We start from the raw sequence: 72089 nt of genomic DNA on the forward strand, positions 1-72089 counted from the left end.
TGGCATCCGAAGATATATGCATGGACGCATTTCAATTGGACCTCTTACGAGTGTATCAAGTAAAACATCAAAGCAAGGGAGCAAATGGCAAACTTTCTTATTACAGTATGCATATCTATCCTTCATGTTGGGAATCCTAAATGCAAGCAGAGGCACACACGCAGCCATACATAGCCAACCCACTCTTAGTGGTATTTAGACAGAGTATTGAACAACTTCGAACTCAATCACACACTTTATTGATCGAGATAGGTGCATGAAGTGGACAGACAAGAGAGACGAGATTATGCAAGACGTGTGGACTACAGAGTGTAGAATCAGAGGATCACATGATTATGACATGCCAAGCATATGCACACATGCGGGCTAACTTTGATATCCCTTTACAGGGGTCACTTCACCAGTTTTTGACCACTACTATATCAAAGTTAGGGGCTCTCATCACCCGCATGTACGCTTTCAAGAGAACCACACTGCATAGATCATTCTTTCACTGTAGCTACCCTTTCCTACCATGGGGGAGGAGAATCATTGTATATCTGGAAAGGTCCCATGGGTTATAATTTGGCCTTCCATGGATGATAATAAACTACTCTCTCTCTCTCTCTCTCTCTCTCTCTCTCTCTCTCTCTCTCTCTCTCTCTCTCTCTCTCTCTCTCTCTCTCTCCAAATAGGTTTTTACAAGTATGGTTGAGGATTCTACAAATAGGACTTAAAGAGAGATGCTCGAGTGTTTATACTCGAGCATGACTACAAACCATTTAAAAGAGGTAACAAAGCATCTTAGGTATCCCTTGAGCATACATGTGTCTCTTTGGTAGATGATCAAAGTAAAGGCTAAATAGTATCTTCTACAAAGAGAATATCACAATTGACCAAAATCCACATAGTTGTGAGGAGAGTATAACTTATGGTCTTTACTTTCAATATTGTACTCAACAAAAACATGTTTAATAGTCTTGTCATCCAACTTTTTCCATTGTCACATTCTTACTAAAGCATAAGCTAGGTAGCCAAAAACTCGCAAGTGAGCAATAGATTGCATTTTTCCATGCGAAGCAAAGTGATAAACTATAATGCCTTAGTGGGATAACTCTTTATTACATAAGTTGATGCACAAAATAGTCTCAAGCAAGAAATTATAAGGAAAATCTTGATTTTTAATCATGCATCATGCCATCTCTGTGAGAGATTTTATTATTCATGTGGAGCCTCATATGGAGTGATAGACTTAAAGTGGGACACCTCTAAAGTACATAAGTTGACACAAAAAATGCTCTCAAGCTAGAAGTTATATGGCAAAGCTTAACTTATTCCATGAGAGATCTATTCTTTCTCTCAACTACACCATTTTATTGTGGTATATATGAGATTACATGTTGGTCTTTTATCCCATGTGCATTTAGATATGTACCAAATTACATAAACATATAGTTCTCCCCTCAATCAAGATGCAGAGTGCCCACTTTACATCCTAATAAATTTTGAACCATGCTTACAAATTTCTCAAAGTAGAAATACACTTTAAACTTAGAGTTTAGACCATATATCCATGCAAGCCTAGAGTAATCATCAATGGAATTCCTAAAGTACAAGTAATTACCAAAAACATTATTTATATACTACCATAAATAGCACTATGTACAAGAAGCTACAATTAGTCAATGGCTCTCATCAAACAATCTTTTGGAAAGGAACCATGTTACATTTTACCCAATATGCAGCTCTCACAAATGTGTTTATAGGCACCTCAAGAGTAGGAAATGAAGACACCATATAAGATTTGTACACGTGCAACAAACTAGTAAAATTCAGATGATCAAACATGCATGCTAAAGTTTTGCATTTAAAAACCAACCAATGAATTTGCAACTATACATGCTATGTCTTCCACACATTTACCCCAATAATTGAGCTTGTACAATCCATGTTACACTGAACTAGATATAATGATTGTATCACCACATGAAAGTTTGTGGACTATACATTTATCATTAACAAACTTCACAATCAAGTAAATCTTAGCAACTGCAAAAATTGACAACAATTTCTCATTGATATTTGGTACACACAAAGCATCCATAAGTGTGAAAGTACTACCATTAGCATTAGTCAATACAATTTTGTCAACTCCTTTAATAGGATGAGATAAGTTATTGACATAAGTGATATGCATTGAGAAGTAATGTGCTTACTGGCAATGTTGTCAAAGTATCGTAGATTTGTCTCCACAATAAACATGGAAAATTTATGTAAAGGAGGGTCATAGCTACATTGTGTACTAAGCTCCCACTCTTTACCCTGCATAACATTTGCATTATCTAATTTAAAAGGAGAAGCATATGTAATAGCCATACTATCCTCTTTTTCTTCTCATCCTTATCAATCTTCTTTTTCTAAATGGCATTTCCAGATTTTTGCTTACTAGTGCAGACAGTAATTTTTCCCTTACTTTTCTCACTAGCCACAAAATCTTGATCTAAAACACATAATGGATCTATTTTACTAAGATTGTTCTTCTTAATGTAAAATAGAAAGAAATCCTTCAAATGACAAAACATTCAAATTTCATTTCATTATCAAATGAAGAGTAGATGCAAAATTCTAATAAGAATCAATAAGATAATGAAGAACAATCTATACAAGTGAACTACCTTGTAAAGTCTCATCTACAGCAATCAATCACTCCTTAAGATCTTTTTTTTTTTTTTGTCAAAAATTTGTCCATTGAGCTGCCTTCATCTACATGTTCTCCTTTCTATCTCCATATGAACAATATCCCAAGCATTTTAGTTGAGTTACATTAGTGAACCTGTGGGATCATAGGACATTTGACAAAATAACATAATCGAGGCATGAGTTTATGCATCTCTACCATCATAAGTTTTGGGGTAATGGTAATTTTTGGCTTCCTAACATCAATAGTCTTTTTTTTTTGTCAAACCACCATTGGCTGCTTTGGCTTAGATAGGGAAAATAGTGAGGGCTTATTATCCCATGAGGTTGGATTGGATCGAAACTATAGGAAAATTCCTTTTTCATGGCTTGGTCAACCAAAGTGTCAATTTTTGTAATACTACACTTGTACATATGGTAGGGCTTTATGCACCCGCCTTGGCATCTTATAGGATCTTCATCTCTTAACTAATTTCCAACATGGGTTAGCATTTAGCCTTCATGGATAATCTCTTTGATTTTGATCTACTTTTGTTTTAGCATTCTTGAGCATCTACTTAATGCCCTTTGTAGGTTTGATGAAGGTTGATTTTAACTTCTAGCTTAAAGTTTCTTGTTTTGCACATTAGTATACATTGGCAACCAAGTATTTAACCCCCTTATTAGATAAAGAGATGCATTTATGGGTGGTCTTGTTTCCTTGCTTTTTTACTTTGCAAGGTTTCCTTAACTAAAAATGAACATAAGTTTTGCATTGGGCAAGCCCAAATGAATCATTTTCTTGTTAGGATCCATGTCATAGTTCATCAAAATTTTGAAGGACTTGCTTATCAAAATTCCTTTCCTACCATCTTGCAATTAGATATAGGTAAAACATAGAACACCTATTGTCAATATCCACATTCAGGATAGTTCTACACTTACCTACCAATGAATATCATTGACCCATATACGCTTCTAATTTTATGTTTGTAGGCATGAGTTGAAATTTTCAAATGCTCAACCAAGCATCATATGTCAAGAGACTTTGATCAAAGTCTTAATGATGAGAGTGTCAAATGTGATCTTTTTTTCCTACTATTAATCAATTTGTAAGATTTGTGGGTGGAATTTATGGTTCATCTTTAGGGTTTACTTTTGTGATTATAACAAGATCAAGTTCTAACATATTCTGCAAGTTGGGCAATCAACATATAGATTCTTGATGTCACACTTAGGGCATCATTCTTCTTCTTTGTTTTTCTTATTTTGGTATTACTTTCAAGGAAATCAAAATCCTATATGGCTAGGTTGACCACAATGATAATAGGCTATCTCCTCACTCGATTGAACCCTTTGTCTTTCACCACATCCTAAGACTATCATTGAAACATATGCATGTGGTCTATAATGACCATATTTCCCTCTTCATTACGTGTGGCATAAGGGTTCATATAAAGGTCTTTCTCTAATGGTTCCACCAAATAATGTGAAGATTCACTAAACATGTGAGCTATGATCAACAAAAGTGGACTTGGTATCCATGACGATAAATTTCATCTCAAGCAACTACATGTCTCTAGTTAAATCATGTAGATAAAGCTAATGGAGCACTTCATTCTTCATAAGTAAGTCCTTTATTGGAAAGGCATTGATTCTTGGCATAAGGCTTAAGATATAGTAATCTTCTAGGTGCTTGAAAAATGATAGCCTCATGGTGCTTGAAAAATGATAGCCTCATGGCCATACCTTTTGCTCAATTTTATAGTGAAAAGGTACTTGATATATGTAAAATGATATTTAACATGGTTGCCAAATGGGAAAAGGAGAAGGAAATTGATTGTTTCAAATTATGTTCCTAGGCTATAGGCATTCTAATGGTAAGTCAATGCCACCACAAAGGACACATTGGACATTTGTTTAGTAAGGAGGCTTAGGTTCTAAGCTCTTATTTAACTTCATTAGCTACTGTCTAAGGTCTATCGTTTCTTATGAGAGGCTTGATTCATTTTCCTTTCATTTGCTTCTCTGGAGGTTAATATAGGCAAAAGTTTCACGCTTAAATTTGTTCTCGCCCTTGATCAATTCATCTACTCTATTTGCCTTTTCAAACACTCTATTCAAGTCCATTATATCTAGGCTAGAGTTATCAACTATGACCTTATACAACTTTCCATGATTGCTACCATTGATGAAGATTGTGGAGACAACATTCATGGTGGGTCTCTCAACAATGGGTATTCTCATATGGCCTCACTCCTCTTTTATTCTATGTTCACAGCTTTTGATGAACATGTCTTTCATGAGCTTGAATGAGAGATTGTCTACATAGCTTGGGAGCAAGCATTTAGCTATTTGGGGAGTCAAGATGTCCTACTTATACACAACTTTTCATATATTAAAGCTTCAATTAGTGCTAAAAGTTGAGAAAATAATTATAACTTACCCTCTTCAATAAAGAGAGATGTTTTGCCCACTCTTTGCAATATTTTAATAAATAAATGTAACTAATGACTTGGAAAAAGGACCTGAAAGAGGCAAAATCGTCATATTCATCCACACACTTCTTTCATTAAATTGTTAGATGTCATTTTCGAACTCTATTCTACCTTTCTAACATATTGATTGAAGCATCGATTATGCCTTCAAATTTAAAGTTTCAAAATTATTCCATATCTTACCAAGCAACATCAAGAGTATAGTGAACTAATTTCCTTTTGGAAGTGTTGTAGGATCAAGCATGGTTGGAAAAGAATAAACATACATGTATGTATTTTCAAAGTCATAAGACCATGTAATTAGTTATAACAACATAAAGCCCCTTACTCATAACTCTTTTAATCATTCTATAAAGTTTCTTATTTTAAAAAATGAAAAAGTTATACTAGCTTTCTAAATTCAAAACCCTTTGGCTTCTCTTATGAATAGTACTGCAACCACTCTACTCAATTCTTTCACGATGACAATACATAGAAAGATACATTAGTGAATTAACAATTATGGCCTCAAATGCCAACTAAAGGCATAGGTGCAAAGCAACCCAAGGAAAAACTCTTCCTAAAAATTGACACCCCTCCTTCCCCCTTGGTTAACAAGTAAAGATCAAGCAATACTTTATTTTAGTGTTGTACCAAAGTAAGTGTCTCTTGATATGAATGTGACAACCACTGAGATCTCCTACTTATACACATTATGTGACACAAGCCATATAAGCCTAAAGAGAAACACAATCAAATAAACATCAAACTCACCTCCCGGTCGTAGAGCCAAACAAGCTCACTCTCGAGCCCAAGCGGTGACAAATAATGGGCCAAGCCTCTTCACATCGCTTGACGTCACATAACACCAATCCATACTAATGGGTATGCAAGTAAGGCTGCATAAGGCCTCAAGTTTGACTCTCAAGTGTAGGGAGTGTCTGATTATAAAAGGAGAATTTGGGGGCACAAGTATGGGAATCCAATACGTCTAATTAAGGAATCACAATTTAAACTCAAAGACCCCAAAATAGCAAGAAATGGTCAATCTCCAAACATTTTCTGTCCAATACCGACCACCTTTAATAAGCCTTTGAGAGTCAAAATCATGAACTACCTATATTAAGCCAATGTCATAATCCAAATTTCATTTTGCATTTTCAAGAAATTGTAGGAAAAGAGAATCCACATTGCAATCTATAGCTCATTTCAAATAACTAGTTTGATTTATTTTTTATCAAAGGTCCCAACTAAAGAAGACTATAAGGGATAGGGCTTATGTTTCACAAGCTAAGGAATGCAAAGGGCATATTACTCCATTTTGCATGTATTCTTCAAGTTGGTCCAACATTGAAATCCTTTGTATAAGTCCACACAATTCTACACATACCAATAAATATTTGCAAACTCTCCAAGTCAACATTGAATACCAAGTTAGTCAAACAAGGATGTTCTTGCAAATTCAATTGCAAGTTGTCTAGACATCAAGTTCAAATTGATTGTACTTAGATCAAAGTTCTCTTTCCACTTGAGTTAGCTTTAGCAAACATAAGGGAACTGTGTGCAAAACGTATTTGGTGAAGATTTTTAAGGTAAGCCAATACTCCTTGAGAGCCGTATTACCCCATATCATAAACCCTACATAGAGCTCATCAATACTTCAAAACACAATCAAGAAGTTGTCACACACTTCCTAGGGGTCCTTTGATGTGAACCACTCATAAGAAGTTCATCATCATCAACAGAAACTTCAACCTATTTTATTTGTGGAATTGGCATTATAGTAAATGAATTACTTTGAAACTACATGGACAAAAGTGACTAAGATAAGTGACTAATCAAAGATGCTTTAAAACCATTTAACAAACCAAAGAAATTAGTAACTTTGTTAACTAGCTTATTGCTAACAAATTAGTAGCCACTTTAGCCCCTTTGTGCATATTGTGGACATAGGTGAGCTTCTAGCACACAAGATATGAATGACAATTAACTAAGTTAGAGTTACTATGTCAAAGTTATCTTCAATCATTAAGTTAATTCATTTGATTCAAATCCAATGCACTCAAACAAATGAAAGAGATGTACATGTGCATTAATATACTAGGAGTGCCAACCGAACATCTTGCCAGATTATAAAAATAAAAACTACTTCGTATATTATGGATATATATAAGTTTCTAGCACATATATGCGAATTAGGAACAATTAATTTACAATTGCTATGTTGAAGTCCGTCTCAATTTAAGTTAAACATTCAATTAATAGTCCATTTCCCCAAACATATGGAAAAAATGTGAATGACATACTACATGAATTTGCTATTCTTTCTAGCACGTTCAACAAAGGGTCAATATTCAAATTGAGAATAAAATTACATGGCTCTAGTAAAACTTACAAGCATTCTAATCTCTCATGGATCTTTCTGTTGCTTAAGGCTACAACACAGAAGGCATGTTCAAGGAGCACCACCTAGTCTGCATTGATCAAAAATAAAAATCTACCATCATGCAAGTTCCAACATATATATACCATCCTAACATGGATATAATTTACAGATGATTAGCTTGGTTAGACATATGTGATGTTAAAAAGCTCAACTAAGCTTCATCCTTAATTAGATTTTCAAGGTTAGCACAGCACATGTCCATGTACTAAGTGAAAGGCTTAAAGGCACTAAGAGTTTGGACTTACCATAAGAAAAGCATGACAGTTAATAAGTCGAGATATGGGTCGAGCTCCTCAAATTATCGGTGCCAATTCCATGTGGACCTTGTTTTCTTGCTCCAAAACATCCAAAAAGATCGGATCGACCTTGATGATGCTCTTAACAAACACCTGAACACATCAGACAAAACCAACATTTTGAGAACATTTTGAGCACCAAAGCCATCATCCAACTAACATCCAAACGTGTGAACATCAGAGAGTACTGCCACAGTCAATGTGCTCTTCTTGGTTGGTCTGCTGCACATGCTTCCCAGTTCACTCATGGAGTTAGCAACACGTCTTGAGTAGTCATAACACCACAAACAAGTGTACTAAGCATTTCATAGCCTTGCCTTCACAGTTCATCAGTAAAACACTTCAGCCTTTGAGGAACCCCCCATTGGATAATGATTCGCCCCTCTTGACTAACTCGACAACCATAGTTGTGTCCCACCCTACTTGTGTATGCCATTGTATTCTACATACTTACTATAACTGGCTCTTGCAATACATGGTTGTGACACTAGCAATTGCAAATGATGCTTGGGTCATTTTCTTAACATGTACTTTGCTTTTATGTATGCCTTATGGATTCTCCTTGTATGCAAAGTTCAAACAGGTTCAATTGTCATGTTTCAGGAAGGGGTATGTCACCAACATGTGAAAACTTCTTCTAAGTAACTCGTAGATATCGTGGCCATGATCACAATAGAATTAGTAACAATCTAAGGGAAAAGAGAGTGGTCCTAAATGTTTATGTAAAAGCTTGGACTCATGCGGTAAAATTGGAAATCACATGTAAAAACTTGAGGGCAGCCATCTAAAAACTAAATGATTGTTTAGGGCTGCAGGGTTCGCAAAGAAAACATTCAAGTGAATGACAATGCATAGCCAACAAATGAGCTCAATGGATAGAGTAAATAGTGAAGAAGAAGAAGAAGAGAACTCAGTGAACCACTCTCAATTGTTGCATTCCATCCTCTTGCCTCCTTGAAGAGGAAGATCGGAGGCACTCTTGTTGGTCATCATTGTGCTGGTACCATACTAGTACTAGACTACATATCCCGTGCTTCATCTTATGGATTCCATTGCCCGTTCATTTTGAGTTTTTAATGTTCATTTGTTCTTTCCTTTTGTCAGTGTTCATGCTTTCCCTTTTGTGCTTCCGATCATATGCACATTTTCACATGGTATCAAATGACTAATGTTGCTTGTTTGCTGGTTTTGTGTGCCGTTACTGACAGTTTCAGGTCTGAAACCTCTGCATTTTCAGTTGCTAGAGCCTTTCTAACTTGTGTTTCTTTTTCCTGCCCATTCCTCTAGGGATGGACAGATTTGAAGTTGCAAACTGCCGTCGAGTCTTTCCCGGATGAGAAGTAGCATCAACCTGTCACCTGGCAGCAAAGACTATAAAAACAGGCCGCAGAGGTGGTAGAAAGGGTGTTACAACAGACATTAGCAGTCAAACTGAAAACACAGTTAATGACAGAGCACCAAGGGCTGGAGAAGACAAGGAAGGAGTCGTGGAGGGCTGAACAGCCATTGGATGAAAGTTTGGGTGTTTGCTTATGGGCACAGAAACTAAGGTAATTTCTGAGTTCTAGGGCTGTTTTTAATGAGCTAACGAAAGTTAAATGTGTAATGAACCTTTTTAAGCTTAATAAGAACCCCCTATGAAAGTGAGAATGTGGGAGAGGTCTTTTTGTGGACTTGATCATGCAGCCTTGCGTAACACAAAAGCTAGCATTCAAAGTTATAGAAGATGAGCAATCCAGATAATGAAATGTCTTATATAAAGTAGAAGTATTTAGGAGGAAGCCTATCTAAGAATAATGTGACATGATCATCATCTGACTTCAATGAGCAAGTGGTGGTGAACTCAACGAGTACCTATGCTTGGTGATCCTAACTTCAAGATCATCCCCTTTCTTAATGGAAAACTCCTACAGCTCATGATCAAGACTGATTCATCAAGTTCAACCTCTTGCCACATAGGCATCAATGAGATGACTCCAACCATCGGATCCTAGGGGAAAGTGTTGTAACTCTGAGTGATACTCAATAATTAACCCTTGCAATCACTCATCATTTGTTGTAGCCTTGCAAGCGTTCCATTGACAAACATGATCAAGAGAGACTAGTTGATGGTCTAGCATACCCTCTAGAACAACTACTAGGCCCCAAAAGACCCAAAGACTCAAGCATTTTTTGCATGAAGTTGGACAAAATTGTGAAATTCAGCCCATCAAAACAAGTCTTATTATACTAATTAGCTCTTTATTACAACCCCAGAACTTCATTATTACCAAACTTACCTACAAAGTGTTCGTGTCCCATAAGACAAACCCGAATTTGGGAGGATCCACTCATCTATAAATAGAAGGTAGCCTCTCCACTTAGCCTATTTCTTTCTACAGATTGGTGGCACCCTATTCTCTATTGCCCACACCCCTTTTGGCAAATATCTCATTCAAGTTGTCCATCAAACAAGTGTTTGCATCCAGCCCTCCATCTGCTGTTGGCGATCAATCTACATCAGCATTTTTGTTGGGAATAAAGGCCTCATGCCTTTAAATGTGCTCAGGTGTGAACACACCCTTAGCACTTGTACTTACACATATATATCTATCTAAAAACCTAAAGGTACACTCTCATCATTGTACCAAAAAACGTGCACACTCTCTGCTCTGCTCTCTCTTACTCTCTCTGTCTCTCGCTGCGTGTAACTACTGATTGTCTCGATCTTCGTGCCTAACTCGTCACTACAAATTGGTATCAGAGCTGGCAAGAGACAACTACAGACATAGTGGGTAGTCGTAGGCAGTGAGGACAGTCGACAGCTGCAGGCATTGTGAACAGAGGCCACGTGAGACTCCAGCGAGGAGACAAGTCACGGTGGGCGGGCAACAACAGGCAGCGGACAGCATGTGCAGCAGTTGACGCGGCAACAATCGGCGTGTGACGGCCGGTCCAAAGCATGACTATCGGGCAGCAGTCGCGCGACGAATTCGTGGCGGGTAGGCGAAGGTGACGTCCAGTCGGCAACCTGCACGGGTCTTGATGGGGGTTCGCACGCCAGGCACAAAAGGCCAGATTTGTGCAACTGTGGTCTAGAAATTTGGGGCTTTTCTCGAATTTAGGGATCTCAACTCAGAATTGGACAATCTGACTCAGAAATTGCAAAGTTAGTGCACATTTGCCCGGGAATTTTGGGGCTTTTCACATTTTAGTGAAATTCTTTCAATTTCACTCAAATTAGTACGCGCAGGACTTGGAAAATTTGGGGATTTGTCCAGATTTGGTGCGAGTAAGATGTAACAATGATATCTCTCTCAGAAATTGCAGGAATTTGTTACATTTTGTCCCTGACATTTGGGGCTTTTCATGTGCATGCACAAATTGGGCTGAAACTTACCCAATTTCTCCACATTGATGCACATTTGACCCCGTGCAATTTGGGGCTTTTGCAGTTTGGGCAAAATCTGTGCAGCATTTGGTCATTTTATGTACATGCGAGTTGAATTCCATGCAATTTGGACATTGAAGGTATCGATTTCTAATGCCTTGCTGTTTAACATTGAAGGTTTGAATTCTGCATATGCTATATGGACTCGACTGGAAGAACTGTATGCACAGAAGAGTGCTACAAGCAAAGTGTATTGGCTGAAAAAGCTTATGGATTTGCGTATGAAAGAGGGTACAGCAATGTCTACTCACTTGAGTGAGTTTAACTCCATTTTCAGCTAGCTAGTTGCCTTGAAGTTCATGATTGATTAGGAATTTAAGACTACTTTCTTGCTTTGCACTCTACCAGAGAGTTGGGATACATTCAGGGGACTGCTATGAGCAATTCTAATGTGATCTTTTGTATGCTGATGTAGAGAGTGCTCTACTTATGGAAGAAATGAATCAGCAAAACAATGCATCCAGTAAGTCTTCCAGTGCTTTGCATACTAGGGGCAGATCACAGTAAAAGGGCAAATATGATAGCAAGGGACGTAGTAAATCACATGGCAAAGATGTTGAATGCCATCATTGTGGCAAGAAGAGTCACTTTAAGCGTGACTGCTACAAATGGAAGAAAGAGAAAGGAAAAGGCAAAAAGACAGATGATAGCAAGGAAGAGAAGAAGAACAGTCAGCCTAAGAAGAGCAGTGTAAAAATTGAAGAGGTGAATGTAGTTACTCATGACAGTGATAGCGGGAGTGACGTACTCTTTGTCTCTTCACACTTTGGTGCACATGCTTTACTTGCAGATACAAATGATAACATGCATACCTGGATTCTCGATTCAGGTGCTTCCTTTCATCTCACTCCTCATCATGAGTGGTTCTCTGCCTATACAAGGGATCGACGTGGTGTTGTCCATCTTGGGGACAACTATGCATGTGACATTGCAGGTATTGGCAGTGTGCAATTGCAGTTTTAGCATAGCTCTGTCTTTACACTTCAGTATGTACAGCACGTACCTCAGCTCAAGAAGAGCTTGATTAGCACAGGGCAGCTAGATGATGATGGTTTTCAAACCACCTTTGGTGATGGAAAATGAAAGATCTGTAAGGGATCTCGGGTTATTGCCAGAGGTTGCAAGAGTGATACTTTGTATCCACTTCATGTATCTAGTGTGCGTGACCATGTTGTTGCCGTGACCGAGCAGCCAAGTGTTTCTTTGTGGTATGGCCAGTTGGGACACATGAGTCAAACAGAAATGAAAGTGCTTTCTCGCTTAGGTTACTTGCCTTGTCTTGAGTATTGTGATCATTGTATTTATGGTAAACATGCACAGACGTCTCATAAAAAGTTTCTTTCTTTGAAATCTTCTCCTCCAGAGTTAGTGCATTCAGATGTATGTCAGATGCCACGATTATCTTTAGGGGAAAAGAAATATTGTCACCTTTGTTGACGATGCTACACAAAAGGTATGGGTTTATTCTATTCGTAGCAAGAATAAAGTACTTGACAAGTTCAAAATATTCTTGGCATTGGTTGAAAATCAGATTGATAAGACACTTAAGTGTCTTCGCTCTAACAATGGTGGGGAATATGTGTCCAAGGCCTTTCAGGCATTTTGTGACAGCAAAGGGATATAGAGGGAGCTCACTGCCCCTCATAATCCACCCCAAAATGGAGTTGCAGAGCATATGAATCCGACCATACAGGATAAGGTCCGTACAATGTTGTCTCATGCTGCATTACCCCATGGCTTTTGGACAGAGGCTGTTATGACAGCCGTTCACTTAATTAATCGGTCACCAAACCCGTCACTACAATTTTGCTGTTGGCGGCAATTTCTAAACTGCTGTTATCAGTTTTCCAGCCATCCCATCAGCTTGGTGGCTTCCAGGTAACTGCATTTACTGCTGCCAGCCCCATACAGTCTGTGTTTGCAGTCCAGCTGCTGTTGCCAACCTTCCAAGAGCACTTCTACAACTGCATTTGCTGTTTACATCAGTCGCCTGCATCATCCAGTCAGTCTTCAGCCTGCTGCCCAATGTTTTGCTGTTTACAGGAATCACCTACATCTTCTAGTCAGTCTTCAGCCTGCTGTTGCCCATTGTTCGTGCTGCTCCAGTCGTGTTCAGCCTGATCCAAACTCACCAAATTTGTGTCTGCTCTATTGCTCATCACATTTGGAGGCTGTCCGCCATGTTTTAGGAACTGTACAAAGTATAACACACTCTCCGACTCATACTCTCTACCTCAATCCTTCAAAGACATGAGAGTTCGAGGTTTTGTATTCACTCAGCATAGTGTGTTTACTATATTGAGCATTATATCTATTCATCCATTATTTTTTCATCTTTTGTGTTCTTTGTCTCTAAGTTACCTTAACGGTGCTGAATTCTTTTATCACTTTGTGCTTTGTCATATGATTGTGTTTGTATTCTGTGTTTGAGAATTTATTTACATGGTATCAAAGCTAGGTACTCTCTAAAGAAACTTAGGCCCTTGATCAAGAATGCATGTTATCAAAAACAGGAACTATCAAACGAAAGATGACTTTGAATCCTTCTACACCACTTCAATCTCTAGAGCATCCTATTGTTGGGTGTAAAGTCCCTTCGTCTCCATGTAAAGTTATACGGGTGTGTGTTAAAGTTATATGGGTGTGAACACACCCTTACTTATACCCTAACCTATAAACACATTCTTTATTCTTTGTGTACCATGACAATCTAGTACATTCATTTTTTTGTTCACTCTCAACACTGTTGCTCCACTTCTGACTCATACTCCCATCACACACTCTTCCCTTCAAACTAGTATCAAAGCTACGGCTAAGGTGTGCACACTTTCCAAAGTCTATGCATATCAGCTTCAGCTAGTCCTCATGAAGAAGCGTCAGATCAAACCAACGTGAGTGCAATCGATAGGTCAAGGGCAAGTAGCAACTGGCTCAAGCCATCTTCCTTCAAACTGGTATCAAAGCTACGGCTAAGGTGTGTGCACTTCCCAAATTCTATGCAGGTCAGCTTTAGCTAGTCCTCGTGAAGAAGCATCAAATCAAACCAACGTGAGTACAATCGACAGGTCAAGGGCAAGCAGTGTCTGGGTCAGCAGGCCATTGGTTCCAGCCAGCCTAAAGCCCAAGCAATCGTTTTCCAGCAAGTGATAGATTAGGCAACTAGTGCAGCCATGAGCAACAGGTCAGACGCACACATGGACAGCTTACAGTCATCAGTCATAGGCAGAATTTGGCAGCCAACTCAGTCGACAAGTCAATGGGGGTGTGCGCCACGTTCCCAAGACAGTTCGTCTTTTTTTTTTTTTTTACAGATCGTCATTCTTTTTTCAATATCCTTTGCAACCAGTCCCCCTTGCTCACTGACAGGGGGTTCTCATGCATAGGCACAATTCACAAAATTATGGCTGAAATTTGGGGCTTTTCTTAGATTCGATGCACTTCACACATAACAGTGATATTTGACCTGGAAATTGCAAACGTAGTGCACATTGGCTTTGAAAAATTTGGGCCCTTTTAAGTATCAATGAAATTTTTCTCAACAGAACTGAATTTATTGACATCGGTGCACATTTCAACCTAAAAATTTGGGGCTTTTGCAAAATTTTGTGAAACTTTGCTAAATTCGCTGGTTTAATGCTCTCAAGACACATATTAATGCAATTTGGACAGATTGCTCGGTGAAATTCTGGGGCTTTTGCTGAAATTTGTGGATTTTGGCAAAATTGATGTGTGAAATGCACTTAAAGGATATTGTTGAAGCAATCTTGGTGCTATAAGCAGTGTAATTTGAGTCTTTTATTTCCCACTTGTGAGATTTTGGAGAAATTCCAGTGAATTTTTGGTATCTAGTGCATCAAAAGTTGATTTGGACACATGTATGCAGTATACATGCAAGGGAGCTCCTATTGAGTTGATGTATTGCTGAATATTCATGGTGCAGCAGTCTTAGAGATCATGTGCAAATCTGGGATTGTTGCAAATGTACTTTTTTGGTTACATTGCTGAAGTGGGAATCACCTGGCAGTGATGTATGCATGTAACAGACACTGAGGTTTTAGTTATATTGCTGAAAGTCATCCTTTCTACTACTGTACTTGTATTTGGACACTGTCAGTAATACAATGACACTAAATCTTGCTCTTATTTCTTGAAATTTTGAGCTGAAATTAGCTGAATATTCAGCTTGTTGTTTGTTGTCATAAATTACAGCATGGCTTTTGGTGCAGTGCTGACAAATGGCCACTAATGCTTCTAGCAGCAATGACACTAAATCCCTCCTTGAAATCAAGAGTTTTGATGGCACTAGCTTTGATCTATGGAAGGGCAAGATGCAAGGCATTTTGTTTCTCAAAAGACTGTGATGATGCTCTCTTGGAAACTAAGCCTACAGCTATGGTAGATGAGGATTGGGCTAGACTCAACGAGGCCATTGCGTACATTAAAATGGTTGTATCTAATGATGTACTTGCAGACATAGAGTGTCTTGATATAACTTATGCTATATGGAAAAAATTAATGGATACATATGAAAATACAACTCCAATAAATCAAAAGCATCTCATGCGCAAGCTTGTGAACATGGAGTTGGATGAGTCTAAGCCAACATCTGAGCATTTCAATGCTTTCATAGGGATTTTGAGTCAGTTGTAGCACTCTGGTTTACAACCCTTCAATGATAAACTGAAGGCTATTTTCTTGCTGATGTCAGATATGTACCTGGCATAAAGAAAAGTCTACTCTTAGTTGGGCAGCTTGATACAAGAGGGCATTTTACTACCTTTGGTGGTGGATCTTAGAAGGTCCACAAGGGCACTATGCTGATTGTTAAAGATAGCAAAAAGGGAACTTTGTATTATTTGCATTGTAAAGCGTTACCTAGCAAGTTCTTGGTTGTGGCTGAAGTTCATTCACAGATGGAACTTTGGCACAAAAGACTTGCCCATATGAGCCAAAAGGCCTTTAGATTCTCTCCTCTTTAGGAAGATTTGATGTAAAAGGATCTGGTCTCCAATTTTGTAATGATTGCATATAAGGAAAACATGTGAAATCTCCTTATTGATAAGAGTTAGCTCCCTGCCACGTCAGCAGTGCCACGTGGCAATTTTGTCACGTGGCAGCATTCGGACTGTCTGCTGCAACCGACTTACCTTTTTTGGGCATTTTTCGAGGCATACTTTTCAGCCTTTTTAAGGCTGAGTTTCAAGTAGACTTAATCACTTGTATCTGACAGATTTCAGCCTGCTGGTGATGGAGACAACACTCGAAGCTGACAAAGATCGAGGTCCTCAAGGCAGAGACATACGCAGATATTCTCTCTGCACCCGTATATAATTCTGCATCCTTATACAGCATTCTTCACTACAAATTTTCTGTGTTTCTCTCTCTCTCTCTCTCTCTCTCTCTCTCTCTCTCTCTCTCTCTCTTTTTCGTAAAAGGTAATTATATTAATTACGAAAAAAATACAAGATTACTGGATTACAAGATACATGATGACACAAAGCCATCATGTGAAGAGGTTTTCTCTTTCTCTCTCTCTCTGTTCTTCTGATTACAAGATACACGAGGGCCCTAGGCCAACGTGTGGGGAAGCCCCGTAGTAATGTACTGAAAAGGTTACACCAATCATGGCAACGACCCAGAGGCAATTGCCATATGCCACGGATGCAAATCCTCCCGAGGGAGCAAGTCGGAGTGTCGGATGATATCTAACTGCCAATGCAAGAGCCCTTTAAGCCTGGCAATATGTCGGGGTACATTAGAGGCCGAATCAAAGAGAAAAGCATTGCGCGTGGTCCAAATGTGCCAGCATCCCCAATATCTGAAAAAGTGAAATAAGATCTTCTCATGCAACTGTGGCGGTGCGGGATACTTCGGGCGCACAAAAACCCAGTCGAAAGGAGATAGCGAGGATCCCACGACCGCGCGCCAAATGTGCGACAAGAGCGACCAGCTATTCTTGGCGAGCGGGCAAGAGAGAAAACGATGTCGGGCTGATTCCGCCGGTGTGGTACAGAAGAAACAATTGCCATTCGAGATGCGACGCTTGGCAAGGGCCGAGGCCAGAGGAAGACCACCAATCATCACCCGCCAAAGAAAAACCTTGCATTTGAAAGGTGTCTTATTTAGCCAGCCCTCCATCAGCGTTTTCTGCCACCATGACAGCGATTTCCGCAGGTCCCAAACAGTGTTAGCTTTCTCTCCCAGCCATTGGTGATCTTGCACAAGAAGATGATACACCTGATTAGTAGAGGCCTTTTCCAGACTCAGGCGGCCTGCAAGGTCCCAATCCTGCCAAGGGCGGTCCACAGTCAAGGCAGGAAAGGGTTGCCGACCCTGAAGTTCCGACGAAAGCTGCTCCCATAAATCACGGTATCCACGCGGGATCTTGAAGAGTCGCCGAGCAGTCCGAAAAGATATGAGGACATTGCGAGTGGCAAGGGTAGCATCCGCCACCGACGTCACACCTAAACGGGCCATGCGATTAAATCTTGGTCTGAGTTGATGTTTATCTTCCCATGAAAGGAGTCTCGATACTGCCAACAATTCCAGTTGAAAGGAGTTAGTCTGCAAGCGGTCCCCTGCTGGGTGCCAACGGGCCTTTTGGAGCACCACTTTCCAAGAGCCGACCAAGTGCAGTAACAAAGAGGAAGAGGGGCTGGAAACACGAGAGTCCGCATTAAGGACATGCCACCAGGAGGCCCGAAGCCGTGTGTTACCATGGCGGAGCCCGCTGTCCTCAAGAAAATAGCGGGCTATGATGGTCCATGGGTGATGGCCCACACACATGGCACGAAAAAGGGACCAGCGGAGAGCTAACATATGAGTGTGTGCATCCAAAATAGCTCCTCCACCCATGCGCTTAGGGGTACATGCGTGTGACCATGAAATCCAGGAGATGCCGGCCTGCAGTGAATCCTTCTTCCACAACATGAAACGGATGGGATGAGTGAGGGCCTTCAAAGTAGTAGGCGTCCATGGCAACAAAGGCAGGAAATATGTAAGCATCGGAAGCATGATTGTCTGGGCCACTTTGAGGCGGACATGGAATGGCCACGCTTGCGACTTCCAATACATAAACTTCGCCGCCAGTTTTTGTGAAATCCACTCCAGCAGGTCTTTTGGCCGTACATCCACCCCCAATGGATATTCAAGATGCCTGACAATGGAGCCACGGGAAACCACCTGGCCTTGCCAGCCTAAGGACTGCAGATCAGGCTCCGTACAACTGAGAATGGCTGACTTAAGGATATTGATGCGAAGCCCAGAGGCCTGACCAAAGAGTGTCCAAACATCTAATGCCCTTCGAATGTTGTCCCTGTCCGCCTGCAAGATCATAAAGGTATCGTCAGCCAAAGATTGGCTAACGAAGTGCTGACCCAACGGAAGAGACAGCCCGGCCAGCTGAGCAGATGCTGCCATGGAGGATAACATTGAAAGGACCGGGTGAGTCGCCAGGGCAAAAAAGAGCGGGCTCAAAGGACAACCCTGTCTGACCGAGCGTGCAAGGACAAATGGCTCTGTAACTCCACCATTAAGCATAACTCTGGAGGAAGCCTCAGCACTAATGGTGTAGATCAGTCGGGACATGCGGATACCAAAGCCCATAGCCGACATGAGGTCTGCAATGAACGACCAGTCCACATAATCAAACGCCTTTTCCAAGTCCAATTGGATCAATACCACTTGCTGACCGGAGTGCCGCGCATAGTCAATCGCCATTTGCACATTTAAGATATTATGCAGAATGTTGCGGCCCTTAATGAAGCCATATTGGAGAGGATGCACAATAGCTGGAAGGTGCTTATGAAGCCGATTCGCCAGCACTTTGGAGTAGATTTTATACATGGAGCCCATCAAAGAGATTGGTCTCCAGTGTTGCAACTTTGACGGCGAAGGGACCTTTGGAATTAGTTTGATAAGGCCTTCTTTCCATGAGGAGGGCATGACCCCCGTTTCCCACACCTGCTGAAACATGGCCACCAATGGCTTCACCAACTGCGTGGCCGAGGTCTGAAAGAATTCATTAGTGAGGCCATCCCAGCCAGGACTTTTATCATTCGACAAGTGCAACAAAACGTCCATAACCTCTTCCTCGCAAATATTCGTCTCCAAAGCGGCTTGCATATCAAGTGGAACCTGCTGGCGGACCAGTTGATAGAAGACCGAACGGGCATGCGTAACCTGGCTAGAAGGCGAGGAAGAGGAACCAAGGAGTTCCATAAAATAGTTTCTGCACATAGTGACAATGGTCTGCGGATCCGTGACCATGCGACCTTCCGAATCCTGGCGTCTGGTCATATTTTCGCGAGCTGGAGACGCATGCAAGGCGCGAAAGAACTTATGAGACTGGCAGGCGCTGTCTTGCATTGTGTCCGTCAAGTTGTGCAGCTTGGCCTGTTGATAGGATTTCAACTGAAACACTTGAATAAGATGGGCCAACCGCCTCTCCAGAGACAGCAGAAAATCATCATCAGGGGAATCCAGAAGCAAGGAACGGACCAACGCCAGTAGGTCTTCTGCTGCATGTCGACGCCGGCGACAAAGCGAGGCATGATGGATCCCATACTGGCGAGCAACTCGCTGCACATTGGAGAGCAGTCGTGCAAATGAAGGCAAGCCCTCCAAGGCGAAGTCCAATAAGAACCTCTCAATCAGCTGCTGCATATAGCCCTGGAAAATTGAATGCTTCAAATAAGAGGAGTTGAAACATAAAGGAAGCCTATCCAGGAATTGCACAAAAGGTGCAATCGAGTGTGCTCGCATCTCAAGCTGGAGGGGGAAATGGTCCGACAACGCATATTGGCGCAAGACCTTCATCTCCAGCATCTCGGGAAGAAAATCATCGCCCTGCATGATATACATTCTGTCCAGTCGCGACCAAGTAGTTGCATATTGTGCGGAATGAAAAGTAAACCCTGAAAAAGAAGGGTGAAGCCACGACCAAAGATCTTGCTTGAGCACGTGCAAAGCAAAGGAATTCCACACCCGGCTTTCCGGCGTATCCATTACCGAATGCCCTGAAGTGGACTGTGAAGTGTCAACACACATATTGAAATCGCCTATCAAGAACCCCCTTCGGCCGAGTGACATGGAGCCTTGCAAAGTGGACCAAAGATCGCGTCGGGATGCGGGATCATTCGGAGCATAAAGGCCCAACAGCCATAAAATCTCTCCTTCAAATAAGACTTCGATCACCAGAAACCGGCCCTGCATATCATTTTTAACAAGGACAGGCTGATATTTCTCATGGACAATCATCAGCACGCCCGAATAGTGCGAAGCATGCGTCCCTGCATAAAACAGACGAAATCCATGACAATCCATCACTTTTCCTGCTTCACCGTGACTTTTGTGCTCAACTGCACACAATACATCCCACTGGTTCTCGTGCAAGACGGTCCACATGGCATGTTGCTTATAGCGAGAGCAAATGCCTCGCACATTCCACGTGGCTATCTTCATGTATTCTCAAAGAAGGAAGTCAGGAACGAGGCACCTGTTGCCTCGATTTCACCTTTTCCGCGAGAGCATCCAGGACACCCTCATCCAGAAAATCAGCCAATACTGCGAAAGAATTCTAGCGACCTGCTTTGGAGGTAGAAGGAAAATCCACTACCTTGGGAGAGGGGCGGGGATAACGCCGATCCCAGGGTGTAATAACATTTCCTTTGGCATCGAACGCCAGCTTGGCAGGTGGGCCTCTGGGGCCGTCGGTATAGGCTCTCCTTGGAGACTGATTGCGGGGGCCCGACGGGGCCGTAGGACGCGCAGCCTGCTGTGAAGTGGCCATGTCTTTCCGGCGCGTATACGTGCGCACGGAATCCTGGGAAGCGGGAGGCCCAGGATCCGGCAGGCCTGCATCCAACTTTTTACCTTTTTTAGGACGTGCCTCAATCCAGTCAGTGCGACCGGAATCCACACTCAAGACCTGTTGTTTGCCTTTATCCATGACATGAGGAGACTGAAGGGCTTCCTGGGGCGTGGCATCAAGCACCATGTCGTCCTTGGGCAGCGCAACCTGCGCATCCTCCGAAGACGTCTGCTTTTCAGGACATTCGGCCATGAAATGCCCCAGTTTTCCACATGAAAAGCAGTGGCCCGCAAAGTTGCCCCATTTTAAGCGAAAATACAAAGGATGCATGCCCGAACAATTGAGGCGAAGCCACGCGGGCCTTTTCCTGGCCGTGTCCCAGAGCATGCATAAACGGTTGCGGTTCATCGCCCTGAGGCTTGGGGGAACCAGCACTGTTCCCACAACTGCCATCGCATCCTTCAACATGGGCCAATAGACCGCCGGACAGTTTTCCACCTCCACCCACACCGGGCATTCGCGTTGAAGCAGACGCTGGAAGTCGGCCATGGGGCGCCATGGCACAACATGAACCAAGCGGCGGTCAAAGAATAGCGGCAACTTGGACAGGAGCTCAACGCGATGCGTTTCTGATTTCAGCAGGACCTCATAAAACCCGCGAGGTCCAAGGAAGATCTCCTCAACCGACTCCCCTTGCAACAGATGGTGCAACCACTGGCGAATGTGCGAAAGCACTGGGATCCTGCCAGTGAAGAAAAGTATAACGGCACGGTCATAGAACACCGAGAAGGATCGCAAGACTGATTTGGGGTCGACCGTGGCTTCCAGCACATCATCCGTTCCCGCAACAGAAAAAGATTCGGTATTATGCTGGACATAATCACCAAGCAGGGTATTGGCGAAGTCCAGCAAATGCTCCCAGTCAATTTCCTGCGAATCCACAGGATCAGAGGCCACTTGCGCATAGGAGTGTTCCGGAGGGCTCATTGGCTCATCAGGCATATGCTTGGAGCGTTTGCCGGCAGGCGGCTGTTCAGAAGTCGGCGGTAACTCCTCCGTGCATGGCACCATATCTTCCGGCTCCTCTGCATCGGAATCAGGGCCAAGGGCTGCCACCGTCCGGTCAAGAAAATCCATATCCAGGCCAGCCATACTGCTGTCTTCACACTCGTCCTGGTAAAGGGCAAGTTAGGTTAGTTGAGGTCGCTCCTGTTTCTGCAAACGGAAGGCGTTCAAACTTCGGGCGTCGACGGGGCCACAGGGCGCTACACGCTGACGCAGGGGAAACGATCACCAGCGGCTCCGGCGGGCAGTCATCAGGCGAGCAGGTGCAGGCTGGCACAGGCGAACAGGGGCGGGACAGGAAGGCAAGCCCGAGGCGTCAACGGCACGATCTGTCAGGACGCGCAGGTCCAGGCGACGGCAGGGGCAGGGGTAGGATATCGGGCGACGTGGCGACGGGACAGCCTGGCGCGTGGACGACGGCTCACACAGTCGACAGGCGGCAAGGCAACGGGGCGCGCAGACCTGCAGGCGACGTGGCGGCGGGTTGCACAGGCGGCGGGCGACGTGGCGACGAGATGCACAGGCGCCAGGCGATGACGACGAGGGCGACGGGATGCACAGGTGACAGGCGTTGAACGTCCGCCGCGCAGGTCTAGCGAAGAGCTCCGTTCTCTCTCCCCGCCATCGCGTTCCTCTCTCTCTCAGCTCTCTCTCTCTCTCTCTCTCTCTCTCTCTCTCTCTCTCTCTCTCTCTCTCTCTCTCTCTCTCTCTTTTTTTCGTAAAAGGTAATTGTATTAATTACGAAAAAGGTACAAGATTACATGATGACATGATTACAAGAGACACGAGGGCCCTAGCCCAACGTGTGGGAAATCCCCGTACTAATGTACTACAAAGGTTACACCCAGCATGGCAACGACCCAGAGGCTATTGCCATATGCCAGGGATTCTCTCTCTCTCTCTCTCTCTCTCTCTCTCTCTCTCTCTCTCTCTCTCTCTCTCTCTCTCTCTCTCTCTCTCTCTCCATTCATTCTTTGTCACGATCATTCGCTTCCACCATAGTTACCTGGAACGGGAACGGGAACGGGAACGGGACCCCCTGGAACGGGGGGAACGTCCAAGGTCGGGGAACAGGAACGGGGGGAACGGCACATGTCTTAAGTGCCCCAAATATGCCCTGCATGACCCAAACTGCCCCAAAGAATGTCCCTCTAATTGCCCCAATACCCGTCAATGCATGAAATTGACCCAAATGTCCCAACATTGACTCGATTACCCCCATAGCTCCAAATTGCCTTGAATTGCCCCAATTATCCCAATTTCCCTTGAAATTAGACAATATAAATGTCAGAGTGCAACGGTGCGGAAGCATAGGACTGAGAGAGAGAACACAGAGAGAGAAGAGAGAGAAAGAGACAGTGGAAGATGAAGATCTGCTGTATAAAGTGTGCTGAATACAAAGATATGCAGATATATACACGGGCGCAGTGCGCTGGACTGCGTGTCTCCACCTCGACGATGCAACCTGCTGTTCACCTCGAAGTCCGCTGCAGTCTACACTGTCTCCCGTCTGAAATCTGTGAACAGCACACCCAAAGACCCTAAAGTAAGAAACATCTGGCTTCGTCCCAAAGTAAGCCTCAAACGGGGTCATCCCTTCCACGGCCGAAGTAGGGGATCGATTAAGGATGTGGACTGTAGTAGCCACAGCCTCGGCCCACAGAACCTGAGGGGTCTGTCGGTGCTCCATCATGGTGCGCGCCATCTCGATCACACTGCGGTTCTTCCGTTCAAGAATGCCATTTTCTTGAGGAGTGTTGGTATTGGCAAACTCCTAGTGAATACCTTTATCTGCACAAAACCGAGCAAACTCATTAGAAACAAATTCACCGCCCTTGTCGGATCGCAAGGTCTTCAACTTCCGGCCCGATCGGTTCTCCTCAAAGAGAAGCCAATCCTTGAAGTGTGAGAAAGCTTCTGACTTTAATGCCAAAAAATAGGCCCATGTCATCCTGCTGTAGTCATCTACGATCAGCATAAAGTACGAGCTCCCACGCAAGGACTCATTCCTCATAGGGCCACATAGATCCGTAGATACAAGCTCCATCGGTAAAGTAGACCGCCGCGAAGCTGTGTGGGAAATGGCATCCCTATGCTGCTTCCCCCGAATGCAGGAGACACATGGCTGCTAGCTCACCACTATATCCGGCAACCCTCGAACAAGCTGTCCTCGTGACACCCTCCGAAGATAATCATAGTTGAGGTGACCAAACCGAGCATGCCATAACTCTGACTGTGACTGAGAGGTAAGAAGAAGAGTAGAGAGGGCGGTGGAAGACTTCAATTTATAAATGCCGTTCTCTTCATATCCGGATGATAGAACCTTCCTCGATCCACGATCAAGGACTCGCACCGTAGTACTGTCAAACTCCACCAAAAGGCCAAGGGAGCAAATCTTATGAACTGACAGGAGATGGTACCCTAAGCCTGGTACATGCAAAACCTCTGAGGTATGGGTACCACCTCGTCCATCTGGAATAAGCTGCATCTTACCCCGACCTGCAATAGATACTGAAGAGCTATCTCCAATAAGAATCTGCCCACGCGAGGGTCGTAACTGGGCAACACCATCTGATGAAGGAGTCATGTGCCGGAAGGCACCACTATCAACGATCCACTCTCGAGCCTGGGGAGCCGTCATCGCAGCATCAGAAGCATTCGGTGAAGCGTCCTCAATGACAGCTAGATGAAGAAATGCAGTTGATGAGGGTGCAGCCACCGCTCCAGAATCCTTTGTGTCCTTCTTGTTGGTGTCCTTCTTGTCTTTGTCAGGGCAATCCTTCTTTCAATGGCCAGTCTTTCCACAAATATGGAATGTGGATTCTTTGTCCTTGTCCTTGTCCTTCTTGGGCTTGTTATCCCCCTTCTTGTTCTTTTGGTCCTTCCTCTTCTTCTGAGAGGCTTGACCTGTCAGCGCCTCCGACTTGGAAGCATTCTGTCCCTTTAACTGTTCCTCTTGGTCCAAGACCATAGGAACCAACTCTTCCCACCGAAGAGTAGACTCTCGCCCCGAAGCAATAAGGGCAGAGTAAAATATACCGAATCGTGGTGGCAACCGGGACAAAAGTGTGATCGCCATGTCTTCGGAGGAAATCGGCTTCCCCGCATTTTGAACCTGCATCTGAAGCTGCCTTAGCTTATTAATGTGCTCCCGCAGCGAAGAAGACTTGTTTACGGACAAGGTCCGCATTTGTACCTCCAAAGAAACCCGCTTCATAAGGGTCATCCCATTGTACATCTGATCAAGCTCCAGCCATATCTCCCGAGCCACCGTCAAGTGCTCGATGTGAGCGATCACGGCTGTAGTACATGATAGAAAAAGAAAGGAACGAATCCTGGCATTCAGTTTATCCCAATGAGACTGAGCCTTGGCCAACTCCGCACGAGCATCGGAAGAGAGTTTGGACTCATCTCTTACCGAGGGCCGGTCGATCTCCTCTTGTACAAGCTCCGCCAAATCATAGGACTCAAGGATGGCCAACATCATGACGCGCCAAATGCGGTAGTTGTCGCCGTCGAGCTTCTGATCTGCAGGAAGAGCCGATAAGACAGGCACCTTCCGGTCCATAATCGACTGGAACTCCAAGTCAATCTCTATAGACATCTTCACCTGTAATGCCTTCACAAACGCAAAAGCAACCCCCTCTGACTGTGAAAACTCAACCTGCTAAGGCTCTTCCACGTCCTGAAACTTCTTCACCCGCCGGAGGCGATGAAAAAGCAAAACCTGCACTTGTAGGCTGAAAACTCAAACTTTCTCCGCGTCAAACAGCAACAAATCCACCACCTAGACTCCTTTCCTGTGTGCCCACTCGCTTCAGCCTTGTTCCAAGGCGCAGCCCTCCTGTCTGCCCTCAAACGCTGAAAACGCAAATTTGTGTCGCGATAGAAACTCCTCTTTAGGTTGATTCTGCGCTCAGCCAGCCCTTTAACACTGCTCTGATACCATGTCAGAGTGCAGCGGTGCGGAAGCGTAGGACTGAGAGAGAGAGAACGCAGAGAGAAGAGAGAAAGAGACAGTGGAAGATGAAGATCTACTGTATAAAGTGTGCTGAATACAAAGATATGCAGATATATACACGGGGGCAGTGTGCTGGACTGCGTGTCTCCACCTCGACGATGCAACCTGCTGTTCACCTCGAAGTCCGCTGCAGTCTGCACGGTATCCTATCTGAAATCTGCGAATAGAGACGGAATCTGCACGTGTCACCGGTCTGTAATCTGCGAGCAAAGAAGTGTAGGAGACTGCTGGAGATGTCGGCTATTTATAGCCAGAAATCTGGGAAAATAGGGCGCCAGAAAACTGCCTGTCGGCTGCATTAAATGCAGCCGACTGCCTGCACAGGTTGGACTGCCACGTGGCAGTCCGACTGTGCAGTCCGATCCGACTGCACACTGCGGCTGCCTGTCCAACTGCATTGGCTGCCACTGCACTGGCTGTGATCTGATCTCTAACAATAAATGGATGAATACCTTGGAATTGAGGATCGGCTGAAATTTGATTCTGATTTGCAAGAGTTAATAATGCATCAAATTTGAACTTTGCATGGACTCCTAATTAGATTGTGGGTTGTCTTGACACTTTGAATCTTCAACCCGAGAGAGAGAGAGAGAGAGAGATTAGTGTGTGCACATTAAACAATGGAGATGGGTGAATATGTGGTAGAAGGACTATGACCCAAGTTTTTTTTTAAAAAACAAGAAAAAACGTCAATTTTCAGTAAACAGGCCTGGAACGGCCGTTCCAAACAGGGAATGGCAGGGGGAACGGCAGGGAACGGTAGGGAACGGCAGGGGGAACGGCAGGGAACGTTCCCTGGCCGTTTCACCTCCTTGGAGGGTTTGGAACGCGTTAGGCCGTTCCTACAGGCCGGAACGGCCGTTCCTACAAGCCGGAACGGCCGTTCCTACAGGCCGGAACGGCCGTTCGCTGCTTCTATGGCTTCCGCATTGCTTCACTTTGACATGGTATCAAAGCATTGAAGGGCTGACGACCTATCTAAAGAGGAGTTTTCAGTGCGACACAAGGCTGCGTTTTCAGCATTCAAGTGCAAACAAGTGGGCTGCGCATCAAAACAAGGTTGAGGCGAGCGTGGACGTGCGAGAAAAGAGAAGATTTGCTGAAGCTGCTGCTGTTTTCCTGCTGTTAGAGAAGGAAGAAGGCTGTGTTTTTTTTGCCTTTAAGTGCAGATTTTACCTTTTCATCGCCTTTGGCGGCTAAAGAAGGTTGTGGACTCGGAGACAAGAGCCCTAGCAGGCTGCGTTTTCACAGTCAAAGGGGGTTTCTTTTGCATTTGTGCAGGCATTGCAGGTGAATACGTCTACAGAGACTGACGTGGAGTTCCAGGCGATCATGGACCGGAAGATGCCTGTCTTACCGGCTCTTCCATTAGATCAAAGGCTTGATGGCTACAATTACAGCATATGGCGTGTGATGATGTTGGCCATATTGAAGTCTTATGATTTGGCAGAGCTTGTGATGGAGGAGATCAAACGGCTCTCAGTGAGATATAGTCCAAACTCTCTTTCAGTGCTCGTGCGGAGTTTCCCAAAGCCCGGTCTCATTGGGACAAACTGAATGCCAGGATTCCTTCTTTTCTTTTTCTATCTTGTACAGTAGCCATGATAGCCCATATAGAGCACTTAACAGTGGCTCGGGATATATGGCTAGAACTTGACCAAATGTACAACCGGATGACCCTTATGAAGAGGATTTCTATAACATATCTAGAAGATTATCTTCTGATGGCGGCCCTCTGTTCGTGAATCAAAATGGCACGAGTGACTCCTTTCTTTCACCACCCAAGCTCGCCTAGAAGATTGTTGGCTCCTCTCCCTAATTCGACTGTCAGTCGTCCACTTCAGGTAAGTCCTACTATTCTTAGACTCACTTACTCTCTAGGCTCCCCTTGACCCCGTTCGGGTGCCCAAGGCCCCCGGACGATCATCCCTCGCGCCTGTCTCCCATAAGTTACATTTATTAATGTAACATTTCCTTCCCCTTAAGAATTGGTTTCGTCCTCGAAAACGATACTTGGAAGGTCCAACTATAAATTGGAAAATCTTTTTCTTAAAGTACTTACTCGCTCCCATGTTGAGCTTTCTTCTGAACAATCTTTCCATTTGACCAAACATTCTTGATAAATAGTATTCCTTGTTCGTCTATTACGAAGATTTAATATTCTTTCTGGTTCATGTGGATTAGATTGGTCATCTAATAGCTCCTCAATGTTATCATTTAAGATTAGATTATCCAAATCACCCAGCTTCTTCCTTAGCTTACTTACATGAAAAACTGGATGTGTTTTACTACCAGCAGGTAGTTGGAGCTTGTAAGCCTGTTCTCTCACCCTTTCAAGTATTGTGAAAGGACCACAATACCTAGGTGAAAGCTTTGGACATCGTCCCGTTTTCATGGTTTTAGTTTGTTCAGGCACCTTAAGATAGACCAATTCTCCTTCTTCAAAGGAGATGTCTCTTCGGTGAGGATCTGCATAAGCTCTAGCTCGATTTTGAGCTTTCTTAATATTTTCTTGAGAAAATTTTAACATACTATTCATATCCTCCAAAAAGTCCTTGGCTGCCTGAACCTTTTCCTTATGCAGTCCCACTGCATGAGGAGCTCTGGGCTGAAACCCATACATTAGCATAAATGGACTATGTCCAGTGGAAGAGTGCTTGGCACTATTATATGCAAACTCTGCTATCGGTAGATACTCTTCTCAATTAGTTTGCCTTTTATTTACATATGCCCTGAGCATATCTTCAAGGATTTGGTTAACCCTTTCAGTTTGCTCATCAGTTTGCGGGTAGTCTGCCGTACTCATGCTAAGTTTAGTATCCAACTTCCTAAATACAATACGCCAAAATTGATTATCAAATTTTCTATCTCGATCAAAAACTATATTTTCCGGAAGGCCATACAATCGGTATATGTTCTCTATGAACAATCTAGCCAATTCTGGTGTTTTAACATCAGCTGAAGTTGGAATAAACCTAGCCATTTTGGTTAACCTATCCACAATCACCCACACAGAGTCATGCCCCCTCTGCGTTCTGGGTAACACAACAATAAAGTCCATGGAGATACTCTCCCATTTTCCCAAAGGAATCTCTAATGGGTGGAGAAGTCCTCACATTTTCAATCTTTCAGCTTTATTAACCTCGCATTTATTACATTTGACCACATAGTCAAGGACGTCCTTATTCATTCCAGGCCAATAGAACTGCCTTTTAATAAGACTATAAGTCTTATTAACTCCTAAATATCCCGCACTAGGGGAATCATGACACTCAAAGAGTATCTGGCGCCTTATTTCTTCATCTTTCGGGACACATACCCTACCCTTGTAGAGTAAATAACCATTATCAATGGTAAAATTCTTCCACTTGAATCTCATTTGAGTAACCCCTGATGCTCCATTTCCTTGATGAACATCCTCAGATATGCCTTCCTCTGTGGAGGCTCTTCCATTTGGATCCCCATTATTTATTGCTTCCCATATGTTGGAATATGCCGGATCAACCTGGCATTTCCCTTTCAAAGATTCAAGTAAATCGGAAGTGAACTGAGTAAAACTCAATTCATTTATGATGGGTATTCTGCTGAGTGCATCAGCCACTATATTGTACTTCCCCTTTCTATACCTTATTTCATAGTCGAACTCTTGAAGGAGTTCGGCCCATCTGGCTTTACACCCTTGTAGATCCGGTTGGTCATTAAGCCACTTAATGCTTTCATGATCCGACAAGCTCAAAAGTTTGCCACCGTATAGATAGTGCCTCCATTTCTTCATTGCATGTACTATTGCATACAGCTCCCTCTCATAAATAGAATAATTCCGTTTTGCACGGTCTAATTTCTTGCTTTCAAAAGCAATTGGTCGACCTTCTTGTAATAAGACCGCGCCTATCACTTTATCACTGGCATCGGCTTCAACCACAAATGGTTTATTGGGATCCACAATTAATAGTACTGGAGCTATAGCAATAGCTACCTTAAGTTTTTGAAAACTTTCATTTTGGTCTGTTCCCCAATTAAAGCTCTTCCCTTTCCCTTTAAGTTGGTCTGTCATTGGAACAGCTATTTTGGCATAATCTCGAATGAATCTACGATAAAATCCAGATAAACCTAGGAAGATCTGCAGCTCTTCCAGGTTTCTTGGAGATGGCCATTCAATAATTGCCCTTATTTTTTCTAGATCCATCTTGATTCCCTCTTTCGAGATAATATGCCCTAAATATTTGACCTGTTGTGCAAAGAATTCACATTTAATTTTCTTCGCATAAAGAGAATGTGTTCTTAACAATTGGAATACTAATCGTAAGTGTTCCAAATGTTCTTCTTTTGATTTACTAAAGATCAAGATATCATCCAAGAAGACTACTACAAAGTGTCCTAGATAGGGCCATAACACACTATTCATCAACTTCATAAAAATAGCTAGTGCATTAGTGAGACCAAAAGGCATCACCAAAAAATCATAATGCCCATATCTAGTATGAAATGCTGTCTTAGGAACATCCTGTGCCTTAATTCTTACTTGGTGATAGTCTGATCTTAAGTCTATCTTTGTAAAGAATTTTGCCCCTTGTAATTGATCAAAAAGATCTTCCATTCTAGGCATAGGAAATTTATTCTTCACCGTTATCTTATTAAGTGCTCTATAATCAACACAAAGTCACATAGAACCATCTTTTTTCTTTACCAATAAAATTGGGGAAGCCCAAGGTGAATTGCTGGGTTGTATAAACCCTTTATCAAGGTAATCCTTAATTTGTCTTTCAACTTCTTGGTGCTGTGTTTCACTTAACTTATAAGGTGGTTTAGAAATAGGGTGTGTATCCCTATCTGTATCAATTGGGTGATTTAGATCACCCCTATCTGGTGGAAGGCCACTTGGTAAATCAGAAGGAAATATATCTTTAAATTCATCTAACAAACCACTTAATTCATTACTTACATTCAACTCACAAACATAAGAAAATTGTTGCTTTATATTATAGAAAGTAAAAGTATTTTGTACAGGAAGGGACCATAACATATATACCTCACAAGCTTCCTTCTTTATCAGCTTCTGGACTTCAGTGGAACACAACAAAGGGTTATCAGATACTTCATGTTCACCTTGAATCACAAAAGTCTTACCATTCCTTTCGAATTCTAGTGTATTATGATGATAACTACATTTTAAGGATGGTTTTAATCCCCATAGCCACTCCCTCCCTAAAGCAATATCGGCTCTTTCCATATTCATTATTTGGAAATCAAGTTTATCTTTATATCCTTGGATCTCAATTTCCAAATTGGATACCATTGTATATATTTTATTATCCTGACTTGCATCATACGAACGACATATTGATGCCCACTCTTTTGTTGGGGAAGTTTCAATTTTTTGACAAGTGCATAATTTATGAAATTGTGGGTAGCAGAGTCATCAATCATGACTCTAACCCTCTTTCCAGCTATCAATCCATGCACTCTAACTAAATCATGTGGCCCAAAGGTAGGCTGCCACATAGAAATTGACATACAACACCTGTGTTTTACATCCTTGTGCATGACCTCTAAAGATTTATACTTTTCATGCCCCTTTAATTCCAAGGTCTGCACTACATGGATTTGTTTTTCTTTTGCCTTGCCCTTGTCCTTATCCTTTCCTTTATCTCCCTTCTTTTTCCTTTGAGGGCAATTCCAGGCAACATGGTTAGGGAATAGGTAATTGAAACACAACCTTTCTTTTTTGGCCTTATCAAAGTCATCTTGACTTAACTTTGGCCTTACATATTGTTTCTTTTCAAAGGGTTGTTTCTTGCCCTTAAGAAATGGCATTTTCCTTTTAAATTTGCCTACAAATTTTGAGGTCTCAAATTCCTTAGTCTTGGGCTCCGTATCAATGAGACTAGTGAGTGTACTTGGACGCGTACTATCTTCATTGATTAATGCAAATTTAATTGCCTCTTCAAGCGTCTTAGGTGAACTCCTTTTCACTTCCTTTTTACAGGCCTTATCTAGCCCCCTAATGAATCCTCTTGTCTTTTGAAATTCATCTATTCCTTCCAATTTGAGGATTATCTCACGATACTCCTCCAGATACGTCAGCAAGGGTCTTCCCTTTTGTCTGACATAATCCCAATCTTCCCAATTTCTTTCCATTTCATTTTCAGGAAGGAATTCTTTTAAAAAGACTGATTCAAATTGAGCCCAAGTTTTAGGTATTTTATTTGCATCCTTTAAAGTTCGCCACCATTTATATGCCTTTGGCCCCAAAGTTAAACTGGCCTCCAGCACTTGGAGATGTAGTGGAGTATTTTTAAGTTTGTGGAAATCCTCCCATTTTTTGGAAAAATTAAAGATAGTGTCTTTTTCCTCCCCGTGAAACTGAGGGGGTTTCATATCTTTTAACGTTGGGTTATCCCTTAACTTTTTGTGGGGTTCTCTAGGATCTCGCATACTCACATCTAAATCTTTCGATGAAGATGGAATATCCGAGGTTTCTACCTTATTTTTATCCCTTTCTAGTAATAAGGCTAATTGAGATTTTATTTCTGTGAGTATTTGAGTTAGAAACTCCATTTGAATCCCCTGTGCTTACACACGAGCAATTAGATCATCAAATTGTTCTTGTGTGGCAAAAAATTCTTCCCATTGTTCTTCTTGTATTTCCGTTTCATGGGGATCTACCATAGGGTGGTCTCCGAAACTAGAGCCTTCGATTACCCTCTCTCTCTCTTTCCCCTCCATCAATACATTGGAATTGGAAAGCAAATATAAGAAATTTGCGTACAAAGTTGAGGTACTTCCCTGATTACAAAAATAAAACAGAAGTCAATGATCTTTGTAAGGTAGAGATGGCGCGAAGAACGGAGCAGCTGGGAACACGGCTTGTCGACAGGAGCGCTGGGTATGGGTGTAATTAATCACCCCCGTCAAGTTGCGTGGGAACACAGGCTGTGACCAAAAATATTAAAGTGGGACTTAGTCCCACCATAATCGCCAGCACGAACGTTGACGATTAGTGTGACCTGGTTTGCACCCGTTCGCCGTGGTCGCCATCGCTAACACAAAGAACGACGACTGACATGTCCCGCGGCTGCCATTCTCGTGAAACGACTACTTGACATGACCCGACGGCTCTTCGTGAAAACGGGACCCGATGGCTCTTCGTGAAGACGGGACCCAACGGCTCTGATACCAATACAACGTATCTGGAAGATTATCTTCTGACGACGGCCCTCTGTTCATGAATCAAAATGGCACGAGTGACTTCTTTCTTTCACCACCCAACCTCGCCTAGAAGATTGCTAGCTCCTCTCCCAAATTCGACTACCAGCCATCCACTTCAGGTGAGTCCTACTATTCTTAGACTCACTTACTCTCTAGGCTCCCCTTGACCCCGTTCGGGTGCCCAAGGCCCCCGAACGGTCGTCCCTCGCACCTGTCTCCCATAAGTTACATTTATGAATGTAACAGTTTCTTTGGAGGTGCAGATACAGACATTGTCCGTGAATAAGTCTTCTTCGCTTCGGGAACACATCAACAAGCTTTGGCAACTTCAGATGCAGGTTCAAAATGTGGAAAAGCTCATTTCCTTCGAAGACATGGCGATCACGTTATTGTCCCAGTTGCCGCCACAATTCAATACTTTTTATTCCGCTCTTATTGCTTCGAGGTGGGAGTCAACTCTTCGTTGGGAAGAGTTAGTTCCTATGGTCTTGGACCAAGAGAAACAATTGAAGAAACAAAATGCTTCCAAATCGGAGGCATTGGTTGGTCAAGCCTCTCATAAGATCAAAGAAGGAGAAAGATAAAGAATCGACATGCCATATTTGTGGTAAGACTAGCCACTGGAAGAAGGATTGCCCCGACAAGGACAAGAAGAACACCAAGAAGAAGGACACAAAGGATTCTGGTGCAGTGGCTACACCCTCATCAGCTGCTTTTCTATACTTAGAGATCATTGAGGACCCTACATCGAAGACTTCTAATGATGCAATAATAGCTCCCCAAGCTCAAGAGTGGATCGTGGACAGTGGTACCTCACGGCACATGACTCCTTCGACAGTAGGTGTTGCTCATTTGCAACCCTCGCCTAGGCGGATTCTCATAGGAGAAAACTCTTCTGTGTTTATTGCTGCATGGGGTGAGATACAGTTGATTCCAAATGGACGTGGTGGTACCCACACTTCCGAGGTGTTGCATGTGCTACGTTTAGGGTATCATTTGCTTTCGGTCCATAAGATTTGTTCTCTTGGCCTCTAGGTGGAGTTTGACAGTGATGTTCGAGTTCTTGATCGTGGATCGAGGAAGGTTCTCTCTTTAGGGTATAAGGAGAATGGCATCTACAAATTGAAGACTTCTTCCGCTCTTACCTCTCTTCTTCTTACCTCTCAAACACCATCCGCCGAGCTACAGCATACTCAGTTTGGCCACCCAAACTATGAGTATCTTCAAAAAAGGCGTCGCGAGGATCGCTTGAGGCCGGACATAGTGGTGAGCTAGCAGCCATGTGTCTCCTGCATTTGTAGGAAGCAGCATAGGGATGCGATTCCCAACAAAGCTTCGAGGCGGTCTACTTCACCTATGGAGCTTGTATCTATGGATATTTGTGGCCCGATAAGGAATGAGTCCTTGAAGGGGAGCTTGTACTTCATGTTGATCATAGATGATTACAGCAGGATGACATGGGTCTACTTCTTAATGCTAAAGTCGAAGGTTTTCTCCCACTTCAAGGATTGGCTTATCTTCGAGGAGAACCGATCGGGCCGACGCTTAAAGACCTTGTGATCAAACAAGGGTGGTGAATTTGTTTCTAATAAGTTTGCTCGTTTTTTTGCAGATAAAGGCATTCACCAGGAGTTTGCTAATACCAAGGCTCTTCGAGAATGGCATTTTGGAGCGAAAGAACCGAAGTGTGATCGAGATGGCACACACCATGATGGAGCACTGATAAACACCTCAGTTTCCGTGGGCCGAGGCGGTGGCTATGGTAGTCCATATCCTAAATCAATCTCCCACTTCGGCCATTGACAGGATGACACCTTTTGAGACTTACTTTGGGACTAAGCCTGATGTCTCTTATTTCCGGATTTTTGGGTGTGACGCCTATGTGCACATCCCGAAGACGCAACGTAACAAGTTCGAGTCGGCTTTGCGACGACAGATCTTTGTTGGCTATAGCTCCCAATCCCAAGGTTATCGCTTGTATGATCCCGTAAAGCGAGCTGTCTGCACAAGCCGAGATGTGCGGTTCGTGGAAGCTCCAACCACAGAGGGGGTTGAGAAGCACCCCGTACTTGGAGACCCAAGGGAGAGTTGGGCTCCTGCGACAGTTCTTTGGAGCCAGAGCCTCTTGATAAAGATTCTTCTTCAAATTCTAAGTCTTCTCTTCCACCGGCCACCCCAATGGAGATCCCGCTGATGGATGTACCCGAGTCTTCAGTGGATGGAGAGCCGAGGAGAGATCCGGCCTCCTCCTCTCGTTGGGCCCGTGACACCCTCCGAGATTCAGGGATCGAGGGGGTCCCTGAGGAGTGGGAACTGCAGGATGAACCGTGGAGGTCACGGAGGCACCAAGCACATACTATGGAGCTTGTTTGCTCTAACTACTGTTTGATGTCCTGTGTTATGCAGGATAGAGAGCCTACATCAATGAAGGAGGCTTTACAGTCTAATCATTAGCGGGCAGCGATGGAAGCTGAGTTGGAGGCTATTGAGCGGAATGGCACTTGGTTCCTTGTGCCTCGTTCCTCTCATAAGAAGGTGATTGATGTCAAATGGATCTTCAAGACCCAGTACCAGAGTGATGGCTGAGGGTGGTCGTGTCTTGTTTGTTTTGTATGTTGATGACTTGATTATTGCAGTTGCTCATACCCAAAAGGTCGCAAAGACGAAGGCAACCCTACACCAGAAGTTCGAGATGATAGATTTAGGACTTCTCCATTTCTTTTTGGGCCATGAGATTTATTTGTCTCAGAGGGGGATTTTCATCTCTCAGCAAAGATATGTACAAGAGCTCTTGGTGACTTTTGAGATGGAGGATTGTCAGTCCATTTCTACTCCTATGGATCCAAATTGGAAGGCCACTTCACACGCAAATTCTCCTTTGGCAGATGCTACTCGCTACCATCAACTGATTGGATCATTGATTTGGCTCCTTAACACACGGGTTGATGTATGTTTTGTTATAGGTTTCTTGGTTGGATTCATGAGTTCGCCTCAGCAAGTGCATTGGCAGGCTACTCAAAGGATCCTACGGTATCCGAGGGAAACCTCAGACTTAGGGATTCATTATCCAATAGGTACAGGTGCTTCTGATCTTATTCTTGCACGTTGGAGTGATTCAGATTGGGCTGGCGATGTGGATCACAGGCAGTCTACTACATGTTATCGTTTTACCTTGGGTGCTGGTGCTATCTCTTGGAGTAGCAAGAAGCAACCCACGGTAGCCATATCTTCAACTGAGGCAAAGTATCGGGCTGCGTCTTCTACCACATGTGAGATAGTATGGCTTCGGCAGTTGTTGGAGGAGCATGGCTATCCCTAGACTCGTCCTACTATCTGGCTTTACGGATAGACTATACTGGTCATGCGGACTGCAGAAAATCCACTTCTAGGTATGTGTTTACCTTCACAGGAGTAGTCTCTTGGATCTCCAGGCTACAAAAGTGTGTTGTATCGTCTACTACAGAGGCAAAGTATGTGGCTGCCACTGAGGCATGCAAAGAGGCTTTATGGCTTACGCATCTGGTGGGTACAGAGTTACCTGTTCTCCATTGTGATAGTCAGAGTGCTATCATGCTAGCACGGAATCCTGTCCTTCATGCAAAGACGAAGCACATACAGATGAAGTATCACTTTATTAGAGATGTACTTGACAGCAAGAGCATTGAGCTTGTCAAAGTGCATACATATGATAATCCTACAGATCTTCTCACGAAAGGTCTTCCAACAAAGTGGTTTGCTCATTGCCGACAGATGATGGGAGTTGGATAGGTATATGTATTTCAGCTTTGTACATACCTAGACTTAGCCGATTCTTTTCTCCTCTTAAGGCACATTGCCTTTAGGTGGGAGGTGGTTGGGAATAAAGAGCCATCGTGCCTTTTATATGTGCACAGGTGTGAACATACCCTTAGCACATTTGTACTTTCATATATATCTATCTAAAACCTAAAGAGGTACACTCGTCATTGTACCAAATATCCATTGTGTTGTGCTCACTCTCCTTTCTACGCACTGCTCTCTCTACTCCCTGTGTATGTGTTATCTATCACGTTCAGTCTCAGCTCCGCATCAAGCTCCAATACCCACAACCTAACTTTACCTTCTCTAATGAACAGGGTCTTTAGCTCTTTGAGCTCTTGCACTCTAATACCATGTCAAAAATAACAGGTATGCTCTAATACCATGTCATAATAAGCGGCAGTGCAAAGAGACAATAGGGTTTGCAAGGAGTAACACAGTGTGTACGACAAACATTGAGAGAGAAGAGAAACTCAGAAACACAAGAACATGGTGATGATGCGCCGAATCATGCTATGAGAAGAAAAGTTGATACAGCGGAGCCGAAGATCAAAAGATAACTACACTATCCTATCTGAATCAGGTGGCAACACTTGTGGAAAATTTGCACAATGAAGAAAGCGAAACACAATCCTCCGAGCAGTGGGCTATCGAAATAATCACTAGAAGGTGAAAGACAACTATCGAGGGAGCGAACCGCAATCCTCTGATGCCATCGGAGATGTGGAAGATGATTATCAAACAACTGTCGAGGGAGTGACCCGTAGTCCTCTAATGCCCAAGAGTGACCTGGGTAACAAAACGCAAAGTATTGGAGCTATCAAACGCAAGGAGAGCAGCCCAAATGCTGACGCCAGGTGGATATGATAACGCTAGATGATGGAGAATAAGCCAAGCTGCAAAAACGCAAGCCCCAGCAACCTTTGTAACAAGCGAGTGTGTTGGGTAGTGGAGGAGAAGCAAAGCTGCAAAAACGCAAGTCCCAGCAGCCCTTGTGCTAGACGAGTGGCGCTAAGTGTTGGAGGAGAAGCCAAGCTGCAAAAACGTAAGTCCCAACAGCCCCTATGAGTGATGAAATCATGCTCGGTGATATAGACTATCGCCAAAGGCTAGGATGTTGATGCCAAGCTAAAGATGATAACACCGGGCAAGGAGAAAATCTCCACACTGAAAAACACAAGTGAAGGTGGAGCCTAATGGAAAAGAGTGCTAATGCCAAGCTAATGATGGTGACGATAGGTGGAAGATGCTCCAAACGCAAAGCCTGACATTGGAACAATGCACCTAAAGCAAAAGAAGAAGGGTAAAGACAACCACGAGCTACAAACCGCAATGTCCTCCTGAAGGAATGTAAGGGCAGTGGAAGGGGCTAGTGAGAGAAGGGAAGAGTGTCTGATGACAGAGGAAGAGGCGTGAAGAATGACTGAAGAGTGGTGACAGGGTGAAGAATGAATGGACTACCTATTTGCAGGCATAAGCTGTCTAGGGTGACACACCACTGTGTGGACGCCCACTAAAAAAGTAACCAAACTGTGGACACCAGCCTTTTTGGGGGCTATTAATACAAAACCCTAAAATGAAGTGTGTGAATTGAAGAAGTGGTTTCTCAACACCTTCGTCTTCGTCAAAGTTATACCGGTGTGTATTAAAGTTATACGTGTGTAAACACACCCTTATTTGTACCCTAATATATTAATACATCTTTTATTCTTTGTATACCCCTACAAGTTACATTTTGGCCCAATTTGTTTATGCTATCATCATCTGCAATGTCACTCTATGTTTTCAGCACTTCTCTTCATTAGCCTCTGCTTAGACTGGTGATTAGAGCACTTAGGATCCATCTCCAATAGAGTACTGACTAATAATAACTTTGTCATGGAAGTTAATCACTACATGTACACAACACCACCAAGGCATACCAATCAATACATCACAACCCTCTATTGGTGCAATAACGAACTCTTCACTGTCCACATAGCTCTAAATGTATAAACACAGCTTCCTAATCAAAGACATGACAAGCTCTACATGGCCCTTGCATGCAATACCAATTTCTACCATGGGTCCCATCTCATCCTCTGTTATGCCTAGATGGGCTACCATGTCTATGGAGTTAAAATTGGCTTTTGCTCCAGTATCAAAGAAAATCAATGCATGCTGATCTCTGATTTTCTCCATGCTCTAGAAGCTTGTTAGCATCATCATTGGACCGATCACTAACTACATCAGGCACCAAACCAACTAATATTTTGGACTCTTACCCTTTGCATCCTCTTTGTTTTCAACCTTTTCTCCTTGCTATCTATTTGGACAACTCTCTCCTGCTGTTGTCATCAATTCTTTGCACTAGGCAAAGCTTTTCCATATCCTTCCTTCTCGGTTTTGCCTCTTTTCAAGCCTATTTGCAAATTTTCCATTGTTGTCAACCTTAAAAGTCTGCTTTCTGTGATTTTTTGCCATCACCCTGAAAGCCTAAAGTCTTTCCATAAAACAAAGCATCAACTGTATTTGTTGTCTCAACGAGTTGTGATGTCACGAGGACATGAACTTTTTATCAAATGTGCTCATGCGGCTGGCACATGTGAGGTGCAAGTTAATTATTTCACACTATGGGACCTAGGACCCCAAAATATTAGTTAGTGCCAAAGGCAAAAGTTTTAATAAGTTATATCTAGCATCTATCAAGTGATAGCCGGTATTGAATTTCGGCCTAGACCAATTTATTGGCCTCTAATATCAGTGGTGATATTAAAGACTAGGCATTAATTTATCAATTAATGCCGGTCTAAGGACTAATAACTGCTTAGGGATACTTGGAAGACATGTCAAAGTGCAGCGATGCGGAAGCATAGAACAAAGACTGAGAGAGAGTGAACACAGAGAGAAGATAGAGAGAGAGAGAGAGAAAATGAGATAGTGTAAACGTAGAAAATCTGCGGTGTAGTATGCTGTATAAGAGTGCAGAAATACACAAGGGGGCAGAGGAAATATCTGCGTATGTCTCCGACTTGATGACCTCGATCTCCGTCAGCCCAAGCACAGTCTGTCTCAGCCAACAAATCTCAAGATCAGAATCTGAAATCACTAAATAATGTACGAACAATGTGCTGAAGGACTGCTATATAAAGCAGAAATAAAAGGCATAAAATAAACAAGTCGGCCGCATTAAGTGCAACCGACTGCAATAAAATAATGCCAAAAAAATTGTTCGACTGCACTGCAGGCTGCCACGTGGCACCTGTGCAGTCTACTGATGTGGCTGGCTACTGACGTGGCACTATACTCTATCTGGCTGACGTGGCTCTATAATCTGTCTATTGTACCAAACCCTAACTGTGCAGAAACCCTAACACACCCTATCCAGGGGATGACTCAAATGCTAACAAGACAAACTAGCCTAGCCAATTTAATTATTGACTGGTGAAATTATTTTTTGGGTACTAAAGTATTAAATTACTATTTTAAAAAGTAATTTAATAAGCTGAAAAATGGGATTAGAAGGTTGTCGGGTCCTTCTAGGTCTCTTGAAGCTGATAACTTGGCATGAGGAAAAGAAATTTGATGACCGATTTAAAGATCAACTAATAACAGCAGTTAAAATGTTTGTGCAATTGGCAAATGATCCTTAGTTCATACGCTTTTTGAACACCTTAAAGGACGGCAACAAAGGCAAGAGAGAAAATCATCTTCAAGAGCTTCGAGATACCAAAATGCATCGAGGATGAGCCAGTACAGCAACATGATATTCCAAATGTGGGTAGTGAGCATAAGCAAATGATGCCAATAGAGCAATTGATGCATATGCAAGGCAGCCTTAAAAGTGCCAATCTAATGCTTTTTGGACAACAAGGTATACATGCAATGATGAGGCAACTAGGATACTTTGGTGGTGATACTAGTTTCCATGCTATGGTGGGTCCAAGACCGCATACAAGCATATATGGCACAACTCCTTACAATATGCACCAACCAATGCTTGGTGTGCAAGCCCAATGTATCAGGCATGGCTAGTAATATGCATAACCCCATGTATAGCAATGTTGGCATGATGCTGGGGCACAAAGTGGCAAGTTTGGCAATACATATATGCAGCCCATTGTGTTTGGAACTCATAGTATTAATATTGGTCATGCAAATGCTTCATATAGTGATAGTCATGAGGAAAAATGCAGCTAGTAATGCCTGCATGAGGAAAATGCAACTAGCAAAGCATGCAATGTATGGCAAAATGTATCTTGGTATGACTAGTAGTATGCAAATTCCCATGCACAGTCACATTGTAATGGTCCAAAGTATGCAAATAAGAATGTTCCTAATGCATCTAGTGCTCCTAGCATGTCATGTACACACAAGGGGCTAGTCAATGGAATGCAATGTTGCATATTAGTTAAGATGGATTTGCAACAATGCTAAAATATAAAGCATCGCAATGCTTAAGAGGGAAAAAAAAACCTAGAACCTAGTGGAGATTTTAAGACAAGTAAAGTTGAGGTAAAGTTTCCATGTGCTTCTTGATGAAGCTTCAGCATTGTTTCACCTATGAGAGAATGCAACTGAATGGAGGATGACCTACCTAATTATCCTTAATGATGAACTTTACCTTGATGTGTTTCAGTTAGAGCCAATTTTGGATCGAGCTCTTTCAAGCTCAATAGAGGATAGGATGTCACTCTCCGACACTAGGGACTCTGTACTTTCTTACATTTATTTATAGTTTTCATTCACTTCAGAGTTGTTATTTTTCTCTCTCCTCTTGTTTGTGTTTGTTTCTATGTGTGAGTTTTGAGTTTTGCTTTTAGGGTTTGGAATTTTGCATGTCTATGTCTATATCATTGTGTTTCTGTCGTGATTGTACATCTTGTGTTTCCTCGGTGCAAACCCTAGCAACTAGTCCACAGTTTTCTTCACAAACCCTCCCCTTCCTTCCAAGATATCGATTGGCACCCTTCATCTTCGACTCCTCCCCCTCCATCCCCTCCTCCCTTCAGCTCCCCTTCCACCCTTGATGGATCTTATTTCTTCTTCATTGAGTATCCCCACTTCTTCCCCATCCCCTCATGTGTCTTCTAGGGGTGTTGAGCCATCCGAGGGGAAGCCCTCTTCTTCTAATAAGGAGATATGCCTTTACCCAGTGAGGGGAAGTTCCTATCCCACACAAGTGCATTGCAAGTACTAATGGCCTCACGGTCTCTATCACAATAGGATGAGCCCATTGTTATTCCTCAATGGTATAGACAGCTTATACAGGATGTGGATGTTTCTCATTTTCTTGCCACACCAACATGCCTACGTACATCAACCAAGATACAAGCTCAACAAGGTAGTTCACTCTATGTGAACTATCCCCGTATGTCTCATATTTTACAAGATCGTGAGCTTGCCACTATTGATGAGGCTCTTGCACAAGATGTGTGGTGCCGTGCTATGCAAGAGAAGCTTGATTCCATCGAGCATAATTAGACTTGATTGTTGGTTCTGTATCCACAAAAGCGAAAGTTGAAAGGTGTGAAGTGGGATTGTAAGACCAAATATCTCATTGGAAGCACCTTGGACAAGCACAAAGCTAGGCTTCTTACCAAGGAATTTGCATAGAGAGCAAGTTTGGACTATTTCAAGACACCTGTACCTACAACCCGTATGTCTATTGTTCTAGTTGTTTTGGCTCTTGCAACCATCACCATTGGCTGGTTTACATGATGGATGTCAAGTCTACCTTCTTGAACAACATACTCGAGGAGGAGATTTATGTTGATCGGCCTCTTGGTTTTCATGTAAGGAAGAAGAATCATGTCTATTGATTGCAAAAGGCCTTCTATGGCCTGAAACAAGCTCCTAGGTCTTTGTATCAACGGATTGATTGGTCTTTCTACAAAGTGGCTTCCATTGTTCCAATCATAACCCTAATCGTTATTCCAAGGTCAAGGGTGACGCATATACTTTGGTCACCTTATATTATGGATGACTTGATTATTACAAGGAGTGACTCACAACAAGTGGTTGGACACCAGAGATTTTGCGATAGGAGTTTTACATGACAAAGCTTAGGATCCTACACTTCTTCCTTAGTCTTGTGATTTATCACTTGATACAGGGAATTTTTCTTTCCCAGCATAGGTATATCTCCGAGCATTTTTCAAAGTTTGGTATGGCTGATTGTAAGCCCATTTCATGTCCCATGGACCCTGCGCCCAAGATTACCCACACAATCCCCCTAGAAGATGGAGTTCAACCATTGGCAAATCCACGAGAACACCAAAATCCTAGCAGCAAAGAAAAGGATGGCTCCTTTTTCATAGAAGACTAAAAAAAATATAGTACAATCTTGGTATCCACGGTAGCATTTAAAACATTCTCTTTGTCTTGGTCTGGAAAGAATTCCCAGTTATGTTGAACATGTTCACCCAACAACATATTGGCAAATTCCAAAAGATGTTCCTAGTCTAGCTCCTGAAATCCTAAGTGACTGAGGTAACCTGCACACAAGAACGAGCACGATGCTCTAACTATGAAAGGGCTCAGGCACATAGGCAAGAGTAATGTATATGAACATAATAGGAAAAAAATAGAATTATGAAGCAAACAAAGTCTCTCCAAGGAACAAAGGTATGGATAGCAAACAAGCTAATGCCACTCCAACTAAAGAATCAACCAGCACAACTAGCTAAAATCACAAAGGCAAAGAAGAACAGCAAGTGGGCAATGTACAGAGGAGGAAAAGCCCAATAAATGAATCTATGAGAGATTACAGTTGTATGCTATACACATGTAACAATGTTTGCTATATGATTTATGACTGTTTTATCCCATTTTTGTTTTCTTTTTTCCTATATGGCAAGATACCCAAAGCAATCCTAGTCTCAGTCTACATCTAGGATGAGCATTGAGGAGACTCCGACAAAGCCATAGCTTGCACCTACGCGAGGGACACCAATTGATCAAGCAGTCTAGCTTGGCTAATCCAAACATCCTAGACCCTAACACAAGCATCAACGACACATGCATATGAGGATATAGGATATCATTGCTCAGCCCCACATACCTCCATGATATTACTAGTCTTGGTCCATGTACATTAGGCTTTACCACTCCTGATTGTATCAAATAGGGATTTTTGTTAGTTGTTAGCTTTGTAGTTTTTAGCTGTCTTTTACTATTGATATACATTTACTGTTCATTTTCAGACAGTTGTATCATCATACATGGCTGTAACTCATGATCTCATAGGTCACTTTGGCCTTTTGCAGACATTAATAAATCATTTCATTTCATCTCTCTCTCTCTCTCTCTCTCTCTCTCTCTCTCTCTCTCTCTCTCTCTCTCTCTCTCTCTATATATATATATATATTAGACACACACCTCAAACTTGTGTGTCCATCTCCAAAGCCTGGCCTTGCCTTTGATGGTGACCACAGCATTTAATGTCATCTCCCGCTTCCTAATATCCAATATCAAGTCCTTAACATGATTTGTCATCTCAAGACCATCCAATTTTGCAGGTACCTCCAAAACTTCCTGGCTGTTTGCATCTTGGCTTCCTGGCTCGATCTGGTAGTCAACATTTCAAAATCACACAACCTATGCTGAGTCAGTCAAGGGAATAAATGAATGACAGTGAACTTGCAGCTTCTACTTGAATCACATAAGAACTATTATTTGGTGCACAATGTAACTTTTTATATTCTAAGACAACCTCACAAGATAAGAGGATCATAAAGAGAAAAAACAGTGCAATCAATAAGAAATTTCTATACACAAGTCTTCAACCAGGATACCAAAATGCAATGGTGATGTCCTTACATAAGCTTTGATCCATATAATAACCAATATGCCAAAGGCTCAGAATGCACACACAACATGCAAGCTCATGGATAGCCTGGGTGTGTTGAATATGTATCTGCAGTACTGCATGCCCTGCTCTAATGGCAGGTGGTAGTGATGAGTCTATCGGATCAAAGCTGGCTTGCCCTGTTATTTATAAGGGACAAAACCAGTGTTGCACTGTCCCAGTGTGGCGAGAGAGACGAGCAGGTATAGAAATCCCTGAATCGCTGTTCATCAGACCCACAATACCGCAATGGCAGGGGTGGTAGTGATGAGCTTATCGGTTAAAAGCCGGCTTACCCTATCATTGTTGAGGGACACAACAGTGTTGCACCACCCAGTGTGGCTGGAGACATAGACACGTACAGAAATCCCTGGATGGTTGTTTTTCCTTGCAAGTGCTTGTCTGTGCGTGTGTCACCTATCACTCCTTAGGTCCTAGTAGGCCATTGGGCAGCCCACAAGCACCCTTTGTTCGATGCCTTGGCCTCTCTGGGGTGGCCTTTTGCAGCCAGCGATGTACCGTTTTCGAGTGGCAATGTGTATGAAAGCAAGGCCATGACCAACCATGTTCCTGTTTTGAAGAGGGAGGAAATGCGAGAATGCATTGTTCTGTTTTTATTAAGAATACACTGTCCCTGTGTTTGAGAGTACATTTTGCGAGATGAAATGTCAAAGGGAGGTCTGGATGGTACCTTGGCCTGGCCAAGGAGGTCTCCGCGGTAGAAGATGTCCATGACCGTGCTAGTGTACTCGATGGGGAGCACATTAGGGTTGATGACCTTGATGCAGAGGATGAGCTCGGCGTCGACGACGGCGAGGAGCAAGGGAGAGTCGGTGCAGAAGCGGAGCTTGAAGCCGCGGAAATGGATGGAGACGACCTCGAAGATGGGGTCGCGGGGCCGGATGCGGAACAAGGCGATGGCGGCGAGCGTGCAGGACAGCAGGACTGTGCCTGCTTGAGGCGGCGGCCCAGAGCGCGAGCGAAGCCGAGAGGGAGGAGGGGGAGGAGGAGGGGCAGGAGGGGGAGGGGGAGGCGACGCCATCAATTTTAATTATTATTTTTAGAAATTATGAGGATATTTGAGGATGATGCTTTAGGGAAGCACAACCAAGGGTTTGAATTCACACACCCACAATACTCAACCCACACTCAAATCCCTAGGCCACGACCGGTCGCTGTGAATATTGCTTATCGAAATCATCCTACATTTGAATGCAAACAAGAAGATTTTAACCTCATGGGCTTGCTGATTGCCAAGATACTTTAATGACAGAGTTCAAGGCTTACTAATGATGAATACCAAATAATAATATGGTATTTGTTAGATTAAGGTTGTAAGCTGAAGGAAACTCGAGGAGGAGGAGGAGGTGAGGCTATCAATCATACTTAATTTATGAAATCCTAATTATTAAGGTAGATGAAGCTTATGGATATCATCATTAAAGCCTCCAAAGCTAAAGCAATAAGATTTAGTTTAAGACATCATGACATTTATGGTGGATGAAATATAAGAAATCGTGATCTTTATGGTGGACGATGCTTATTGATATCATCAAACATTTGAAAATGCAACAAGGAGATTTTAATCAGAAGGGCCTGCCAAGACAAATCAATGATAATTAATTTAGGAAATTACGATGATTATGGTGGACGTTGATTGATATCATCATCATATCTTTGAAAATGCACATAAGGAGATTTAACCACAAGCGCGTAGCAAGTTAAATCAATGGGAATTCATTTAAGAAAGCACGATGGTTGTGGTGGATGATGATTATGGATATCATCATACATTTGAAAATGCAAACAATGAGATTTTAATCACAAGGGATTGTCAATATAAATCAATGATATTTAATTTAAGAAATCATTATAAATTTGGTGGATGATGCTAATTGATATCGTCATGCTTTGAAAATGCAAACAAGGCCATGTAGTCACAAGGGCTTGCCAAGGTAAATGAAAGATTGAGTTCAAAGCTTAGTAATAGTGAATCACAAAATAATAACATCATATTCTTAGATTAAGGCCCAATAACATTGAATTGCAAAATAATAACATAGTTTTCTTTGAACCTAGTTGCAAATATCAAGTGGTATAAGGCCAATTTCAAGAGTAACTATATTTTAAGTAACAAATAATATATTGGCGAGTTTCAAAAGAGTCAATTCAAACACAAATACTTTTTAACTAATATTTAGTTCTTTTTTGAGAAAACATTAAAGTGTGTTGTATCAAAAGATGTAGTAAATGTTTACATCCCAACAAAATGAAACTAACACATATCCCTCTTTAAATAAGGTAGAGCCATGGACAAAGTGATTATATTCCTTCACTCGATGATTACAAATAAAAGAATTGGTCATATTATTCTTGAGATTATTTAGCAACATCTTGGCTACCTATTTATATTATGGGCTTTTTCTTCATCCAAGGGTTGCTTCTAAAGCTTATTGAGGTTCCTAGCAATTCTCCTTTGCTCGGCCTTTATTACTAACTCCTTGTTTTTTGCAACTTGGAACCGTGTATCAATACTCGGTCCAAAAATCTCATCAAAGGGTGGTTAGGAGCAATAACCTTACAATGTATGTGAAAGGTTCTATAATAGATGTGACAAGTGATAGATAGCTAGGAGATAGAATCAAGGGCTTTAAGAATAAAATTTAAGAGGGTTGATCATTCCAACTAGGAAAACATGTAAGGCCTCTACTCAATATGCCAAGTCATATCCCATCTCTTGTTAGGATTAACAACAATGAGACTATGGTAAGACTATGAAATAGTAAATGGGGAGGGGGGTGTTTTGTTGTGGGGTGGGGTGATAAGCCTTTCTAAACAATGATGTAAGCCCTGGTAGGATAGAAGAGGTGAATGAATAAAAGGTTGTGTTAAATGCACCTTGTATTTTCCTCTAAGTTGTTTTAGTGTGAACACGCCCTATCCATGGGCACTTTTTACCCTCTTGCATGGAAGGGGTTATTTCTTTATGTGGACACACTTCAATGTATAGGTCTATATAATCTTAGGGTTGTACCTTGTATTCTCATTCTTGTGATTCATTTTAGTGAAGGTACTCTTACATGCTTCCTTCTATGTCTACTCTCTACTCCACTCCTTGTCTATCAAGTTATCCATTCAATCCAACAGTGGTATGAGAGCCATTATGATGCTAGCATTGCCACCATTTCTACTTTGGTTCCATTGCCAACTCCGATGCCTGGAGTCCCTCACAGCATTGCTACTTGTAGCTACAGCCACCTCAATCATGACATTTGATGTTGCATTTTCTATTTCTAAGCAACCTGCATGCATTTCACGAGCAATGTTCTATGCAATTCTACACAGCCCCTACACACAACCTCTCATAGCCTTGCATGCAACCTCTTTCAGCCTTGCTAGTCATTTTCTGTGGATCTAGAAAAAAAACTCAAAATAATTTTCAAATTTAGGGGTTTTTTGAAAATTCTATAACTTCTAATCTATCTTGCCCACCTTTACCCATATCTACTAGTTTTGCTACCCATAAACCCTAATTTTTTTATTTTGGGGGTCTTTAGAAAAATTTGCAATTTTTTATTTATTTTGCATGTCTCATCCTCAATTTCTAAGAATTTTACACACTCACCCAATTTTTGTAGCATCACTAAATTTCCACCACAAAAGTTGGGCCTTTTGCTAGATTCACTTTCCATTGCATGTATCTTCATTGAATTTAAGATTTGTGCAAATTCAACAATTTCTCCAACATTTGTGCACAAAATTTGGGAATTTTGACACATTTCAATTGATTGCCCAAAAAGATTTTGCATACAAATGCCCAAACAACATCTACATCAACATTTGTATTGGTTGTAAGCTTTCTCTCATGTCATTTTACTTTTAGCCATTCTTTTCCACACACATATGTGTATTCAACGTGTGCCAAGATGGCACATAATCAGAATGAGTTGCTTGGAATGCTTTTTGCTGACAATAAATTGGATGCTAGCAACTATTCCACTTGGTCGTACATGATGAAACATGCATTGGTTGCAAAAGGCTTGTAGGAGTTGTCATGGGTTCAGAGATATGGCCAACAAGCCCTAATTGTTGAAAGATATGTCATAGGCTAAGTCTATAACGAAAGAGAGTGAATAATGAAGATGATGAAGAAGAAGATGGATTGAGCCTCTGTATCTTATGCCATCTTCCTTCTATTGTGCATCAAAATCGATTCCTTCCAATTGGTATTGGAGCAGTTTAAACAAGAGAGAAACTCAATGGAAGTGGAACTAATGACATCTGGGAGTTACTTGATGCTTAGAAGTTGAATCTTGGATAGTGTACACTACTGTAATAATAGTAATCAGTAGGGCATCTACTGTCATAAAATATTCATAGAGTGATTCTAAGTCTTCTAGGGCATCTCCTTTATGTATATGATGCTCTATTGCTATTAGATCATTGCTAGAATAAGAATCCATGGTTTTATGAAGGACTGGAGGAGCAAAAGCTTGCATTTTCATTTTTGAAATAATAGTAACCAAAGGGTATCTATTGTAACAAAGGTTTCTTGGGGTGTTCTACACTTTTAGAGGCATCTTCTTCGTGCATTTGGTGGTTTGAGGATAAGAAATGCTATTAGAATAAGTATGGTTTTATGAAGATTTGAGATAGCATAAGGATTCTTTTCCTTTACTGTAATAAAACTGTCATAACAAGGCTGAAGCACTAATTTGGTTCCCATATAGGGTTTTAGCAGGATCTAATGTATGCTAAAGCTTGGTAGTATGCTCGATTGATAAGGGGCTACCATATATGACATTGTTTGACAATTTATGCATAGTTTTGGAGTCAAAATAATTTGAGTAAGCCTATGTAATGTAGGCCTATGTCGTTGAAGGGGGTGCTCTTTGAGTCAAAGTCTTAGATCTTAGGTTATGTGCTTGTACTTGAGTGCATGCAGTGATTGTATCTGACAAACTCTGTCATACAAAGATTGAACCAAAGAATTTTCTGAGGGTTCCTATCTTGATATTCTATGTCTAAACTTAATTCTATTCCTCTCTTTTCTTATTCTTTCTAGTCTTAAATCGATGTACCCTTCTCGTCATAGCCCCCATGGTTAAGGCCTTTTATAGTATGTGCTCCAACATCTTGCACCAAATTTGAGTGGATTGGTTGAAGATCTATACTTGATTTTGTTGCAGACAGCACACTTGAATTCGATGTAGGCCTTAATTCAACGTGCTCCTAGATTCGATTCATGAGCTATGGTGGCCTCTCCAAGAGCTCCAAAATTCAATCACATATGTTTTTCTAGCTACTACCCTCATTTTCTTTTCCCCACTTTTTCTCTTTTTTTCTAGCCTCACATTCCCTTCCTAAAAGTTTTGGCACGATAAGTCTTAAAACAAGTCACTTACTTCATTAACTTCCTCTTCCTGACTCGTGTGACTCAACTCAAATATTCCACCTAATTTTAGTCTTGCCATGCTCATCACCTGTCTTTTCATGCATTGGCAACAATCGAGTGTGTGCAAGAAGTGAGCTTTTTTTGGCAACCCCTCCATTTTTATTCTATTCCACTTTTTGTTGCAACCACCCATTTACAACCACCTCCACTTGCACTACCACCACCATCTCCTCCTCCACCACTAGCACCACCACCATTGCAACCACCCCCATCTTCACCTCCACCACCACCTCTATCTCCTCCTTAATACCACCAATGCCAACACCACAATCACCTATCTCTCATTCTCTCCTTCCAACTTTCTTAATCTCCAATTCTCCATCCTCCCTTTTCTCTCTCACCCCTCCTCTCTCTCTCTCTCTCTCTCTCTCTCTCTCTCTCTCTCTCTCTCTCTCTCTCTCTCTCTCTCTCTCTCTCTCTCTCTCTCTCTCTCTCTCTCATAGCTAGTATTTATATAATATAGGGAGATATTTTATATTGTAGGAATGTTTTACAAGACCACATGTCCCTTTGTGTTTGATTCAAAAGCATTAGGTGGTTTGCCTCATCAATGTCACATTTTGTACTGCCTATTTTTAATATATATTGTTACAACGTAGCAATTGTTTATAGCTTGGCATTTTTAAAGTTGGTCACATCCAATCTCCTAAAAGAGAGAGGGCTTAGATTTTTTTTCTTTGTTAGAAAGGAGGTTGTCAATAACCCCCATTCTCGATGAAACACGTTTACAAATCTTTAGAGAGAGGGGTCCTTGAAAATTTTTCCACTAGAAAGAGAATTACCAGCAATCCTCTCTTCAATCAAAAAAAGAAAAATTCAAAACCTCCCATCGATTTGTTCCTCTCTTGAGAGAGAGAGAGAGAGAGAGAGAGAGAGAGAGAGAGAGAGAGAGAGAGAGAGAGCTCTTTTGATAAATTTTTTCCTCCCCTTCAAATATTTTTTGTTGCACACACACACAACTAGACCATTACATAAGTTGTGTGTGTGTGTGTGTGTGTATGTGTGTAATACATTTAATACATCAATATTACCCATTTAAGAACTATATTCTTTATTAATATATAACTTAATACCAAAATTCTATGTCAACATATATGTAAATATGTTAATATTAATATATGTTAATCTCATATCATCTATACTAATATATCCATTTTTACTAGTTTAATTACATTATAATTTTAATGTACTTATCTAAGATATATTCAAGACTTTATTAATATTAATATTAATTGATATAAATATTAACTTCATTGATATTTTTATATTAATCTTATAATTATGTTTTAATATATATGTCAATTTACTAATACTAATTTGCCTTGATCTGATATCAACTACATTAATATAGATATTAGTTTATTATTTTCATTACTTCTTCTTCTTCTCTCTCTTCTTATATCCCTATATATATATATATATGATAATAGTAATATTAACATTGATATTAATTTATTAATTTCAATATACTAATACGATAATGTAATTAAACTATTATATATTGACATAGAATTTTGGCATTTAATTTATATATTAATAAATACTATAATTCTTAAATGGGTAATATTAATGTATTGATATAATATGAAGAGATGTTAATATAATAAAATACCATTATTATTAATATTATTATGTACTAATATATTAATATTATTAATGTATTCACTTATGTATCAGTCTAGAACTTGAGATAAATTTAGGCTAGAAGCTTTCCATTCAATCAAAACTTTTATAGCTTTGATATAATTATTATAATGCATGTTATTGATATTCGGTATCTTTGTAAAAATAGGAGTTAGGAGAACTTATGGATTGCAATGGATGAAGAAAGGTGAGCCCTGAAGTGGAAACATAAGTGGGAGCAAGAGCTATGGTGGAAGGAGGAAGAGCAAGAGAGAGAGAGACACACACAATGTGGGAACTCCAACAATCACAATGTGTGACTAGCCTTTTCTTTATTCAAATGTCATTGAAAGAACAAAGAATGAAGTGACAATGATGGGCCCTTGCCGCCTGCAATGTGCAGGTGCAAGTACTATCAATGTAGTAATATATGTGGGGCTATGCAAAGGTGCCTTTACCCCCAACAACCTCCCACTTAAAGGCGAATCTACATCAATGAGGAGTGAAAAGAAAAAAAAAAAGATGGCACAACATATATATATAGATACAACAAGACAAGGAAAGATGTCATCTCATCCAATGCCCATCAACCTCCTAAGGAAGTCAAAGCGCTTTGTACAGAGGTTTTTCATGAGTAAGTCTACAGGATTCTGGTAGGTTGAGATCTCAACAAGGTCAACAGACCCGTCATCAATGACTTCACGAATGAAGTAATACCTCACCTCAATGTGTTTCGTCTTCACATGGAAGACTAGATTCTTGGCTAACTAGATAGCACTCATAGAATCTGAATGCAATGTAGGGATAACATATAAAATACCAAGGTTAGCAACCAAACGACCCAACCAAATGGCCTCCTTGCAAGCATCTGTGGCTACAACATACTCCGCCTTTATAGTAGAAAGGCCATGCATTTCTACACCTCGAACATTCATGAAACATCACCTCCAACAAAAGTGAACACATAGGCAGAAGTAGACTTCCTACTATCTACATATCCTATATAGTCAAAGTTAGTGTATCCCATGACTCCTGTATCCTTACTATTTGCATATCCTATATAGTCAAAGTTAGTGTATCCCATGACTCCTGTATCTTGACTACCATAACATATGCATATATCAACAGTGCCCTTTAAGTACCTCATAATACCCTTCATCCCAATGCCTCTTGCCAGGTATAGCCATATAACGTACCACAACACCAACTGCAAATGCAATATTTGGACAAGTGGCTATCTCATGGCATACATAAGGCTGCCCACCGCTGCGAACGCATAGGGAATCTTGGCCATCTCTGCCCTCTGCTCATCTATCTGTGAACAATTGGCATGTGATACCTTCACATGAGAAGGCAATGGACACCCAATAGGCTTTACATCCTGCATACAGAAGCGCTCAAGGACTTTATGGATATACTTCTTCCGTGACAAATAGAGTAATCTTTGAGACCTGTCTCACAGGCGTAATGTGCATATCAAGTATATGAGAGGCCTATCCTAGATCTTTCATCTCAAAGCTCTTCTTGAGTTGAGCCTTAAGAGCATCTAGCTCATCTTGAGATTTCCTTACTAAAAGCATGTCATCCACGTAGAGTACCAAAATCAGTAATGAACCATTACGGGCTTTTTTCTTGTACAAGCATGGATCCATAGCACTATGGTTGTAGCCCTGTGACTGCATGAATGCATCAAATTTGTGGTACCATTCCGTAGGTGCCTGGTTCAATCCTCAATTTGCACACTAGGTGTTCCCTATCAAGCTCTGCAAAGCCCTCAGGTTATTCCATGTATATCTCATCATGTAAGTCCCCATGTAAGAAAGCTGTCTTGACATCCAACTAATACAAGTCCAAGTCAAGCTATGCAGCCAAAGCCAAGATTAAGCGTAGGGTGGTCATCTTAAACCATAGGAGAAAATACCTTATCAAAGTCAACACCATGCTCCTACTTAAAACCCTTTGTTACCAATCTGGCCTTGTATGCCTGTCTGGGGTGTCTAGGGGTACTTGTACACCCCCTTGCACGGCAAAGCTCGCTTACCACTAAGTAAGGAAACCAAATCCCACGTATGATTCTTATGCAACGAGTCAATCTCAGACTGCATAGCCCTCTCCTAGGAGTGACTGTCACCCCTGTACATAGCCTCATCATAGGTGAGAGGCTCTCCTACATTTGTAACCAAGACATAATCTATGAAGGGCTCATTGAAGCCAGGAGATCGTCTATCTCTAGTAGAATATCTCAATGCATGATGTGCTTCATGTCCAACATCCTGGCCCCATGAGGATCGAGTGCTGGTACAAGCTATCTAGTTGGCTGTGTGCGGGAGCAAGGGGCTCCTCCTCAAAGATAACCATGTGTATCTCAACAACTTTCTCAGGCTGCATATGCATTTGGTCCTCATAGAACACAACATCCTAGCTGCGGATCGCTTTTCTGTTGCCTGGGATCCTAAAGACTGTATCCCATCTCAGATGCATCTCCATAGCCAAGGAAAATGCATTTCACACTTTTAGGATTTAGCTTATTGTGTTTGTCCTTGGGCACATTGCAGAAGGCCTCACATCCAAAGACACAAAAATTAGCATATGAGGGAGGCTTTTCTATCCATACATCCTCTGCAACTTAGAAGTCAATACCACTGCAAGGTGACATGTTAATGAGATGCACATCAATAGAGACTGTCTCAACCCAAAAATGTTGTGGTAATCCTACTTGGCTAAGCATACTGCGGACCCTCTCCTTGATAGTCATATTCATACACTCAACCATACCATTTTGGGGAGGGGTGTAAGGGGCAGTCAACTGACACTTAATACCCCGCTCGTCACAAAACTGCTCAAAGGCATGTGAGGCATACTCACCCTCGTTATTAGTCCTTAGTCATTTTAGCCTATGCCCAGACTGATTCTCGATGATGAGAGCAAGCCAATGTTGAAAGATGGCCAAGACATTAGATTTCTGCTTTATGAGATAAGCCCAAACCTTACGTGAATAATTGTCAATGAATAATCGTCAATAAATGGGACAAAGTACTTTACATCCCCTAATGACCGATGGACTGGGCATGGGTCCAAATACATCTGAATACACAAGAGTGAAAGGCTCAGCCATGCGTGAAATACCAAACTTTTTATGCGAATTCCTAGTCTACCAGCCATATAAACAATGATCACCTCACTCAAAATGTGAGTAGTCAAAAGGCAAAAGATACTGCAAAGCACTAAGCATTTTCATTCCCTTATGTGACATATGCCCAAGACGAGCATGCCATAGAGATACATGTGGGATAGAACCCACTGACAAAACATGGTCATTAGTACCAGATACAACCAAGCGGTAGAGGCTCTGTTGGGGGTAAAGGTTCCTCCGCCTAGCCGCCTGTGTATTACTACACTGACAGTCACCGCCATTGCACACTACAGGTGGCGGGCGCCCGTCACCGTCACTTTATTCTTTATTCTTTTAGTGACAATTTGAATAAAGGAAGGCCCAGTCACACATTGTGACTGTTGGAGTTCCCATTTCTTGTCTCTCTCTTTCTTGCTCTTACTCTCTTGCCATAGCTCTCGAGTGCAAGCTTCGATCCTTCTCTCCTTTCAACTGGTATCAGAGCACGGCTTCCCGACTCTTGAGCTTGGCTCGTGGCATTCTCAGCTTCCCATTGACTCCCCACTCGCATTGGGTCTCCTTCTCGGCAGCCATAGCTCATTCTATTGAGCTCCCATCACTCCCCAGCTTCTCGAGCTTCTTCTCGGCCTATTGAGGTACCATCAGGGCATTGAGATTGAGGTATTGCTTCATTATTTCAGAGTTTTACTTCAATCCACAGGTCTAGGTAAACAGGGCAGCCATCATTGAAGCTTCCAACCTTCATATCTCTTTGCCCCTGGTTATGGGCTGCTAGAGGCTTATTCCCAAGCCCCTTTGGCTCATGTTTGAGCCCTCCAACCACTCAAGAGTTGCCACATGGACCAACAGGAGCAGTAACAACATCACACAATATGCGCCTATTTTTTGGGCAGTCACAGAGTCAGCCACTTTAGCTCCAGCTCGAGCTTGGCATTGATTACTTGTTTGGGCTCCATTTTAGGCCTTTTTGCACATGTATTGTACTTGGCATTGATCCTTTGAGATTAGGCATTGGTTGGTGGTTGAAAACAGTGTTTCAGGACTGTTATAAGCAGTCCACAATCCACGGACATTTGATGCTAGTGCTACATTCACAATTTATGCCTATGCTTGTTTGGGCATGACTATATAACCGGTTTGATGCCTATTGCATCCCGATTGATTGGGGGATTGAAGCTACATGTAATGATATGATTTTGGCCTGATTGTGGAGCTAGAAATACTCAATTTATAACAGTAAATGCATGATGAATGCTCTTGCGCTGAAGCTATCTTTCATGCTTTGACATATGCCTATTGGTTCCGGGCGTATGTCTTGGCTTATGCTATGATGTATTGATCATCGACGGACGACTTCGAGCTCGTCATTGGATCCGGATGCTTTTTGGAAGCTTGAGCTTATTTCAGCCCGCACTTATTGACAGTGGTCAGTGCTTTGACAGTTATATGCTATTTGGGTACATACTTATTCGACGCCTACGGCTTGATGCATTTGTCTTGGCACAGTGTACCATGTATTTGTTGAGCTTTAGTTCTCTCTGAAGACTTGGCCTGGATTCTCGTTTGCTATTCCGAAATTTTGTATTGGATGTCGTTTTGGTTGTTAGAGATATTTATTGCGATGTATGCCTTGCTCATGGATGCTACCTACAGTTGCTTTGTAGCTGTCATGCTCTTGGGATGCTATTGAGGCATTGTCTTGGTTACCTATCTTTGGTACTCTGACTTGGTTTGATTGAGCTCTTGAGCTCGTTTATCCGCCTTTTGTGCCAGTGGGAGCATCTTGTATGCTTGACCGACATTGAGCAGGAGGTTTATGCTATTTTGAGCATTTTGCAGATACTTGAGACTTTGGGATCTCTTACACTTAAATGTTGCATGGTTCATGCATTGATATCTTGGAGTTGCTTTTGACTTGATCTTGGGCTTTGCACTCTTGTGAGCATACACCTACTGGTGTTAGGTCTTGCCAGTGTTATGTATACTTTTCCCTATTGTCCAGGGGGTATACCTACTCACTAATGGATGCTTTGGTGACATGTTTGGGTGTTTGCTCAGGGTCTTGATGATTGTTTGGTGCTGATTTATGCCCATTTATGGCTGTTCATGTCTTGGCTGTCATTTCTTGACTTAGTGCAGTGATTTGGTCAACAATTGCCTCTCACAATACCCTACTATCATTTATTACAGTAAGCAGATAACTCCGGATTGACATGGATTTTTCATGCTGAAATATTCTAAAATGATGTACTTTCACTAGTACTTGGTGGGAAGCAGCTTTGGTTATACTTTTCTCGCCATTTTCTCTCGATTTTGGTGATTTTCTTGTTCATTTTCTGCAGTAAACAGCAAGCAGTTTTGAACTGTCTACAGTCTTCCAGCTTGCATTATGGCGAGTTCGTCCACTCATCATGCTATTTTCAGCATCACTAAGTTTGATGGTACGGATTACTCTTATTGGAAGAGCCAGATTTGGCAGGTGTTGGTGTAGAAATCGCATATCAAACCTTTGAGGTTGAGTGGGCATCCGCCTGCAACTATGCTAGATGAGGAATGGCTTGAGCTTGATGAGTTATGCAAGTCCACTATTGTATTATCTCTCACAGAACAGGTTCACTACAATGTATTTCAGAGTGCATGGTAGTTGTGGGATAAAATCAAGAATCTCTATGACAAGAAAAGTCCAGCGAGTCAGATGTATTGGCTAAAGCAGCTTATGGATCTGCGCATGAAGGAGAATGTGACCATGCCTGCTCACTTGAGCCAGCTCCATGCTATACTCAAACGCTTGACTTCGCAGGACATCACCTTTGCAGAGGATGTCACTCCTCTTTTCTTGCTTGGTACTCTTAATGAGTAATGGGATGTATTTCGCACTGCATTATGTGCCTCTACTACCTTGAAATTATCTGATGTTGAGAGTGCTCTTCTGTAGGAAGAGGTTAACCGTAAGAATTTGGATGCCTCTCGTGTGTCGCATGCTATGACAGTTCGAGGCAGGAATGATGGATATGGAAAGCATGGCAGTGGCAGTGGCAGTGGCAGTGGCCGTGGACGAGATTCTCAAAAATCTCGGTCCAAGTCTCGTGGGAAGTCACATAGCAAATCCCATGGCAGGAATGCAGATGTTACTTGTCACCATTGTGGGAAAAAGGGCCATATTAGGCCATAATGCCATGAACTGTGCAATGAAAGGCGCAAAGGTAAGGGGAAAGACAAAGTGCAGGATAAGTCTTCTGATCGCAGTATAGTGCCTGCAAAGTCCAATGTTAAAATTGAAGAGATCAATGTTATGCAGCCTGAGGATGTTGATGATGATGATTATATCCTTGCAGCTTCTTCTAGTGCTTCGTAGATGACAAAGATACACTCTATGTATGCACAGTGTTGGCTCTTGGACTCAAGTGCGTCCTTTCATGTGACACCTTGCTGATGTTGGGGGTAAAGGCACCTCCGCCTAGCTGCCCATGTATTACTACACTGACAGTCACCGCCACTGCACACTGCAGGTGGCGGGCGCCCGTCACTGTCACTTTATTCTTTATTCTTTATTCTTTTAGTGACAGTTTGAATAAAGGAAGGCCCGGTCACACATTGTGACTGTTGGAGTTCCCATTTCTTGTCTCTCTCTTTCTTGCTCTTGCTCTCCTACCATAGCTCTTGAGTGCAAGCTTCGATCCTTCTCACCTTTCAACTGGTATTAGAGCTTGGCTTTCCCACACTTGAGCTTGGTTCGTGGCATTCTCAGCTTCCTATCAACTCCCCACTCACATTGGGTCTCCATCTCGATAGCCATATCCGACTCCTTCGAGCTCCCGTCACTCCTCGGCTTCTCGAGCACCTTCCCGGTCCCTTTGGGCATCCTCAAGGCATTCACACAGAGGTATACACTCTTTCCTTGCAGGGTTCTATGTTGGTCATAGGGTAAACAGGGAAGGGGCACCCATTAGTGAGCTTCCATGTGGAGTTTGAAGCTCCCCCTTCAACTTGGCTTGATCAGGCTTTGTTGAGGCTTTGTCCAAGGCTTCATTAATCCCTTTATGGCCATCCCCACCAACACTTGCTTGACATGTGGTGCAGCACCTCAGTCTGCAGGTTTGCGCTGATTGCGCCAATTGGGCAGACCATTTTCAATCAGCATTTGAATGCTCCACTGAAGCTTGGTACACTCTTGGTAGTTCATACCCTCATTTGGGTACTCCCTATTGCCGGTTGGTATGTCTTAAGCTTTGACAAGGCTTGGAGCAGTGACAGTGAGCTTCTTCTTGGCTAGAATACATAGCAAACTTGTTGTTCACACAGGTCTAGGTAGACTTCTGTAGGTACATTGGAGCTCACCTATACTTCATATGATGCCCGTACGCCATGGGAACAATGCCCATTGTTGGTGGATGTAATGCTTATGGTTTGCCATCATTTTGGCATTGATTTGGATTGAAATTTCTCAGTTTTGACAGTCATTTCATGCTATAATAAAAGTGGGCTGAAGCTATTCTACATGCTTTGGGTTATGCCTATTGGTTTCGGATTATGTCTTGGATATATGCCATGAAGTATTGATCTTTGCGGTACGACTTCGAGCTTGGATTTCATTCCGGATGCTTTTGGAAGAGCTTTGACATTGCACACTCATTGACATGGTTCATGCTTGACAGTGGTATATGCTTTGACAGTGATGCTCCTTGGGTTTATGCATACCCATTGCCTACGGCTTGATGCTCATGTCTCGGTTGATTACCCTATGCATACGTTGAGCTTGAGTACTCATTGAAGCTCTACCTTGGATGCATTTTGGATTATCTGGAGTTGTCTTGAATGTTACTTGGCTTGTCAGAGTTTGGATTGGGATGTACTTGATGTCTTACATGCTTATGGATGCTACATACAGATGCTCTACCGCCTACATATTCGGGATGTACTATTGATGTATTGTCTTGGACTTATGTCATTGGCACTGTGTCTTGCCTTGGTTTGAGCTCTTGAGCTCGTACATATGGCTTTTGTGCAAGTGGGAGCATTCTTGAATGCTTATCAGATATTGAGCAGGCAGTGTTTTTATGCATTGAGCAGTTACATGCTATGGAGCAGTTACAGACACTTGAGACTTTGGGATTTCTTACCCTTTGGGATGATGCATGGTTTATATGTCTTGGTTCACTGTATGCTTATGAGCTGAGTCTCAGATTTGGATTCGTATCTTTGTGAGCTGACACCTACTTGTGTCAAGTTTTGGTAGTGGCGGGAACACTTTGCCCCTGTTGACTGGGGGGTGTGCCTACTCACTGGCAGATGTTTGTATGACATGTTTGGGTGTTGGATTCATGCTTATCGATTGTCATATGCCTATGTTATGCCAGCATGATGCTAGCTTTGGTCTTGGCAATGTCTGATTGACTTGGGATCCGATTTTGGCACTGTTAGCTCTCATTTACTGAAATCTGTAATTTATTACAGTAAGCACATATGTATGGACTGACATAGATTTTTCATGCTGAAATATTCTGAAATGATGCATTTTCACTAGTATTTGGTGGATAGCAGCTTTGGTTACACTTTTCTCGCCATTTTCTCTCGATTTTGGTGATTTTTTTTGGTCATTTTCTGTAGTAAACAACAAGCAGTTTTGAACTGTCTATAGTCTTCCAGCCTGCATTATGGCGAGTTTATCCCACTGAACATGCTATTTTCAACATCACTAAGCTTGATGGTATGAATTACTCTTATTGGAAGAGCCATATTTGGCAGGTGTTGGTGCAAAAATCGCAGATCAAACCTTTGAGGTTGAGTGGGCATCCGCCTACAACTATGCCAGATGAGGAATGGCTTGAGCTTGATGAGTTATGCAAGTCCACTATTGTATTATCTCTCACAGAATAGGTTCACTATAATGTATTTTAGAGTGCATGGCAGTTGTGGGATAAAATCAAGAATCTCTATGACAAGAAAAGTCTAGTGAGTCAGATGTATTGGGTGGCTGAAGTAGCTTACGGATCTGTGCATGAAGGAGAATGTGACCATGTCTGCTCACTTGAGCCAGTTCCATGGTATACTCAAGAACTTGACTTCGCATGATATCACTTTTGATGTCACTCCTCTTTTCTTGCTTGGTACTCTTAATGAGTCATGGGATGTATACCGCACTATATTATGTGCCTCTGCTGCTACCTTGAAATTATATGATGTTGAGAGTGCTCTTCTGTAGGAAGAGGTTAACCGTAAGAATTTGGATGCCTCTCATGTGTCGCATGCTATGATAGTTAGAGACAGGAATGATGGATATGGAAAGCATGGCAGTGGCAATGGTAGTGGCCGTGGACGGGATTCTCAGAAATCTCGGTCCAAGTCTCATGGGAAGTCACGTAGCAAATCCTGTGGCAGGAATGCAAATGTTACTTGTCACCATTGTGGGAAAAAGGGCCATATTAGGCCACAATGCCATGAACTGTGCAATGACAGGCGCAAAGATAAGGGGAAAGACAAAGTGCATGATAAGTCTTTTGATCGCAGCATAGTGCCTGCAAAGTCCAGTGTTAAAATTGAAGAGATCAATGTTATGCAGCCTGAGGATGTTGATGATGATGATTATATCCTTGAAGCTTCTTCTAGTGCTTTGTAGATGACAGAGATACACTCTATGTATGCATAGTGTTGGCTTTTGGACTCAGGTGCATCCTTTCATGTGACACCTTGCCGAGAGTGGTTTCATTCTTCCATTTTAATTTCGGGTTCTGTGCACTTGGGTGATGGCAACTCTCTTGATATTGTGGGCATTGGTGATGTTAGGCTGCAGTTTCCTTCTGGTAGCAGTTTTGTTATGCAAGATGTACGTCATGTACCTGCTTTGACACACAGTTTCATGTCAGTTGGACAGCTTGATGACGCAGGATATCATGTATGTTTTGTGGAGACTTTGCATGGAAGATTACTCGTGGCAGACTTGTGATTGCGAGAGGTGCTAAGGCTAGCAGCCTCTATCCCTTAATTGTATCAGCTTCTTCCCTTGATCATGTTTTGTCTGTGGGTTCTATCCCACATGGATCTCTTTGGCGTGCCCATTTGGGCCATATGTGTCTTTGAAGGGAATGAAAATGCTTTTTGGTTTGCAGTACTTACCGCCCCTTGATTATGCATGTTTTGATTCATGTGAGCATTGTCTTTATGGCAAGCAGACTAGGTCTACGCATAAGAAGTCTGGTAGGCCACGCATGAGTGAGCCCTTGACATTGGTACATTCGGATGTCTGTGGGCCCATGCCTTGTTAGTCTATGGGTGGTGCAAAGTATTTTGTTACTTTCATAGATTATTTTTCACAAAAAGTTTGAGCTTATCCAATTAATCTGAAATCCGATGTCTTGGTTGTGTTTCAAAGATGGCTTGCATTGGTTGAGAACCAGTCTGGGTATAGGCTAAAATGCCTAAGGACAGATAATGGGGGTGAGTATGTCTCACGTGCTTTTGAGCAGTTATGTGATGAGAGGGGTATTAAGCGTCAATTGACCGCCCCCTATATCCCCCCTCCCAGATTAGTTTGGCTGAGTGGATGAATAGAACCAGCCAGGTGCGTGTATGCAGTATGCTTAGCCATACAGGCCTAGCACAGAGATTTTGGACTGAGGCAGTTAGTATAGTTGTGCATGTCATAAACAGATCACCCTCTAGTAGTTTGGATTTCTAGGTTGTAGAGGAGGTATGGACTGGAAAACCTCCCTCTTATGCGCATCTTTGTGTCTTTGGATGTGAGGCATTTTGCCATGTGCCTAGGGACAAGAGAAGTAAGCTGGATCCTAAGAGTGTCAAATGCATTTTCCTTGGTTATGGGGATGCAGGCAAGATGGGTTACCGTCTCTGGGATCTGCAGGCGCAGAAAGTCATCCGTAGTCATGATGTAGTCTTCCATGAAGACAAGATGCATAGGCAGCCTGAGAGAGTTGTTGAGATCTGCAGGGTCATATTTCATAGGAGCCGAGGGCTCTCGCATAGCTAGTTGGACAGCCTACGACTGCAACAACAGATGCTCATGGTCAGGGTATTGAACATGCCACTGGGCAGGCAACAGAGCCTGCCATGAGACGGTCTACTAGAGACAGACGTCCACACGATAGATTTCAGTCCTCCATGCATTACTAGAGGCTATGCCCAGGGGTGACAGTCACTCCTGGGAGAGGGCTATGCAGTCTGAGATAGACTCCTTGCATAAGAATGAGACTTGGCATTTGGTTTCCTTGCCTGAGGGCAAGAAGGCTTTGCCATGCAAGTGGGTATACAAGCTGAAAAGTACCCCTGGACACCCCAAGTCGGCATACAAGGCTAGATTGCTAGCAAAGGGTTTTAAGCAGGAGCATGGTGTGGACTTTGATGAGGTCTTTTCTCCTGTGGTTAAGATGACCACCCTACGCTTAGTCTTGGCTTTGGTTGCTCAGCTTGACTTGGATTTATGTGAGATGGATGTCAAGACGGCTTTCTTACATGGGGACTTGCATGATGAGATTTATATGGAGCAGCCTAAGGGCTTTGCAGAACTTGGCAGGGAGCACCTAGTGTGCAAATTGAAGAAAAGTCTTTATGGCTTGAAACAGGCACCTAGGGAGTGGTATCATAAGTTTGATGCCTTTATGCAGTCACAGGGCTAGAGCAGGAGTGCTATGGATCCGTATCTTTACATGAAGAAAGCCCGTGATGGTTCTTTATTGATTTTGGTACTCTATGTGGATGATATGCTGATAGTAGCAGGGAAAGCTCATGATGAGCTAGATGCTCTTAAGGCCCAGCTCAATAAGATCTTTGAGATGAAAGATCTGGGACAGGCCGCTCACATACTTGGTATGCGCATTAGACGCGACATGCATCAGGGACTCCTCTACTTGTCACAGAGGGAGTACATTCATAAAGTCCTTGAGCGCTTCCGCATGTAGGACGTAAAGCCTATTGGCTGTCCATTGCCTTCTTATGTGAAGGTATCATAGGCTGATTTTCCGCAGACAGATGAGCAGAGGGCCGAGATGGCCAAGATTCCCTATGCATCCGCAGTGGGCAATCTTATGTATGCCATGATACCCACTCGTCCAGATATTGCCTTTGCAGTTGGTGTTGTGGCACGCTACATGGCTACACCTGGCAAGAAGCATTGGGATGCCGTGAAGGGTATCATGAGGTACCTGAAGGGCACTGCAGATATGTGCATATACTATGGCAACCATGATACAAGAGTCGTGGGGTACACTGACTCTGATTATGTAGGACATGCAGATAGTAGGAAGTCCACTTTCGGCTATGTATTTACATATGCTAGAGGTGATGTTTCTTGGATGTCCAGGGTGCAAAAATGCACGGCCCTTTCTACTACAGAGGCCGAGTATGTTGCAGCCACTGAGGCTTGCAAGGAGGCCATTTGGTTGGGTCATTTGGTTGCTGACCTTGGTATTGATGCTATCCCTACACTTTATTCGGATTCTATGAGTGCTATTCAGTTAGCCAAGAATCCGGTTTTCCATGTGAAGATGAAACACATTGAAGTGAGGTATCACTTCATACGTGAGGTCGTTGAGGACAAGTCTGTTGATCTTATCAAGATCTCGATTGACCAGAATCCTGTAGATCTTCTCAGAAAAGCCTCTCTACAGAGCGCTTTGCCTTCCTTAGGAGGTTGATGGGCGTGGGATGAGATGACGTCTTTCCTCATCCTATTGTACATGTGTACATATCGTACTGTCTTTTCCTTTTTTCTTTTCACTTGTCACTAGGGTAGATTCACCTTTAAGTGGGAGGTTGTTGGGGGTAAAGGCGCCTCCGCCTAGCCGCCTGTGTATTACTACACTTAGTCACCACTGCACACTACAGGTGGCGGGCGCCCGTCACCATCACTTTATTCTTTATTCTTTTAGTGACAGTTTGAATAAAGGAAGGCTCGATTACACATTGTGACTGTTGGAGTTCCCATTTCTTGTCTCTCTCTTTCTTGCTCTTGCTCTCCCGCTATAGCTCTCGAGTGCAAGCTTCGATCCTTCTCACCTTTCTGAGAGTGGTTTCATTCATACTGTACCGTTTCGAGTTCTGTGCGCTTGGGTGATGACAGCTCTCTTGACATTATGGGCATTGGGGATGTTAGGCTACAGTCTCCTTCTGGCAGCAGTTTTGTTATGCATGATGTACGTCATGTACCTGCTTTGACACGTAGTCTCATGTCATCTTGACAGCTTGATGACACAAGTTATCATACATCTTTTGGAGACTCTGCATGGAAGATCACTCATGGCAGACTTGTGATTGCAAGAGGTGCCAAGGCTGGCAGCCTCTATCCCTTGATTGTATCAACTTCTTCCCTTGATCATGTTTTGTCTGTGGGTTCTATCCCACATGTATCTCTTTGGCATGCCCGTTTGGGCCATATGTCTTTGAAGGGAATAAAAATGCTTTCTGGTTTGCAATACTTACCGCCCCTTGATTATGCATGTTTTGATTCATGTGAGCATTGTCTTTATGGCATGGAGACTAGGTCTACGCATAAGAAGTTTGGTAGGCCAGGCATGAGTGAGCCCTTGGCATTGGTACATTCGGATGTCTGTGGGCCCATGCCTTGTCAGTCTATGGGTGGTGCAAAGTATTTTGTTACTTTCATAGATAATTTTTCACAAAAAGTTTGGGCTTATCCCATTAAGCTGAAATCCGATGTCTTGGCCGTGTTTCAAAGATGGCTTGCATTGGTTGAGAACCAGTCTGGGTATAGGCTAAAATGCCTAAGGACAGATAATGGGGGTGAGTATGTCTCACGTGCTTTTGAGCAGTTATGTGATGAGAGGGGTATTAAGTGTCAATTGACCGCCCCCTACACCCCCCTCCCAGAATGGTTTGGCTGAGTGGATGAATAGAACCATCCAGGAGTGTGTACGCAGTATGCTTAGCCATGCAGGCCTACCACAGAGCTTTTGGACTGAGGCAGTTAGTATAGCTGTGCATGTCATAAACAGATCACCCTCTAGTAGTTTGGATTTCCAGGTTGCAGAACAGGTATGGAGTGGAAAACCTCCCTCTTATGCGCATCTCTGTGTCTTTGGATGTGAGGCATTTTGCCATGTGCCTAGGGACAAGAGAAGTAAGCTGGATCCTAAGAGTGTCAAATGCATTTTCCTTGGTTATGGGGATGCATGTGAGATGGGTTACCGTCTCTGGGATCCGCATGCGCGGAAAGTCATCCGCAGTCATGATGTAGTCTTCCATGAAGACAAGATGCGTAGGCAGCGTGAGAGAGTTGTTGATATCCGCACGGTCATATTTTACGAGGAGCCGAGGGCTCTCACACAGCCAGTTGGACAACCTACAGCTGCATTAGATGCTCATGGTCAGGGTGTTGGATAGGCCACTGGGCAGGCAGGAGAGCCTGCCGTGAGATGGTTTACTAGAGACAGACGTCCACATGATAGATTTCAGCCCTCGATGCATTATGTCTTGGTTACAGATGCAGGAGAGTCTTTCACCTATGATGAGGCTATGCCCAGGGGTGACAGTCACTCCTGGGAGAGGGCTATGCAGTTTGAGATAGACTCCTTGCACAAGAATGAGACTTGGGGTTTGGTTTTCTTGCCTGAGGGCAAGAAGGCTTTGCCATGCAAGTGGGTGTACAAGCTGAAAAGTACCCGTGGATATCCAAAGCCGGCATACAAGGCTAGATTGGTAGCAAAGGGTTTTAAGCAAGAGCGTGGTGTGGACTTTGATGAGATCTTTTCTCATGTGGTTAAGATGACCACCCTGGGCTTAGTCTTGGCTGGTTGCTCATCTTGACTTGGATTTATGCGAGATGGATGTCAAGATGGCTTTCTTACATGGGGACTTGCATGATGAGATTTATATGGAGCAGCCTAAGGGCTTTGCAGAACCTGGCAGGGAGCACCTAGTGTGCAAATTGAAGAAAAGCCTTTATGGCTTGAAGCAAGCACCTAGGGAGTGGTATCATAATTTTGATGCCTTTATGCAGTCACAGGGCTACAGCAGGAGTGCTATGGATGCATGTCTTTACACGAAGAAAGCCCGTGATGGTTCTTTATTGATTTTGGTACTCTATGTGGATGATATGCTGATAGCAAGGAAAGCTCATGATGAGCTAGATGCTCTTAAGGCTCAGCTCAAGAAGAGCTTTGAGATGAAAGATCTGGGACAGGCCGCTCACATACTTGGTATGCGCATTGGACGCGACAGGCATCAGGGACTCCTCTACTTGTCACAGAGGGAGTATATTCATAAAGTCCTTGAGCGCTTCCGCATGCAGGACGTAAAGCCTATTGGTTGTCCATTGCCTTCTTATGCGAAGGTATCACAAGCTGATTGTCCACAGACAGATGAGCAGAGGGCCGAGATGGCCAAGATTCCCTATGCATCCGCAGTGGGCAGTCTTATGTATGTCATGATTGCCACTCATCCAGATATTGCCTTTGCAGTTGGTGTTGTGGCACGCTATATGGCTACACCTGGCAAGAAGCATTGGGATGCAGTGAAGGGTATCATGAGGTACCTGAAGGGCATTGCAGATATGTGCATATGCTATGGTAGCCATGATACAGGAGGCGTGGGGTACACTGACTTTGATTGTGCAAGACATCTAGATAGTAGAAAGTCCACTTCCGGCTATGTATTCACCTATGCTGGAGGTGTTGTTTCTTGGATGTCCAGGGAGCAGAAATGCACGACCCTTTCTACTACAGAGGCCAAGTATGTTGCAACCATTGAGGCTTGCAAGGAGGCCATTTGGTTGGGTAATTTTGTTGCTGACCTTGGTATTGATGCTACCCTTACACTACATTCAGATTCTATGAGTGCTATTCAGTTAGCTAAGAATCCGGTCTTCCATGCGAAGACGAAACACATTGAGGTGAGGTATCACTTCATACGTGGGGTCATTGAGGACAAGTCTATTGATCTTGTCAAGATCTCGACTGACTAGAATCCTACCGATCTGCTCACGAAAAGCCTCTCTACAGAGCACTTTGCCTTCCTCAGGAGGTTGATGGATGTGGGATGAGATGACGTCTTTTCTCATCCTGTTGTACATGTGTACATGTTGTATTGTCTTTTTTCTTTTTTCTTTTCACTCCTCACTAGGGTAGATTTTCCTTTACATGAGAGGTTGTTGGGGGGTAAAGGTGCCTCCGCCTAGCCGCCCGTGTATTACTACACTGATAGTCACTGCCACTGCACATTGCAGGTGGCGGGCGCCCTTCACCGTCACTTTATTCTTTATTCTTTTAGTGACAATTTTGAATAAAGGAAGGCCCGGTCACACATTGTGATTGTTGGAGTTCCCATTTCTTGTTTCTATTTATTGCTCTTGCTCTCCCGCCATAGCTCTCGAGTGCAAGCTTCGATCCTTCTCTCCTTTCATGCTAACAGACTTGGCACCTCTTGCAAGAACAAGCCAGCCAATTATCTTCCATGCAGAATCACCAAAGCATATATGATAACCTGCATCATCAAGCTGCCCAACAAACATAAGGCTTTTAGTCAATGTGGGTACATGACATACATTATGCAGAACAAAAGTGCTACTAGAGGGAAACTATAGAGTGACATCACCAATGCCAACAATAGCAAGAGATTGATCATCACCTAAGCACACAATACGAGATACATTGCGATAGGTATGAAACCACTCATGGTCGGGGTCACATGAAAAGATGCACGGGAATCCAAGAGCCAACATTGTGCATGCATAGACTGAGCCGCAGTCAGCTGAGGGACATCACATAAGAGGCTGCTAAGACATAGTCACCATATGACTCCTTAGGTTGCATGGCATTTATCTCCTTAATCTTTACATTGGACTTTGCATGTATAATGCTACGATCATTGAATTTCTCTTGAACTTTTTCTTTTCCCTTTTCTTTGCACTTGTCATCATGCATCTTGTGGCACTGTGGCCGTATGTGTCATGCTTTTCCATAATAATGGCATGTAAGATTAGACTTATGTCTGCAGGATTTGCTGTGTCCATGTGACTTAGACCAAGACTTTTGAGAGTCCTTCCCATTATGATCATTATCTTTATTGACACATCTGTCATCTCTAACGGATAAAGCATGTGAGCTGTGTGAAGCATCGTTGTTTTTCCTGTTAATTCCTTCAATCAAAAGAGCACTCTCTATATCTTTCAATTTCAGTCCATCAAGTTTGTTGGTACAGATCGCAGTGCAAAATACATCCCAAGACTTAGGTAAAGTGCCAAGCAGAAACAAAGGATGTAAATTATCTTGAAACTTAGTACCCTGTTGAAGTTGATTCTTCATGATAGAATGAAACTGGCTAAAATGAGCAAACAATGCGATCCCCTTCTTCATGTGGAGATCCATCAACTGTTTAAGCCAATACATCTATGAAGCAGGGTTCTACTTTGCATAAAGTTCCTGAACCTTTTTCCATAGATTCCATGCACTTTAATCTTCATCTTCAACAACATTATTGTGGACCTCTTCAAAGAGTGATAAAATGATAGTGGATTTGCATAGTGCATCTACATCCACCCAGTTATCATCATCATCCATGTTCTCGGGTTTAATACCTTTGTTTCATAGTGGATTAACCTGCAGTTTTTGCATCGAAATTTGCCATATTTGAGACTTTCAGTAGCCATAGCTAGTGCCATATGACTTGTCAATGTTAAGCAAAGTCATATCTTTGAGATGACCAACCATAATGAGTCAAACAAAGGCATATTATGCAAAAAATATCATGTTATAATTAGCAATAAAGAGGCCAAAACCACTACCAAAACAAGCTAAAAATAAGAAAAACTACTAAAATGACCAGTTATCCATCAAATAGTACCAAAAGTACATCAAAATGACATGATTAAGCTCAGTAAATACATCACAGTCTACATAAAACAACTTGTTGTAATAAATCATAGCAATGAGAAAAAGAGAGCAAACAATGAGCTAACAGTGATCCAAAGTCAAGTATGATTACCAAGTTAGATCTTCATGAATTGGGCATGTAAAAATACTATAGTAGCCAAAGAACCATGAGCCAAACACCCAAACATATCAGAACAATCGATGTTAGTAGAAGGATACAAGCCCTAGCATAAACAACTCATAGAGTAAGCCAAGCTAGGTGTATGCCTAACTGATAAGACTTGACAAAGGTTGGTGTATGCTCAAAGAGAAAATGGATCAAATGAGTCCAAAAGCATCCAATGTAGACAAGTATTTATCAAGAGCATAGACATGTACGAGATCCCAATTTGGTCTACTCAAGAAGCTCAACTACATAAACCACAAGCTCTGCAACATCCAGAGATAGCATGAAGCTCCCATTGGCAGAAAGATAGATGTCAATCAAGCAACCGAGCCCAAAGATAGCACGTGAATACATAATGCATCATCATGGAGCCAAGTATATCAATGGAGCATCCAGAGCAAGGGATCGATCAAACATCACCTATACCATCCAATACATCATGTACCAATCAATGTAAAATCTCTAACAACCCAAATAAGCATCCAAGAGCTCCAAAGTATGCAAATGAAAGCCCAAATGAAGCTCCAAGTGGTAACCAAACATAAACAATGTAAGAAGCATGAATTTCTGACATATGCGTCAAAGCATGTATCAAAGGGTCAAGCATAGATCATAGGCATAACGACTATCACAAAGCATGCCATTGTAGACCAATGTCAATCAAATGCCAACCAAGACGGAGCTCAAAAGGCATTCCAAAGCAATACAAGACTTGTGCAAACCTCCTTATTGTAATGTCCCCATTACTTAGTTTATTTTAATGTGCGTATACATTACAAAGAAAATTGATTTATACTTCACATTTTTAAAAATTATGAAATTGACTTTCATTATGGAGATAATTGTTATTATTAATGAGATATTATATGCCAGTTCATGGAAGGAAGACTTAGGAGACCCTCCCAAGACTAGATTATTAAGACTATGTGTATAGTATAGAACAACAAAAAGAACTAGCTTAGTGGATAGTCACTTGGCAATTAAGTGCACTTGGGTGACGACACTACCGAGATGGGTGACCTCCCATGAAGATTTTCCTACAAGTTAGTGGGAGCTTCTCACACGCAGCCAATGGCGCCAACAACAAAGCCTTCGTAACTCATTGCCAAGTATGCCAAGGCCAAGATGCCAAGGTCTATGCCTTGGTTACCACCTTAGTCATTGCCCGACGATGAGACATGCGGTGCTCGCCCATATATTCGTTAAATTGGTATCCTTGTGCTATGAAAATGGAGCCCCTCCTTGACGTTGTCAAAAGTGCTAAAAGAAAGTGTTCCCTCTTTATCATCGATGATGTCATCAAAAATGCTAAAAAGTAAACGTCCTCCTTTTACCCCCCCCTCGGCGGGTTACTATATAAACAAAGGTAGAGCGTCACATCAAGAACACACACTAACGCGATGAAGGCTCTCTATATAATTAGGGTTGCATCTCTCTCTCCTACAGAATGTCTCTCTCCTGTTGACGCAACGAAGCTCTACTGTAATAAGTCGAATCTCTCCCTCTCTCTCCACTCCTACACGGACGCACTGCTCAAATCCATCAACTTTTTCCATGGCTCCCAAGAGACGTAGAGATGCTAAGTAAGGTCACGCTCATAGAGCTCCCCAATGCAAGGAAGTAATCATTGCTAAGGGAACTCAACATGATGCTGAGACACAAGCAAAAGTTAACCTTGAACCCATTCAAACTGAAGAACCAGCCATCCCACAACTAATGGAGGTTGTGGCCATAACCCATAATCATGATGAATGGCCGAACGAAGATAATCAGGTTAGTACATAAGAAAAGAATCACAATTAGTTAGAACTTACTTAGACTTGTAAAAGCATGTTAGTA

General features: G+C 42.5%; 1 protein-coding gene across 3 annotated transcripts; it reads right to left on the minus strand.

The window, feature by feature from the left end:
* Window positions 1-5873: 5873 nt before the first annotated feature.
* On the minus strand, window positions 5874-46198 carry LOC148017671 (uncharacterized). Of its 3 annotated transcripts, XM_087662574.1 has the most exons (4): window positions 45728-46175; window positions 44568-44756; window positions 7824-7967; window positions 7373-7606 (listed from the first exon to the last, which is right to left on the minus strand). In XM_087662574.1, the coding sequence occupies exons 1-3, from the start codon at window positions 46076-46078 to the stop codon at window positions 7872-7874; spliced, it is 636 nt and encodes a 211-aa protein (XP_087518700.1). In that variant the 5' UTR covers window positions 46079-46175; the 3' UTR covers window positions 7373-7606; window positions 7824-7871. The 3 variants fall into 3 exon arrangements, with proteins under 3 accessions (XP_087518699.1, XP_087518701.1, XP_087518700.1); XM_087662573.1 differs by lacking the exons at window positions 7373-7606; window positions 7824-7967 and adding an exon at window positions 5874-6249 and having other exon boundaries at window positions 45728-46198; XM_087662575.1 differs by lacking the exons at window positions 7373-7606; window positions 7824-7967 and adding an exon at window positions 6397-6770 and having other exon boundaries at window positions 45728-46191.
* Between the last annotated feature and the right edge of the window lie 25891 nt (window positions 46199-72089).

The sequence above is a fragment of the Lygodium microphyllum genome, chromosome 22 (assembly GCF_053477565.2).
Source record: "Lygodium microphyllum isolate KBCC chromosome 22, Lygodium_microphyllum_v1.1.10, whole genome shotgun sequence".
NCBI classification, from domain to species: Eukaryota; Viridiplantae; Streptophyta; class Polypodiopsida; order Schizaeales; family Lygodiaceae; genus Lygodium; species Lygodium microphyllum.

Coding starts and splice junctions, on each gene's coding strand:
- LOC148017671 (XM_087662573.1), bottom strand. CDS start 46,078: ATGGCGTCGCCTCCCCCTCCCCCTCCTGCCCCTCCTCCTCCCCCTCCT. Junction 44,757..45,727: donor ACCTCCTTGGCCAGGCCAAG/GTACCATCCAGA, acceptor GTTGACTACCAG/ATCGAGCCAGGAAGCCAAGA. Junction 6,250..44,567: donor GATGGACACACAAGTTTGAG/GTGTGTGTCTAA, acceptor GGCTTAATATAG/GTAGTTCATGATTTTGACTC.